The sequence below is a fragment of the Myotis yumanensis genome, unplaced genomic scaffold, assembly GCF_028538775.1.
Source record: "Myotis yumanensis isolate MYYU_CA2020_CCGP unplaced genomic scaffold, mMyoYum1.0.hap1 SCAF_27, whole genome shotgun sequence".
Taxonomy (NCBI): Eukaryota; Metazoa; Chordata; class Mammalia; order Chiroptera; family Vespertilionidae; genus Myotis; species Myotis yumanensis.
Window position 1 is genome coordinate 153387 of NW_027223778.1, and position 72089 is coordinate 225475.

Below are 72089 nucleotides of genomic sequence, written 5' to 3' on the forward strand. Positions count from 1 at the left end.
CTCATGAGAACTCAGAGCCTGACCCATGTCTTAGCCTCTTCCACGTAAGCCTCCGGGACGTATAAACCCCGTACCAGGTCAGCCCAGGAGTCGACAAGGAGTCGAACCAGCGAGGAAGATGCCAACCATCACCTCAAAAGAGGCCCCCGTTCACGTGTCATAGGTCGGGATGTAGAAATTCTCTGCTGAGACTACTTCAGTCCTGTTTATGCCACAGGTGTGTTTTCCTACGTAAGCAACCGGTTGGTATGATCCGCCAACTCGGACCCCTAGATCAGAGCTCCCCAGATCGAAACTTGTTTTCAAGTGCCTTCCTCGGAGCTGCTTCTGCAGCCCACTCCTCCTACGTAAACAGCCGGTTGGTATAACCCGCCAACTCGGACCCTTGTGAGGCAGGTAACCTGCTAGGACCCTCAGGCATTCACCAGTCGGGAGTCAGGCACCCCATGAGTGCTCACAAGGTGGACGGCTTGCGTTTTTAAGTAGGCAAGGAGTTTTCCCAGAGTAACAGTGACACAAGTTCTTACTGGTTTACTTCTAATTTTGGGTGGACGGTTTAAGCTTTAAAGTAGGCAAAAACACTTACTTCAGAGTCTCAGCTGGAGTCCCCATTTTCTCAGAAAGACCACTAAGACAAGGTGAACGCAGGGTTTTTGGAAGGAGTCAACCACGTGGAACGAAACCAAGGGACAAGCCTGAGTGATTCGGAGTTCTCTCCGCCGAAATCGGGTACCTTTCACTCTTCCCCGAAACGACAAGAGAGTGCTCAAAGTGGACTAGAGGCAGGAGACAAGGAGGGAGGCAATGAGGGAAGAGAATGCCTATCCAAAATGAATGCGTTCACTTACCAAAGCAACAGGTCTGACTCGCAAAGCGGGTAAGCAGAGCGGCGACCAGGAAAAAAGCAGGCTGACTCACCGGGCGATCCCAGTGGCGCCAAGGGGACGTCCGGCCGGACAAAAGGTGAAAGTTCCTGAGGAGGATTGGAGAGCGGAGATCACGTTGGGCGCCATTTTATGCCCTGACCTGCAGGGCACACATCGTGGGTACTCCACACCAAATCCTGCAAAGGAATGAGAGGATAGGAGATGCGAAGAAATGGAGGCAAGACAAAGTTCTGATCAAGCCTCAATTTTATTTTTACAGCGGGTAGAATTTATGTTGTTCTAGAGGTGAGGGGTGGGAAGGAGGTCCATGGGCGTAGCCTATCACTGGGGATGTAAGAGGCTTTGGAATGTCGCAGCTATGCTCTTATCAGCGGAGATGTAGCAGCCTTGTGCTTAGGGTGAGGGTATGTTATCTTTTCACTCCAGGCCAAACTGGGAGTTGGCTTGAGGGGCCATAAACCTATTATGCTGTAAACTGGAGATGTATATGTGATTTATAATGGCTCCCAACAAAAACTGACTTTCAAACAGTTCAGAAGTGACGAATATATGGTTTCAATTTATAATTCTTGTTAAATCTGTTAGATATTTAAAAGAAACCTGGTTACAACACTTTAAATTTCAATCTATAGACCTTAGAGCACAATGTGAGTTGGACAGAACCTTTAAGAAATCAAAATAATAGGACTTTCTTTGGTGTAGGAAGGTATCTGAAAAGCTCCGAAAACAAGTAAGTAGAACCTTACTCTCTGGGAGCTGTGTTCAAACACTGAAAGCTCTCAGAGAAACAGCTGTTTAGTCACCAGGATACCAATTATAATTGTATTTCCGGGAAAAAACCCGGAATAAAAATCTTCAAAATTAAAACCTGTAGAGTTCAGAACACGATGTTAGTTAGATTAAATCTCTAAGAAGTCCATAAAATAGATCCAGGAGTTGTATGGGCATATATCTGAAACACGAAGCTTCCATGTAAATACAGCCTTACTGAAACTGGGCTTTGTGCTAGAGTGAAAACTGACTTTCAATCAAGTCTGAAATGACGAATATACGGTTGCCATTTATAATTCCTGTTCAATCAGTTAGGTATTGAAAGGAAACCTGGTTACAACAGTTTAAAATTCAATCTATAGATCTTAGAACACTATGTGAGTTGGACAGAACCTTTAACAAATCAAAATAATAGCACCTTGTTTTGTGTAGGATGGTATCTGAAAAGCTTGGAAAATAAGAAAATAGAGCCTTACTCTCTGTTTGGCCGTGTTCAAACACTGAAAGCCGTCATAAAAACAGTTGTTTAGTCAAGAGGATACCGATTACATTTGTATTTCGGGGACAAAACTTGTCGTTTTTAGAAAACCCGGCATAAATATATTCAAAATTCAAGCCTGTAGAGTTCAGAACACGATGTTAGTTAGTTTAAATCTCTAAGAAGTCAATAAAATAGATCCTGGAGTTGTATGGGAATATATCTGAAACGTTAGGGTGCCATGGAAATACAGCCTTACACGATCGGGGCCGTGTTCTAACAGTGAAAACTGACTTTCAAACACTTCTGAAATAACGAATATACGGTTGCCATATATAATTCCTGTTCATTCTGTTATTTAAAAGAAACCTGGTTACAACCCTTTAAAATAGATTCTATAGACCTTAGAACATCATGTGTGTTGGACAGAACCTTTAAGAAATCAAAATCATAGCACCTTCTTTTGTGTGGTAAGGTATCTGAAAAGCTGAGAAAACAAGGAAGTAGAGCCTTACTCTCTGTGGGGCCATGATCAAAAACTGAAGCCGTCATAGAAACAGCTGTTTAGTCATGAGGATACTGATTACATTTGTATTTAGGGGAAAAAACTTGGCGTTTTTAAAAAACGCCACATAAAATTCTTCAAAATACGAGCCTCTAGAGTTCAGAACAGGATGTTTGTTAGATTAAATCTCTAAGAATTCAAAAATACGGATCATGGAATTGTATGAGAATATATGTGAAACGCTAGTTTTCCATGGAAATACAGCCTTACTATGGACGGGGCCGTGTTCTAACAGTGAAAACTGACTTTCAAACAGTTCAGAAATGACGAATATACCGTTTCCATTTATAATTCTTGTTAAATCTGTTAGATATTTAAAAGAACCTGATTACAACACTTTAAATTTCAATCTATAGACCTTAGAGCACAATGTGAGTTGGACAGAACCTTTAAGAAATCAAAATAATAGGACCTTCTTTTGTGTAGGAAGGTATCTGAAAAGCTCCGAAAACAAGTAAGTAGAACCTTACTCTCTGGGAGCTGTGTTCAAACACTGGAAGCTCTCAGAGAAACAGCTGTTTAGTCACGAGGATACCAATTATAATTGTATTTCCGGGAAAAAACCCGGCATAAAAATCTTCAAAATTAAAACCTGTAGAGTTCAGAACACGATGTTAGTTAGATTAAATCTCTAAGAAGTCCATAAAATAGATCCAAAAGTTGTATGGGCATATATCTGAAACACGAAGCTTCCATGTAAATACAGCCTTACTGAAACTGGGCTTTGTGCTAGAGTGAAAACTGACTTTCAATCAAGTCTGAAATGACGAATATACGGTTGCCATTTATAATTCCTGTTCAATCAGTTAGGTATTGAAAGGAAACCTGGTTACAACAGTTTAAAATTCAATCTATAGATCTTAGAACACTATGTGAGTTGGACAGAACCTTTAAGAAATCAAAATAATAGCACCTTGTTTTGTGTAGGATGGTATCTGAAAATCTTGGAAAATAAGTAAATAGAGCCTTACTCTCTGTTTGGCCGTGTTCAAACACTGAAAGCCGTCATAAAAACAGTTGTTTAGTCAAGAGGATACCGATTACATTTGTATTTCGGGGACAAAACTTGTCGATTTTAGAAAACCCGGCATAAATATATTCGAAATTCAAACCTGTAGAGTTCAGAACACGATGTTAGTTAGTTTAAATCTCTAAGAAGTCAATAAAATAGATCCTGGAGTTGTATGGGAATATATCTGAAATGTTAGGGTCCCATGGAAATACAGCCTTACACTATCGGGTCCGTGTTCTAACAATGAAAACTGACTTTCAAACACTTCTGAAATAACGAATATACGGTTGCCATATAGAATTCCTATTCATTCTGTTATTTAAAAGAAACCTGGTTACAACCCTTTAAAATAGATTGTATAGACCTTAGAACACCATGTGTGTTGGACAGAACCTTTAAGAAATCAAAATAATTGGACCTTCTTCTGTGTGGTAAGGTATCTGAAAAGCTGCGAAAACAAGGAAGTAGAGCCTTACTCTCTGTGGGGCCATGATCAGAAACTGAAGCCGTGTTAGAAACAGCTGTTTAGTCACGAGGATACTGATTACATTTGTATTTAGGGGAAAAAACTTGGCGTTTTTAAAAAACGCCACATAAAATTCTTCAAAATACGAGCGTGTAGAGTTCAGAACACGAAGTTTGTTAGATTAAATCTCTAAGAATTCAAAAAAATAGATCATGGAATTGTATGAGAATATATGTGAAACGCTAGTTTTCCATGGAAATACAGCCTTACTATGGACGGGGCCGTGTTCTAACAGTGAAAACTGACTTTCAAACAGTTCAGAAATGACGAATATACCGTTTCCATTTATAATTCTTGTTAAATCTGTTAGATATTTAAAAGAAACCTGATTACAACACTTTAAATTTCAATCTATAGACCTTAGAGCACAATGTGAGTTGGACAGAACCTTTAAGAAATCAAAATAATAGGACCTTCTTTTGTGTAGGAAGGTATCTGAAAAGCTCCGAAAACAAGTAAGTAGAACCTTACTCTCTGGGAGCTGTGTTCAAACACTGGAAGCTCTCAGAGAAACAGCTGTTTAGTCACGAGGATACCAATTATAATTGTATTTCCGGGAAAAAACCCGGCATAAAAATCTTCAAAATTAAAACCTGTAGAGTTCAGAACACGATGTTAGTTAGATTAAATCTCTAAGAAGTCCATAAAATAGATCCAAAAGTTGTATGGGCATATATCTGAAACACGAAGCTTCCATGTAAATACAGCCTTACTGAAACTTGGCTTTGTGCTAGAGTGAAAACTGACTTTCAATCAAGTCTGAAATGACGAATATACGGTTGCCATTTATAATTCCTGTTCAATCAGTTAGGTATTGAAAGGAAACCTGGTTACAACAGTTTAAAATTCAATCTATAGATCTTAGAACACTATGTGAGTTGGACAGAACCTTTAAGAAATCAAAATAATAGCACCTTGTTTTGTGTAGGATGGTATCTGAAAAGCTTGGAAAATAAGTAAATAGAGCCTTACTCTCTGTTTGGCCGTGTTCAAACACTGAAAGCCGTCATAAAAACAGTTGTTTAGTCAAGAGGATACCGATTACATTTGTATTTCGGGGACAAAACTTGTCGTTTTTAGAAAACCCGGCATAAATATATTCGAAATTCAAGCCTGTAGAGTTCAGAACACGATGTTAGTTAGTTTAAATCTCTAAGAAGTCAATAAAATAGATCCTGGAGTTGTATGGGAATATATCTGAAATGTTAGGGTCCCATGGAAATACAGCCTTACACTATCGGGTCCGTGTTCTAACAATGAAAACTGACTTTCAAACACTTCTGAAATAACGAATATACGGTTGCCATATAGAATTCCTATTCATTCTGTTATTTAAAAGAAACCTGGTTACAACCCTTTAAAATAGATTGTATAGACCTTAGAACACCATGTGTGTTGGACAGAACTTTTAAGAAATCAAAATAATTGGACCTTCTTCTGTGTGGTAAGGTATCTGAAAAGCTGCGAAAACAAGGAAGTAGAGCCTTACTCTCTGTGGGGCCATGATCAGAAACTGAAGCCGTGTTAGAAACAGCTGTTTAGTCACGAGGATACTGATTACATTTGTATTTAGGCGAAAAAACTTGGCGTTTTTAAAAAACGCCACATAAAATTCTTCAAAATACGAGCCTGTAGAGTTCAGAACACGAAGTTTGTTAGATTAAATCTCTAAGAATTCAAAAAAATAGATCATGGAATTGTATGAGAATATATCTGAAACGCTAGTTTTCCATGGAAATACAGCCTTACTGTGGACGGGGCCGTGTTCTAACAGTGAAAACTGACTTTCAAACAGTTCAGAAGTGACGAATAGACGGTTTCCATTTATAATTCTTGTTAAATCTGTTAGATATTTAAAAGAAACCTGGTTACAACACTTTAAATTTCAATCTATAGACCTTAGAACACAATGTGAGTTGGACAGAACCTTTAAGAAATCAAAATAAGAGGACCTTCTTTTGTGTAGGAAGGTATCTGAAAAGCTCCGAAAACAAGTAAGTAGAACCTTACTCTCTGGGAGCTGTGTTCAAACACTGAAAGCTCTCAGAGAAACAGCTGTTTAGTCACGAGGATACCAATTATAATTGTCTTTCCTGGAAAAAACCCGGCATAAAAATCTTCAAAATTAAAACCTGTATAGTTCAGAACACGATGTTAGTTAGATTAAATCTCTAAGAAGTCCATAAAATAGATCCAGGAGTTGTATGGGCATATATCTGAAACACTAAGCTTCCATGTAAATACAGCCTTACTGAAACTGGGCTTTGTGCTAGAGTGAAAACTGACTTTCAATCAAGTCTGAAATGACGAATATACGGTTGCCATTTATAATTCCTGTTCAATCAGTTAGCTATTGAAAGGAAACCTGGTTACAACAGTTTAAAATTCAATCTATAGATCATAGAACACTATGTGAGTTGGACAAAACCTTTAAGAAATCAAAATAATAGCACCTTGTTTTGTGTAGGATGGTATCTGAAATCTTGGAAAATAAGTAAATAGAGCCTTACTCTCTGTTTGGCCGTGTTCAAACACTGAAAGCCGTCATAAAAACAGTTGTTTAGTCAAGAGGATACCGATTACATTTGTATTTCGGGGGAAAACTTGTCGATTTTAGAAAACCTGGCATAAATATATTCAAAATTCAAGCCTGTAGAGTTAAGAACACAATGTTAGTTAGTTTAAATCTCTAAGAAGTCAATAAAATAGATCCTGGAGTTGTATGGGAATATATCTGAAACGTTAGGGTCCCATGGAAATACAGCCTTACACTATCAGGGCATTGTTCTAACAGTGAAAACTGACTTTCAAACACTTCTGAAATAACGAATATACGGTTGCCATATATAATTCCTGTTCATTCTGTTATTTAAAAGAAACCTGGTTACAACCCTTTAAAATAGATTCTATAGACCTTAGAACACCATGTGTGTTGGACAGAACCTTTAAGAAATCAAAATAATAGGACCTTCTTTTGTATGGTAAGGTATCTGAAAAGCTGAGAAAACAAGGAAGTAGAGCCTTACTCTCTGTGGGGCCATGATCAAAAACTGAAGCCGTGTTAGAAACAGCTGTTTAGTCACGAGGATACTGATTACATTTGTATTTAGGGGAAAAAACTTGGCGTTTTTAAAAAACGCCACATAAAATTCTTCAAAATACGAGCCTGTAGAGTTCAGAACACGATGTTAGTTAGATTAAATCTCTAAGAATTCAAAAAAATAGATCATGGAATTGTATGAGAATATATCTGAAACGCTAGTTTTCCATGGAAATACAGCCTTACTGTGGACGGGGCCGTGTTCTAACAGTGAAAACTGACTTTCAAACAGTTCAGAAGTGACGAATATACGGTTTCCATTTATAATTCTTGTTAAATCTGTTAGATATTTAAAAGAAACCTGGTTACAACACTTTAAATTTCAATCTATAGACCTTAGAACACAATGTGAGTTGGACAGAACCTTTAAGAAATCAAAATAATAGGACCTTCTTTTGTGTAGGAAGGTATCTGAAAAGCTCCGAAAACAAGTAAGTAGAACCTAACTCTCTGGGAGCTGTGTTCAAACACTGAAAGCTCTCAGAGAAACAGCTATTTAGTCACGAGGATACCAATTATAATTGTATTTCCGGGAAAAAACCCGGCATAAAAATCTTCAAAATTAAAACCTGTAGAGTTCAGAACACGATGTTAGTTAGACTAAATCTCTAAGAAGTCCATAAAATAGATCCAGGAGTTGTATGGGCATATATCTGAAACACGAAGCTTCCATGTAAATACAGCCTTACTGAAACTGGGCTTTGTGCTAGAGTGAAAACTGACTTTCAATCAAGTCTGAAATGACGAATGTACGGTTGCCATTTATTATTCCTGTTCAATCAGTTAGGTATTGAAAGGAAACCTGGTTACAACAGTTTAAAATTCAATCTATAGATCTTAGAACACTATGTGAGTTGGACAGAACCTTTAAGAAATCAAAATAATAGCACCTTGTTTTGTGTAGGATGGTATCTGAAAACCTTGGAAAATAAGTAAATAGAGCCTTACTCTCTGTTTGGCCGTGTTCAAACACTGAAAGCCGTCATAAAAACAGTTGTTTAGTCAAGAGGATACAGATTACATTTGTATTTCAGGGACAAAACTTGTCGTTTTTAGAAAACCCGGCATAAATATATTCAAAATTCAAGCCTGTAGAGTTCAGAACACGATGTTAGTTAGTTTAAATCTCTAAGAAGTCAATAAAATAGATCCTGGAGTTGTATGGGAATATATCTGAAACGTTAGGGTGCCATGGAAATACAGCCTTACACGATCGGGGCCGTGTTCTAACAGTGAAAACTGACTTTCAAACACTTCTGAAATAACGAATATACGGTTGCCATATATAATTCCTGTTCATTCTGTTATTTAAAAGAAACCTGGTTACAACCCTTTAAAATAGATTCTATAGACCTTAGAACATCATGTGTGTTGGACAGAACCTTTAAGAAATCAAAATCATAGCACCTTCTTTTGTGTGGTAAGGTATCTGAAAAGCTGAGAAAACAAGGAAGTAGAGCCTTACTCTCTGTGGGGCCATGATCAAAAACTGAAGCCGTCATAGAAACAGCTGTTTAGTCATGAGGATACTGATTACATTTGTATTTAGGGGAAAAAACTTGGCGTTTTTAAAAAACGCCACATAAAATTCTTCAAAATACGAGCCTGTAGAGTTCAGAACAGGATGTTTGTTAGATTAAATCTCTAAGAATTCAAAAATACGGATCATGGAATTGTATGAGAATATATGTGAAACGCTAGTTTTCCATGGAAATACAGCCTTACTATGGACGGGGCCGTGTTCTAACAGTGAAAACTGACTTTCAAACAGTTCAGAAATGACGAATATACCGTTTCCATTTATAATTCTTGTTAAATCTGTTAGATATTTAAAAGAACCTGATTACAACACTTTAAATTTCAATCTATAGACCTTAGAGCACAATGTGAGTTGGACAGAACCTTTAAGAAATCAAAATAATAGGACCTTCTTTTGTGTAGGAAGGTATCTGAAAAGCTCCGAAAACAAGTAAGTAGAACCTTACTCTCTGGGAGCTGTGTTCAAACACTGGAAGCTCTCAGAGAAACAGCTGTTTAGTCACGAGGATACCAATTATAATTGTATTTCCGGGAAAAAACCCGGCATAAAAATCTTCAAAATTAAAACCTGTAGAGTTCAGAACACGATGTTAGTTAGATTAAATCTCTAAGAAGTCCATAAAATAGATCCAAAAGTTGTATGGGCATATATCTGAAACACGAAGCTTCCATGTAAATACAGCCTTACTGAAACTGGGCTTTGTGCTAGAGTGAAAACTGACTTTCAATCAAGTCTGAAATGACGAATATACGGTTGCCATTCATAATTCCTGTTCAATCAGTTAGGTATTGAAAGGAAACCTGGTTACAACAGTTTAAAATTCAATCTATAGATCTTAGAACACTATGTGAGTTGGACAGAACCTTTAAGAAATCAAAATAATAGCACCTTGTTTTGTGTAGGATGGTATCTGAAAAGCTTGGAAAATAAGTAAATAGAGCCTTACTCTCTGTTTGGCCGTGTTCAAACACTGAAAGCCGTCATAAAAACAGTTGTTTAGTCAAGAGGATACCGATTACATTTGTATTTCGGGGACAAAACTTGTCGATTTTAGAAAACCCGGCATAAATATATTCGAAATTCAAGCCTGTAGAGTTCAGAACACGATGTTAGTTAGTTTAAATCTCTAAGAAGTCAATAAAATAGATCCTGGAGTTGTATGGGAATATATCTGAAATGTTAGGGTCCCATGGAAATACAGCCTTACACTATCGGGTCCGTGTTCTAACAATGAAAACTGACTTTCAAACACTTCTGAAATAACGAATATACGGTTGCCATATAGAATTCCTATTCATTCTGTTATTTAAAAGAAACCTGGTTACAACCCTTTAAAATAGATTGTATAGACCTTAGAACACCATGTGTGTTGGACAGAACCTTTAAGAAATCAAAATAATTGGACCTTCTTCTGTGTGGTAAGGTATCTGAAAAGCTGCGAAAACAAGGAAGTAGAGCCTTACTCTCTGTGGGGCCATGATCAGAAACTGAAGCCGTGTTAGAAACAGCTGTTTAGTCACGAGGATACTGATTACATTTGTATTTAGGCGAAAAAACTTGGCGTTTTTAAAAAACGCCACATAAAATTCTTCAAAATACGAGCCTGTAGAGTTCAGAACACGAAGTTTGTTAGATTAAATCTCTAAGAATTCAAAAAAATAGATCATGGAATTGTATGAGAATATATCTGAAACGCTAGTTTTCCATGGAAATACAGCCTTACTGTGGACGGGGCCGTGTTCTAACAGTGAAAACTGACTTTCAAACAGTTCAGAAGTGACGAATAGACGGTTTCCATTTATAATTCTTGTTAAATCTGTTAGATATTTAAAAGAAACCTGGTTACAACACTTTAAATTTCAATCTATAGACCTTAGAACACAATGTGAGTTGGACAGAACCTTTAAGAAATCAAAATAAGAGGACCTTCTTTTGTGTAGGAAGGTATCTGAAAAGCTCCGAAAACAAGTAAGTAGAACCTAACTCTCTGGGAGCTGTGTTCAAACACTGAAAGCTCTCAGAGAAACAGCTATTTAGTCACGAGGATACCAATTATAATTGTATTTCCGGGAAAAAACCCGGCATAAAAATCTTCAAAATTAAAACCTGTAGAGTTCAGAACACGATGTTAGTTAGACTAAATCTCTAAGAAGTCCATAAAATAGATCCAGGAGTTGTATGGGCATATATCTGAAACACGAAGCTTCCATGTAAATACAGCCTTACTGAAACTGGGCTTTGTGCTAGAGTGAAAACTGACTTTCAATCAAGTCTGAAATGACGAATGTACGGTTGCCATTTATTATTCCTGTTCAATCAGTTAGGTATTGAAAGGAAACCTGGTTACAACAGTTTAAAATTCAATCTATAGATCTTAGAACACTATGTGAGTTGGACAGAACCTTTAAGAAATCAAAATAATAGCACCTTGTTTTGTGTAGGATGGTATCTGAAAACCTTGGAAAATAAGTAAATAGAGCCTTACTCTCTGTTTGGCCGTGTTCAAACACTGAAAGCCGTCATAAAAACAGTTGTTTAGTCAAGAGGATACAGATTACATTTGTATTTCAGGGACAAAACTTGTCGTTTTTAGAAAACCCGGCATAAATATATTCAAAATTCAAGCCTGTAGAGTTCAGAACACGATGTTAGTTAGTTTAAATCTCTAAGAAGTCAATAAAATAGATCCTGGAGTTGTATGGGAATATATCTGAAACGTTAGGGTCCCATGGAAATACAGCCTTACACTATCGGGGCCATGTTCTAACAGTGAAAACTGACTTTCAAACAGTTCAGAAGTGACAAATATACGGTTTCCATTCAAAATTCTTGTTAAATCTGTTAGATATTTAAAAGAAACCTGGTTACAACACTTTAAATTTCAATCTATAGACCTTAAAACACAATGTGAGTTGGACAGAACCTTTAAGAAATCAAAATAATAGGTCCTTCTTTTGTGTGGTAAGGTATCTGAAAAGCTGAGAAAACAAGGAAGTAGAGCCTTACTCTCTGTGGGGCCATGATCAAAAACTGAAGCCATCATAGAAACAGCTGTTTAGTCACGAGGATACTGATTACATTTGTATTTAGGGGAAAAAACTTGGCGTTTTTAAAAAACGCCACATAAAATTCTTCAAAATACGAGCCTGTAGAGTTCAGAACACGTAGTTTGTTAGATTAAATCTCTAAGAATTCAAAAAAATAGATCATGGAATTGTATGAGAATATATCTGATACGCTAGTTTTCCATGGAAATACAGCCTTACTATGGACGGGGCCGTTTTCTAACAGTGAAAACTGACTTTCAAACAGTTGAGAAATGACGAATATACGGTTTCCATTTATAATTCTTGTTAAATCTGTTAGATATTTAAAAGAAACCAGGTTACAACACTTTAAATTTCAATCTATAGACCTTAGAACACAATGTGAGTTGGACAGAACCTTTAAGAAATCAAAATAATAGGACCTTCTTTGGGTAGGAAGGTATCAGAAAAGCTCCGAAAACAAGTAAGTAGAACCTTACTCTCTCGGAACTGTGTTCAAACACTGAAAGCTCTCAGAGAAACAGCTGTTTAGTCACGAGGATACCAATTATAATTGTATTTCTGGGAAAAAACCTGGCATAAAAATCTTCAAAATTAAAACCTGTAGATTTCAGAACACGATGTTAGTTAGATTAAATATCTAAGAAGTCAATAAAATAGATCCAGGAGTTGTATGGGCATATATCTGAAACACTAAGCTTCCATGCAAATACAGCCTTACTGAAACTGGGCTTTGTGCTAGAGTGAAAACTGACTTTCAAACAAGTCTGAAATGACGAATTTACGGTTGCCATTTATAATTCCTGTTCAATCAGTTAGGTATTGAAAGGAAACCTGGTTACAACAGTTTAAAATTCAATCTATAGATCTTAGAACACTATGTGAGTTGGACAGAACCTTTAAGAAATCAAAATAATAGCACCTTGTTTTGTGTAGGATGGTATCTGAAAACCTTGGAAAATAAGTAAATAGAGCCTTACTCTCTGTTTGGCCGTGTTCAAACACTGAAAGCCGTCATAAAAACAGTTGTTTAGTCAAGAGGATACCGATTACATTTGTATTTCGGGGACAAAACTTGTCGATTTTAGAAAACCTGGCATAAATATATTCAAAATTCAAGCCTGTAGAGTTCAGAACACAATGTTAGTTAGTTTAAATCTCTAAGAAGTCAATAAAATAGATCCTGGGGTTGTATGGGAATATATCTGAAACGTTAGGGTCCCATGGAAATACAGCCTTACACGATCGGGGCCATGTTCTAACAGTGAAAACTGACTTTCAAACAATTCTGAAATAAGGAATATACGGTTGCCGTATATAATTCCTGTTCATTCTGTTATTTAAAAGAAACCTGGTTACAACACTTTAAAATAGATTCTATAGACATTAGAACACCATGTGTGTTGGACAGAACCTTTAAGAACTCAAAATAATAGGACCTTCTTTTGTGTAGTAAGGTATCTGAAAAGCTGAGAAAACAAGGAAGTAGAGCCTTACTCTCTGTGGGGCCATGATCAAAAACTGAAGCCGTCATAGAAACAGCTGTTTAGTCACGAGGATACTGATTACATTTGTACTTAGGGGAAAAATCTTGGCGTTTTTAAAAAACGCCACATAAAATTCTTCAAAATACGAGCCTGTAGAGTTCAGAACACGATGTTTGTTAGATTAAATCTCTAAGAATTCAAAAAAATAGATCATGGAATTGTATGAGAATATATCTGAAACGCTAGTTTTCCATGGAAATACAGACTTACTGTGGACGGGGCCGTGTTCTAACAGTGAAAACTGACTTTCAAACAGTTCAGAAGTGACGAATATACTGTTTCCATTTATAATTCTTGTTAAATCTGTTAGATATTTAAAAGAAACCTGGTTACAACACTTTAAATTTCAATCTATAGACCTTAGAGCACAATGTGAGTTGGACAGAACCTTTAAGAAATCAAAATAATAGGACCTTCTTTGGGTAGGAAGGTATCAGAAAGGCTCCGAAAACAAGTAAGTAGAACCTTACTCTCTGGGAGCTGTGTTCAAACACTGAAAGCTCTCAGAGAAACAGCTGTTTAGTCATGAGGATACCAATTATAATTGTATTTCCGGGAAAAAACCCGGCATAAAAATCTTCAAAATTAAAACCTGTAGAGTTCAGAACACGATGTTAGTTAGATTAAATATCTAAGAAGTCCATAAAATAGATCCAAAAGTTGTATGGGCATATATCTGAAACACGAAGCTTCCATGTAAATACAGCCTTTCTGAAACTGGGCTTTGTGCTAGAGTGAAAACTGACTTTCAATCAAGTCTGAAAAGAGGAATATACGGTTGCCCTTTATAATTCCTGTTCAATCAGTTAGATATTGAAAGGAAACCTGGTTACAACAGTTTAAAATTCAATCTATAGATCTTAGAACACTATATGAGTTGGACAGAACCTTTAAGAAATCAAAATAATAGCACTTTGTTTTGTGTAGGATGGATTCTGAAAAGCTTGGAAAATAAGTAAATAGAGCCTTACTCTCTGTTGGGCCGTGTTCAAACACTGAACGCCGTCATAGAAACAGCTGTTTAGTCAAGAGGATACCGATTACATTTGTATTTCGGGGAAAAAACTTGTCGTTTTTAGAAAACCCGGCATAAATATATTCAAAATTCAAGCCTGTAGAGTTCAGAACACGATGTTAGTAAGTTTAAATCTCTAAGAAGTCAATAAAATAGATCCTGGAGTTGTATGGGAATATATCTGAAACGTTAGGGTCCCATGGAAATACAGCCTTACACGATCGGGGCCGCGTTCTAACAGTGAAAACTGACTTTCACACACTTCTGAAATAACGAATATACGGTTGCCATATATAATTCCTGTTCATTCTGTTATTTAAAAGAAACCTGGTTACAACCCTTTAAAATAGATTCTATAGACCTTTGAACACCATGTGTGTTGGACAGAACCTTTAAGAAATCAAAATAATAGGACCTTCTTTTGTGTAGTAAGGTATCTGAAAAGCTGAGAAAACAAGGAAGTAGAGCCTTACTCTCTGTGGGGCCATGATCAAAAACTGAAGCCGTCATAGAAACAGCTGTTTAGTCACGAGGATACTGATTACATTTGTATTTAGGGGAAAAAACTTGGCGTTTTTAAAAAACGCCACATAAAATTCTTCAAAATACGAGCCTGTAGAGTTCAGAACACGATGTTTGTTAAATTAAATCTCTAAGAATTCAAAAAAATAGATCATGGAATTGTATGAGAATATATCTGAAACGCTAGTTTTCCATGGAAATACAGCCTTACTATGGACGGGGCCGTGTTCTAACAGTGAAAACTGACTTTCAGACAGTTCAGAAATGACAAATATACCGTTTCCATTTATAATTCTTGTTAAATCTGTTAGATATTTAAAAGAAACCTGGTTACAACACTTTAAATTTCAATCTATAGACCTTAGAACACAATGTGAGTTGGACAGAACCTTTAAGAAATCAAAATAATAGGACCTTCTTTTGTGTAGGAAGGTATCTGAAAAGCTCCGAAAACAAGTAAGTAGAACCTTACTCTCTGGGAGCTGTGTTCAAACACTGAAAGCTCTCAGAGAAACAGCTGTTTAGTCACGAGGATACCAATTATAATTGTATTTCCGGGAAAAAACCCGGCATAAAAATCGTCAAAATTAAAACCTGTAGAGTTCAGAACACAATGTTAGTTAGATTAAATCTCTAAGAAGTCCATAAAATAGATCCAGGAGTTGTATGGGCATATATCTGAAACACTAAGCTTCCATGTAAATACAGCCTTACTGAAACTGGGCTTTGTGCTAGAGTGAAAACTGACTTTCAATCAAGTCTGAAATGACGAATATACAGTTGCCATTTATAATTCCTGTTCAATCAGTTAGGTATTGAAAGGTAACCTGGTTACAACAGTTTAAAATTCAATCTATAGATCTTAGAACACTATGTTAGCTGGAGAGAACCTTTAAGAAATCAAAATAATAGCACCTTGTTTTGTGTAGGATGGTATCTGAAAAGCTTGGAAAATAAGTAAATAGAGCCTTACTCTCTGTTTGGCCGTGTTCGAACACTGAAAGCCGTCATAAAAACAGTTGTTTAGTCAAGAGGATACCGATTACATTTGTATTTCGGGGAGAAAACTTGTCGTTTTTGGAAAACCCGGCATAAATATATTCAAAATTCAAGCCTGTAGAGTTCAGAACACGATGTTAGTTAGTTTAAATCTCTAAGAAGTCAATAAAATAGATCCTGGAGTTGTATGGGAATATATCTGAAACGTTAGGGTCCCATGGAAATACAGCCTTACACGATCGGGGCCGTGTTCTAACAGTGAAAACTGACTTTCAAACAGTTCAGGAGTGACAAATATACGGTTTCCATTCATAATTCTTGTTAAATCTGTTAGATATTTAAAAGAAACCTGGTTACAACACTTTAAATTTCAATCTATAGACCTTAAAACACAATGTGAGTTGGACAGAACCTTTAAGAAATCAAACTAATAGGTCCTTCTTTTGTGTGGTAAGGTATCTGAAAAGCTGAGAAAACAAGGAAGTAGAGCCTTACTCTCTGTGGGGCCATGATCAAAAACTGAAGCCATCATAGAAACAGCTGTTTAGTCACGAGGATACTGATTACATTTGTATTTAGGGGGAAAAACTTGGCGTTTTTAAAAAACGCCACATAAAATTCTTCAAAATACGAGCCTGTAGAGTTCAGAACACGTAGTTTGTTAGATTAAATCTCTAAGAATTCAAAAAAATAGATCATGGAATTGTATGAGAATATATCTGAAACGCTAGTTTTCCATGGAAATACAGCCTTACTATGGACGGGGCCGTGTTCTAACAGTGAAAACTGACTTTCAAAGAGTTCAGAAATGACGAAGATACGGTTTCCATTTATAATTCTTGTTAAATCTGTTAGATATTTAAAAGAAACCAGGTTACAACACTTTAAATTTCAATCTATAGACCTTAGAACACAATGTGAGTTGGACAGAACCTTTAAGAAATCAAAATAATAGGACCTTCTTTGGGTAGGAAGGTATCAGAAAATCTCCGAAAACAAGTAAGTAGAACCTTACTCTCTCGGAACTGTGTTCAAACACTGAAAGCTCTCAGAGAAACAGCTGTTTAGTCACGAGGATACCAATTATAATTGTATTTCCGGGAAAAAACCTGGCATAAAAATCTTCAAAATTAAAACCTGTAGATTTCAGAACACGATGTTAGTTAGACTAAATCTCTAAGAAGTCCATAAAATAGATCCAGGAGTTGTATGGGCATATATCTGAAACACTAAGCTTCCATGCAAATACAGCCTTACTGAAACTGGGCTTTGTGCTAGAGTGAAAACTGACTTTCAAACAAGTCTGAAATGACGAATTTACGGTTGCCATTTATAATTCCTGTTCAATCTGTTAGATATTGAAAAGAAACCTGGTTACAACAGTTTAAAATTCAATCTATAGATCTTAGAACACTATATGAGTTGGACAGAACCTTTAAGAAATCAAAATAATAGCACTTTGTTTTGTGTAGGATGGTATCTGAAAAGCTTGGAAAATAAGTAAATAGAGCCTTACTCTCTGTTGGGCCGTGTTCAAACACTGAAAGCCGTCATAGAAACAGCTGTTTAGTCAAGAGGATACCGATTACATTTGTATTTCGGGGAAAAAACTTGTCGTTTTTAAAAACCCGGCATAAATATATTCAAAATTCAAGCCTGTAGAGTTCAGAACACGATGTTAATTAGTTTAAATCTCTAAGAAGTCAATAAAATAGATCCTGGAGTTGTATTGGAATATATCTGAAACGTTAGGGTCCCATGGAAATACAGCCTTACACGATCGGGGCCGTGTTCTAACAGTGAAAACTGACTTTCAAACACTTCTGAAATAACGAATATACGGTTGCCATATATAATTCCTGTTCATTCTGTTATTTAAAAGAAACCTGGTTACAACCCTTTAAAATAGATTCTATAGACATTAGAACACCATGTGTGTTGGACAGAACCTTTAAGAAATCAAAATAATAGGACTTTCTTTTGTGTAGTAAGGTATCTGAAAAGCTGAGAAAACAAGGAAGTAGAGCCTTACTCTCTGTGGGTCCATGATCAAAAACTGAAGCCGTCATAGAAACAGCTGTTTAGTCACGAGGATACTGATTACATTTGTATTTAGGGGAAAAAACTTGGGGTTTTAAAAAAACGACACATAAAATTCTTCAAAATACAAGCCCGTAGAGTTCAGAACACGATGTTTGTTAGATTAAATCTCTAAGAATTCAAAAAAATAGATCATGGAATTGTATGAGAATATATCTGAAACGCTAGTTATCCATGGAAATGCAGCCTTACTATGGACGGGGCCGTGTTCTAACAGTGAAAACTGACTTTCAAACAGTTCAGAAATGACGAATATACGGTTTCCATTTATAATTCTTGTTAAATCTGTTAGATATTTAAAAGAAACCTGGTTACAACACTTTAAATTTCAATCTATAGACCTTAGAACACAATGTGAGTTGGACAGAACCTTTTAGAAATCAAAATAATAGGACCTTCTTTGGGTAGGAAGGTATCTGAAAAGCTGAGAAAACAAGGAAGTAGAGCCTTACTCTCTGTGGGGCCATGATCAAAAACTGAAGCTGTCATAGAAACAGCTGTTTAGTCACGAGGATACTGATTACATTTGTATTTAGGGGGAAAAACTTGGCGTTTTTAAATACGCCACATAAAATTCTTCAAAATACGAGCCTGTAGAGTTCAGAACACGATGTTTGTTAGATTAAATCTCTAAGAAGTCAATAAAATAGATCCTGGAGTTGTATGGGAATATATCTGAAACGTTAGGGTCCCATGGAAATACAGCCTTACAGGATCGGGGCCGTGTTCTAACAGTGAAAACTGACTTTCAAACAGTTCAGAAGTGACAAATATACGGTTTCCATTCATAATTCTTGTTAAATCTGTTAGATATTTAAAAGAAACCTGGTTACAACACTTTAAATTTCAATCTATAGACCTTAAAACACAATGTGAGTTGGACAGAACCTTTAAGAAATCAAACTAATAGGTCCTTCTTTTGTGTGGTAAGGTATCTGAAAAGCTGAGAAAACAAGGAAGTAGAGCCTTACTCTCTGTGGGGCCATGATCAAAAACTGAAGCCGTCATAGAAACAGCTGTTTAGTCACGAGGATACTGATTACATTTGTATTTAGGGGGAAAAACTTGGCGTTTCTAAAAAACGCCACATAAAATTCTTCAAAATACGAGCCTGTAGAGTTCAGAACACGATGTTTGTTAGATTAAATCTCTAAGAATTCAAAAAAATAGATCATGGAATTGTATGAGAATATATCTGATACGCTAGTTTTCCATGGAAATACAGCCTTACTATGGACGGGGCCGTGTTCTAACAGTGAAAACTGACTTTCAAACAGTTCAGAAGTGACGAATAAACGGTTTCCATTTATAATTCTTGTTAAATCTGTTAGATATTTAAAAGAAACCAGGTTACAACTCTTTAAATTTCAATCTATAGACCTTAGAACACAATGTGAGTTGGACAGAACCTTTAAGAAATCAAAATAATAGGACCTTCTTTGGGTAGGAAGGTATCAGAAAAGCTCTGAAAACAAGTAAGTAGAACCTTACTCTCTCGGAACTGTGTTCAAACACTGAAAGCTCTCAGAGAAACAGCTGTTTAGTCACGAGGATACCAATTATAATTGTATTTCCGGGAAAAAACCTGGCATAAAAATCTTCAAAATTAAAACCTGTAGATTTCAGAAGACGATGTTAGTTAGATTAAATCTCTAAGAAGTCCATAAAATAGATCCAGGAGTTGTATGGGCATATATCTGAAACACTAAGCTTCCATGCAAATACAGCCTTACTGAAACTGGGCTTTGTGCTAGAGTGAAAACTGACTTTCAAACAAGTCTGAAATGACGAATTTACGGTTGCCATTTATAATTCCTGTTCAATCTGTTAGATATTGAAAAGAAACCTGGTTACAACAGTTTAAAATTCAATCTATAGATCTTAGAACACTATATGAGTTGGACAGAACCTTTAAGAAATCAAAATAATAGCACTTTGTTTTGTGTACGATGGTATCTGAAAAGCTTGGAAAATAAGTAAATAGAGCCTTACTCTCTGTTGGGCCGTGTTCAAACACTGAAAGCCGTCATAGAAACAGCTGTTTAGTCAAGAGGATACCGATTACATTTGTATTTAGGGGAAAAAACTTGTCGTTTTTAGAAAACCCGGCATAAATATATTCAAAATTCAAGCCTGTAGAGTTCAGAACACGATGTTAGTTAGTTTAAATCTCTAAGAAATCAATAAAATAGATCCTGGAGTTGTATGGGAATATATCTGAAACGTTAGGGTCCCATGGAAATACAGCCTTACACGATTGGGGCCGTGTTCTAACAGTGAAAACTGACTTTCAAACACTTATGAAATAACGAATATACGGTTGCCATATATAATTCCTGTTCATTCTGTTATTTAAAAGAAACCTGGTTACAACCCTTTAAAATAGATTCTATAGACATTAGAACACCATGTGTGTTGGACAGAACCTTTAAGAAATCAAAATAATAGGACCTTCTTTTGTGTAGTAAGGTATCTGAAAAGCTGAGAAAACAAGGAAGTAGAGCCTTACTCTCTGTGGGGCCATGATCAAGAACTGAAGCCTTCATAGAAACAGCTGTTTAGTCACGAGGATACTGATTACATTTGTATTTAGGGGAAAAAACTTGGGGTTTTAAAAAAACGACACATAAAATTCTTCAAATTACAAGCCTGTAGAGTTCAGAACACGATGTTTGTTAGATTAAATCTCTAAGAATTCAAAAAAATAGATCATGGAATTGTATGAGAATATATCTGAAACGCTAGTTTTCCATGCAAATGCAGCCTTACTATGGACGGGGCCGTGTTCTAACAGTGAAAACTGACTTTCAAACAGTTCAGAAATGACGAATATATGGTTTCCAGTTATAATTCTTGTTAAATCTGTTAGATATTTAAAAGAAACCTGGTTACAACACTTTAAATTTCAATCTATAGACCTTAGAACACAATGTGAGTTGGACAGAACCTTTAAGAAATCAAAATAATAGGACCTTCTTTGGGTAGGAAGGTATCAGAAAGGCTCCGAAAACTAGTAAGTAGAACCTTACTCTCTGGGAGCTGTGTTCAAACACTGAAAGCTCTCAGAGAAACAGCTGTTTAGTCACGAGGATACCAATTATAATTGTATTTCCGGGAAAAAACCCGGCATAAAAATCTTCAAAATTAAAACCTGTAGAGTTCAGAACACGATGTTAGTTAGATTAAATCTCTAAGAAGTCCATAAAATAGATCCAGGAGTTGTATGGGCATATATCTGAAACATTAAGCTTCCATGTAAATACAGCCTTTCTGAAACTGGGCTTTGTGCTAGAGTGAAAACTGACTTTCAATCAAGTCTGAAAAGAGGAATATACGGTTGCCATTTATAATTCCTGTTCAATCAGTTAGATATTGAAAGGAAACCTGGTTACAACAGTTTAAAATTCAATCTATAGATCTTAGAACACTATATGAGTTGGACAGAACCTTTAAGAAATCAAAATAATAGCACTTTGTTTCGTGTAGGATGGATTCTGAAAAGCTTGGAAAATAAGTAAATAGAGCCTTACTCTCTGTTGGGCCGTGTTCAAACACTGAAAGCCGTCATAGAAACAGCCGTTTATTCAAGAGGATACCGATTACATTTGTATTTCGGGGAAAAAACTTTTCGTTTTTAGAAAACCCGGCATAAATATATTCAAAATTCAAGCCTGTAGAGTTCAGAACACGATGTTAGTTAGTTTAAATCTCTAAGAAGTCAATAAAATAGATCCTGGAGTTGTATGGGAATATATCTGAAACGTTAGGGTACATGGAAATACAGCCTTACACGATCGGGGCCGTGTTCTAACAGTGAAAACTGACTTTCAAACAGTTCAGAAGTGACAAATATACGGTTTCCATTCATAATTCTTGTTAAATCTGTTAGATATTTAAAAGAAACCTGGTTACAACACTTTAAATTTCAATCTATAGACCTTAAAACACAATGTGAGTTGGACAGAACCTTTAAGAAATCAAACTAATAGGTCCTTCTTTTGTGTGGTAAGGTATCTAAAAAGCTGAGAAAACAAGGAAGTAGAGCCTTACTCTCTGTGGGGCCATGATCAAAAACAGAAGCCGTCATAGAAACAGCTGTTTAGTCACGAGGATACTGATTACATTTGTATTTAGGGGGAAAAACTTGGCGTTTCTAAAAAACGCCACATAAAATTCTTCAAAATACGAGCCTGTAGAGTTCAGAAAACGATGTTTGTTAGATTAAATCTCTAAGAATTCAAAAAAATAGATCATGGAATTGTATGAGAATATATCTGATACGCTAGTTTTCCATGGAAATGCAGCCTTACTATGGACGGGGCCGTGTTCTAACAGTGAAAACTGACTTTCAAACAGTTCAGAAATGACGAATATACGGTTTCCATTTATAATTCTTGTTAAATCTGTTAGATATTTAAAAGAAACCTGGTTACAACACTTTAAATTTCAATCTATAGACCTTAGAACACAATGTGAGTTGGACAGAACCTTTAAGAAATCAAAATAATAGGACCTTCTTTGGGTAGGAAGGTATCAGAAAAGCTCCGAAAACAAGTAAGTAGAACCTTACTCTCTCGGAACTGTGTTCAAACACTGAAAGCTCTCAGAGAAACAGCTGTTTAGTCACGAGGATACCAATTATAATTGTATTTCCGGGAAAAAACCTGGCATAAAAATCTTCAAAATTAAAACCTGTAGATTTCAGAACACGATGTTAGTTAGATTAAATCTCTAAGAAGTCCATAAAATAGATCCAGGAGTTGTATGGGCATATATCTGAAACACTAAGCTTCCATGCAAATACAGCCTTACTGAAACTGGGCTTTGTGCTAGAGTGAAAACTGACTTTCAAACAAGTCTGAAATGACGAATTTACGGTTGCCATTTATAATTCCTGTTCAATCTGTTAGATATTGAAAAGAAACCTGGTTACAACAGTTTAAAATTCAATCTATAGATCTTAGAACACTATATGAGTTGGACAGAACCTTTAAGAAATCAAAATAATAGCACTTTGTTTTGTGTAGGATGGTATCTGAAAAGCTTGGAAAATAAGTAAATAGAGCATTACTCTCTGTTGGGCCGTGTTCAAACACTGAAAGCCGTCATAGAAACAGCTGTTTAGTCAAGAGGATACCGATTACATTTGTATTTCGGGGAAAAAACTTGTCGTTTTTAGAAAACCCGGAATAAATATATTCAAAATTCAAGCCTGTAGAGTTCAGAACACGATGTTAGTTAGTTTAAATCTCTAAGAAATCAATAAAATAGATCCTGGAGTTGTATGGGAATATATCTGAAACGTTAGGGTCCCATGGAAATACAGCCTTACACGATTGGGGCCGTGTTCTAACAGTGAAAACTGACTTTCAAACACTTATGAAATAACGAATATACGGTTGCCATATATAATTCCTGTTCATTCTGTTATTTAAAAGAAACCTGGTTACAACCCTTTAAAATAAATTCTATAGACATTAGAACACCATGTGTGTTGGACAGAACCTTTAAGAAATCAAAATAATAGGACCTTCTTTTGTGTAGTAAGGTATATGAAAAGCTGAGAAAACAAGGAAGTAGAGCCTTACTCTCTGTGGGGCCATGATCAAGAACTGAAGCCTTCATAGAAACAGCTGTTTAGTCACGAGGATACTGATTACATTTGTATTTAGGGGAAAAAACTTGGGGTTTTAAAAAAACGACACATAAAATTCTTCAAATTACAAGCCTGTAGAGTTCAGAACACGATGTTTGTTAGATTAAATCTCTAAGAATTCAAAAAAATAGATCATGGAATTGTATGAGAATATATCTGAAACGCTAGTTTTCCATGGAAATGCAGCCTTACTATGGACGGGGCCGTGTTCTAACAGTGAAAACTGACTTTCAAACAGTTCAGAAATGACGAATATACCGTTTCCATTTATAATTCTTGTTAAATCTGTTAGATATTTAAAAGAAACCTGGTTACAACACTTTAAATTTCAATCTATAGACCTTAGAACACAATGTGAGTTGGACAGAACCTTTTAGAAATCAAAATAATAGGACCTTCTTTGGGTAGGAAGGTATCTGAAAAGCTGAGAAAACAAGGAAGTAGAGCCTTACTCTCTGTGGGGCCATGATCAAAAACTGAAGCCATCATAGAAACAGCTGTTCAGTCACGAGGATACTGATTACATTTGTATTTAGGGGGAAAAACTTGGCGTTTTTAAAAAACGCCACATAAAATTCTTCAAAATACGAGCCTGTAGAGTTCAGAACACGATGTTTGTTAGATTAAATCTCTAAGAATTCAAAAAAATAGATCATGGAATTGTATGAGAATATATCTGAAACGCTAGTTTTCCATGGAAATACAGACTTACTGTGGACGGGGCCGTGTTCTAACAGTGAAAACTGACTTTCAAACAGTTCAGAAGTGACGAATAAACGGTTTCCATTTATAATTCTTGTTAAATCTGTTAGATATTTAAAAGAAACCTGGTTACAACACTTTAAATTTCAATCTATAGACCTTAGAGCACAATGTGAGTTGGACAGAACCTTTTAGAAATCAAAATAATAGGACCTTCTTTTGTGTAGGAAGGTATCTGAAAAGCTCCGAAAACAAGTAAGTAGAACCTTACTCTCTGGGAGCTGTGTTCAAACACTGAAAGCTCTCAGAGAAACAGCTGTTTAGTCACGAGGATACCAATTATAATTGTATCCAGGAAAAAACCCGGCATAAAAATCTTCAAAATTAAAACCTGTAGAGTTCAGAACACGATGTTAGTTAGATTAAACTCTATAAGAAGTCCATAAAATAGATCCAGGAGTTGTATGGGCATATATCTGAAACACTAAGCTTCCATGTAAATACAGCCTTACTGAAACTGGGCTTTGTGCTAGAGTGAAAACTGACTTTCAATCAAGTCTGAAATGTGGAATATAAGGTTGCCATTTATAATTCCTGTTCAATCAGTTAGATATTGAAAGGAAACCTGGTTACAACAGTTTAAAATTCAATCTATAGATCTTAGAACACTATATGAGTTGGACAGAACCTTTAAGAAATCAAAATAATAGCACTTTGTTTTGTGTAGGATGGTATCTGAAAAGCTTGAAAAATAAGTAAATAGAGCCTTACTCTCTGTTGGGCCATGTTCAAACACTGAAAGCCGTCATAGAAACAGCTGTTTAGTCAAGAGGATACCGATTACATTTGTATTTCGGGGAGAAAACTTGTCGTTTTTAGAAAACCCGGATAAATATATTCAAAATTCAAGCCTGTAGAGTTCAGAACACGATGTTAGTTAGTTTAAATCTCTAAGAAGTCAATAAAATAGATCCTGGAGTTGTATGGGAATATATCTGAAACGTTAGGGTCCCATGGAAATACAGCCTTACACTATCGGGGCCGTGTTCTAACAGTGAAAACTGACTTTCAAACACTTCTGAAATAACGAATATACGTTTGCCATATATAATTCCTCTTCATTCTGTTATTTAAAAGAAACCTGGTTACAACCCTTTAAAATAGATTCTATAGACATTAGAACACTATGTGTGTTGGACAGAACCTTTAAGAAATCAAAATAATAGGACCTTCTTTTGTGTAGTAAGGTATCTGAAAAGCTGAGAAAACAAGGATGTAGAGCCTGACTCTCTGTGGGGCCATGATCAAAAACTGAAGCCGTCATAGAAACAGCTGTTTAGTCACGAGGATACTGCTTACATTTTTATTTAGGGGAAAAAACTTGGCGTTTTTAAAAAACGCCACATAAAATTCTTCAAAATACGAGCCTGTAGAGTTCAGAACACGATGTTTGTTAGATTAAATCTCTAAGAATTCAAAAAAATAGATCATGGAATTGTATGAGAATATATCTGAAACGCTAGTTTTCCATGGAAATACAGCCTTACTATGGACGGGGCCGTGTTCTAACAGTGAAAACTGACTTTCAAACAGTTCAGAAATGACGAATATATGGTTTCCGTTTATAATTCTTGTTAAATCTGTTAGATATTTAAAAGAAACCTGGTTACAACACTTTAAATTTCAATCTATAGAACTTAGAACACAATGTGAGTTGGACAGAACCTTTAAGAAATCAAAATAATAGGACCTTCTTTGGGTAGGAAGGTATCAGAAAAGCTCCAAAAACAAGTAAGTAGTACCTTACTCTCTGGGAGCTGTGTTCAAACACTGAAAGCTCTCAGAGAAACAGCTGTGTAGTCACGAGGATACCAATTATAATTGTATTTCTGGGAAAAAACCCGGCATAAAAATCTTCAAAATTAAAACCTGTAGAGTTCAGAACACGATGTTAGTTAGATTAAATCTCTAAGAAGTCCATAAAATAGATCCAGGAGTTGTATGGGCATATATCTGAAACACTAAGCTTCCATGTAAATTCAGCCTTACTGAAACTGGGCTTTGTGCTAGAGTGAAAACTGACTTTCAATCAAGTCTGAAATGACGAATACACGGTTGCCATTTATAATTCCTGTTCAATCAGTTAGATATTGAAAGTTAACCTGGTTACAACAGTTTAAAATTCAATCTATAGATCTTAGAACACTATATGAGTTGGACAGAACCTTTAAGAAATCAAAATAATAACACTTTGTTTTGTGCAGGATGGATTCTGAAAAGCTTGGAAAATAAGTAAATAGAGCCTTACTCTCTGTTTGGCCGTGTTCAAACACTGAAAGCCGTCATAGAAACAGCTGTTTAGTCACGAGGATACTGATTACATTTGTATTTAGGGGAAAAAACTTGGCGTTTTTAAAAAACGCCACATAAAATTCTTCAAAATACGAGCCTGTAGAGTTCAGAACACGATGTTTGTTAGATTAAATCTCTAAGAATTCAAAAAAATATATCATTGAATTGTATGAGAATATATCTGAAACGCTAGTTTTCCATGGAAATACAGCCTTACTATGGACGGGGCCGTGTTCTAACAGTGAAAACTGACTTTCAAACAGTTCAGAAATGACGAATATATGGTTTCCATTTATAATTCTTGTTAAATCTGTTAGATATTTAAAAGAAACCTGGTTACAACACTTTAAATTTCAATCTATAGACCTTAGAACACAATGTGAGTTGGACAGAACCTTTAAGAAATCAAAATAATAGGACCTTCTTTGGGTAGGAAGGTATCAGAAAAGCTCCAAAAACAAGTAAGTAGTACCTTACTCTCTGGGAGCTGTGTTCAAACACTGAAAGCTCTCAGATAAACAGCTGTGTAGTCACGAGGATACCAATTATAATTGTATTTCTGGGAAAAAACCCGGCATAAAAATCTTCAAAATTAAAACCTGTAGAGTTCAGAACACGATGTTAGTTAGATTAAATCTCTAAGAAGTCCATAAAATAGATCCAGGAGTTGTATGGGCATATATCTGAAACACTAAGCTTCCATGTAAATACAGCCTTACTGAAACTGGGCTTTGTGCTAGAGTGAAAACTGACTTTCAATCAAGTCTGAAATGACGAATACACGGTTGCCATTTATAATTCCTGTTCAATCAGTTAGATATTGAAAGTTAACCTGGTTACAACAGTTTAAAATTCAATCTATAGATCTTAGAACACTATATGAGTTGGACAGAACCTTTAAGAAATCAAAATAATAACACTTTGTTTTGTGTAGGATGGATTCTGAAAAGCTTGGAAAATAAGTAAATAGAGCCTTACTCTCTGTTTGGCCGTGTTCAAACACTGAAAGCCGTCATAGAAACAGCTGTTTAGTCAAGAGGATACCGATTACATTTGTATTTCGGGGAGAAAACTTGTCGTTTTTAGAAAACCCGGCATAAATATATTCAAAATTCAAGCCTGTAGAGTTCAGAACACGATGTTAGTTAGTTTAAATCTCTAAGAAGTCAATAAAATAGATCCTGGAGTTGTATGGGAATATATCTGAAACGTTAGGGTCCCATGGAAATACAGCCTTACACGATCGGGGCCGTGTTCTAACAGTGTAAACTGACTTTCAAACACTTCTGAAATAACGAATATACGGTTGCCATATATAATTCCTGTTCATTCTGTTATTTAAAAGAAACCTGGTTACAACCCTTTAAAATAGATCCTATAGTCCTTAGAACACCATGTGTGTTGGACAGAACCTTTAAGAAATCAAAATAATAGGACCTTCTTTTGTGTAGTAAGGTATCTGAAAAGCTGAGAAAACAAGGAAGTAGAGCCTGACTCTCTGTGGGGCCATGATCAAAAACTGAAGCCGTCATAGAAACAGCTGTTTAGTCACGAGGATACTGATTACATTTGTATTTAGGGGAAAAAACTTGGCGTTTTTAAAAAACGCCACATAAAATTCTTCAAAATACGAGCCTGTAGAGTTCAGAACACGATGTTTGTTAGATTAAATCTCTAAGAATTCAAAAAAATAGATCATGGAATTGTATGAGAATATATCTGAAACGCTAGTTTTCCATGGAAATACAGCCTAACTGTGGACGGGGCCGTGTTCTAACAGTGAAAACTCACCTTCCAACAGTTCAGAAATGACGAATATACGGTTTCCATTTATAATTCTTGTTAAATCTGTTAGATATTTAAAAGAAACCAGGTTACATCACTTTAAATTTCAATCTATAGACCTTAGAACACAATGTGAGTTGGACAGAACCTTTAAGAAATCAAAATAAAAGGACCTTCTTTGGGTAGGAAGGTATCAGAAAAGCTCCGAAAACAAGTAAGTAGAACCTTACTCTCTCGGAACTGTGTTCATACACTGAAAGCTCTCAGAGTAACAGCTGTTTAGTCACGAGGATACCAATTATAATTGTATTTCTGGGAAAAAACCTGGCATAAAAATCTTCAAAATTAAAACCTGTAGATTTCAGAACACGATGTTAGTTAGATTAAATCTCTAAGAAGTCCATAAAATAGATCCAGGAGTTGTATGGGCATATATCTGAAACACTAAGCTTCCATGCAAATACAGCCTTACTGAAACTGGGCTTTGTGCTAGAGTGAAAACTGACTTTCAAACAAGTCTGAAATGACGAATTTACGGTTGCCATTTATAATTCCTGTTCAATCTGTTAGATATTGAAAAGAAACCTGGTTACAACAGTTTAAAATTCAATCTATAGATCTTAGAACACTATATGAGTTGGACAGAACCTTTAAGAAATCAAAATAATAGCACTTTGTTTTGTGTAGGATGGTATCTGAAAAGGTTGGAAAATAAGTAAATAGAGCCTTACTCTCTGTTGGGCCGTGTTCAAACACTGAAAGCCGTTATAGAAACAGCTGTTTAGTCAAGAGGATACCGATTACATTTGTATTTCGGGGAAAAAACTTGTCGTTTTTAGAAAACCCGTCATAAATATATTCAAAATTCAAGCCTGTAGAGTTCAGAACACGATGTTAATTAGTTTAAATCTCTAAGAAGTCAATAAAATAGATCCTGGAGTTGTATGGGAATATATCTGAAACGTTAGGGTCCCATGGAAATACAGCCTTACACGATCGGGGCCGTGTTCTAACAGTGAAAACTGACTTTCAAACAATTCTGAAATAAGGAATATATGGTTGCCGTATATAATTCCTGTTCATTCTGTTATTTAAAAGAAACCTGGTTACAACCCTTTAAAATAGATTCTATAGACATTAGAACACCATGTGTGTTGGACAGAACCTTTAAGAACTCAAAATAATAGGACCTTCTTTTGTGTAGTAAGGTATCTGAAAAGCTGAGAAAACAAGGAAGTAGAGCCTTACTCTCTGTGGGGCCATGATCAAAAACTGAAGCCGTCATAGAAACAGCTGTTTAGTCACGAGGATACTGATTACATTTGTACTTAGGGGAAAAATCTTGGCGTTTTTAAAAAACGCCACATAAAATTCTTCAAAATACGAGCCTGTAGAGTTCAGAACACGATGTTTGTTAGATTAAATCTCTAAGAATTCAAAAAAATAGATCATGGAATTGTATGAGAATATATCTGAAACGCTAGTTTTCCATGGAAATACAGACTTACCGTGGACGGGGCCGTGTTCTAACAGTGAAAACTGACTTTCAAACAGTTCAGAAGTGACGAATATACGGTTTCCATTTATAATTCTTGTTAAATCTGTTAGATATTTAAAAGAAACCTGGTTACAAGACTTTAAATTTCAATCTATAGACCTTAGAGCACAATGTGAGTTGGACAGAACCTTTTAGAAATCAAAATAATAGGACCTTCTTTTGTGTAGGAAGGTATCTGAAAAGCTCCGAAAACAAGTAAGTAGAACCTTACTCTCTGGGAGCTGTGTTCAAACACTGAAAGCTCTCAGAGAAACAGCTGTTTAGTCTCGAGGATACCAATTATAATTGTATCCAGGAAAAAACCCGGCATAAAAATCTTCAAAATTAAAACCTGAAGAGTTCAGAACACGATGTTAGTTAGATTAAATCTCTAAGAAGTCCATAAAATAGATCCAGGAGTTGTATGGGCATATATCTGAAACACTAAGCTTCCATGTAAATACAGCCTTACTGAAACTCGGCTTTGTGCTAGAGTGAAAACTGACTTTCAATCAAGTCTGAAATGTGGAATATAAGGTTGCCATTTATAATTCCTGTTCAATCAGTTAGATATTGAAAGGAAACCTGGTTACAACAGTTTAAAATTCAATCTATAGATCTTAGAACACTATATGAGTTGGACAGAACCTTTAAGAAATCAAAATAATAGCACTTTGTTTTGTGTAGGATGGTATCTGAAAAGCTTGAAAAATAAGTAAATAGAGCCTTACTCTCTGTTGGGCCATGTTCAAACACTGAAAGCCGTCATAGAAACAGCTGTTTAGTCAAGAGGATACCGATTACATTTGTATTTCGGGGAGAAAACTTGTCGTTTTTAGAAAACCCGGATAAATATATTCAAAATTCAAGCCTGTAGAGTTCAGAACACGATGTTAGTTAGTTTAAATCTCTAAGAAGTCAATAAAATAGATCCTGGAGTTGTATGGGAATATATCTGAAACGTTAGGGTCCCATGGAAATACAGCCTTACACTATCGGGGCCGTGTTCTAACAGTGAAAACTGACTTTCAAACACTTCTGAAATAACGAATATACGTTTGCCATATATAATTCCTCTTCATTCTGTTATTTAAAAGAAACCTGGTTACAACCCTTTAAAATAGATTCTATAGACATTAGAACACTATGTGTGTTGGACAGAACCTTTAAGAAATCAAAATAATAGGACCTTCTTTTGTGTAGTAAGGTATCTGAAAAGCTGAGAAAACAAGGATGTAGAGCCTGACTCTCTGTGGGGCCATGATCAAAAACTGAAGCCGTCATAGAAACAGCTGTTTAGTCACGAGGATACTGCTTACATTTTTATTTAGGGGAAAAAACTTGGCGTTTTTAAAAAACGCCACATAAAATTCTTCAAAATACGAGCCTGTAGAGTTCAGAACACGATGTTTGTTAGATTAAATCTCTAAGAATTCAAAAAAATAGATCATGGAATTGTATGAGAATATATCTGAAACGCTAGTTTTCCATGGAAATACAGCCTTACTATGGACGGGGCCGTGTTCTAACAGTGAAAACTGACTTTCAAACAGTTCAGAAATGACGAATATATGGTTTCCGTTTATAATTCTTGTTAAATCTGTTAGATATTTAAAAGAAACCTGGTTACAACACTTTAAATTTCAATCTATAGAACTTAGAACACAATGTGAGTTGGACAGAACCTTTAAGAAATCAAAATAATAGGACCTTCTTTGGGTAGGAAGGTATCAGAAAAGCTCCAAAAACAAGTAAGTAGTACCTTACTCTCTGGGAGCTGTGTTCAAACACTGAAAGCTCTCAGAGAAACAGCTGTGTAGTCACGAGGATACCAATTATAATTGTATTTCTGGGAAAAAACCCGGCATAAAAATCTTCAAAATTAAAACCTGTAGAGTTCAGAACACGATGTTAGTTAGATTAAATCTCTAAGAAGTCCATAAAATAGATCCAGGAGTTGTATGGGCATATATCTGAAACACTAAGCTTCCATGTAAATTCAGCCTTACTGAAACTGGGCTTTGTGCTAGAGTGAAAACTGACTTTCAATCAAGTCTGAAATGACGAATACACGGTTGCCATTTATAATTCCTGTTCAATCAGTTAGATATTGAAAGTTAACCTGGTTACAACAGTTTAAAATTCAATCTATAGATCTTAGAACACTATATGAGTTGGACAGAACCTTTAAGAAATCAAAATAATAACACTTTGTTTTGTGCAGGATGGATTCTGAAAAGCTTGGAAAATAAGTAAATAGAGCCTTACTCTCTGTTTGGCCGTGTTCAAACACTGAAAGCCGTCATAGAAACAGCTGTTTAGTCACGAGGATACTGATTACATTTGTATTTAGGGGAAAAAACTTGGCGTTTTTAAAAAACGCCACATAAAATTCTTCAAAATACGAGCCTGTAGAGTTCAGAACACGATGTTTGTTAGATTAAATCTCTAAGAATTCAAAAAAATATATCATTGAATTGTATGAGAATATATCTGAAACGCTAGTTTTCCATGGAAATACAGCCTTACTATGGACGGGGCCGTGTTCTAACAGTGAAAACTGACTTTCAAACAGTTCAGAAATGACGAATATATGGTTTCCATTTATAATTCTTGTTAAATCTGTTAGATATTTAAAAGAAACCTGGTTACAACACTTTAAATTTCAATCTATAGACCTTAGAACACAATGTGAGTTGGACAGAACCTTTAAGAAATCAAAATAATAGGACCTTCTTTGGGTAGGAAGGTATCAGAAAAGCTCCAAAAACAAGTAAGTAGTACCTTACTCTCTGGGAGCTGTGTTCAAACACTGAAAGCTCTCAGATAAACAGCTGTGTAGTCACGAGGATACCAATTATAATTGTATTTCTGGGAAAAAACCCGGCATAAAAATCTTCAAAATTAAAACCTGTAGAGTTCAGAACACGATGTTAGTTAGATTAAATCTCTAAGAAGTCCATAAAATAGATCCAGGAGTTGTATGGGCATATATCTGAAACACTAAGCTTCCATGTAAATACAGCCTTACTGAAACTGGGCTTTGTGCTAGAGTGAAAACTGACTTTCAATCAAGTCTGAAATGACGAATACACGGTTGCCATTTATAATTCCTGTTCAATCAGTTAGATATTGAAAGTTAACCTGGTTACAACAGTTTAAAATTCAATCTATAGATCTTAGAACACTATATGAGTTGGACAGAACCTTTAAGAAATCAAAATAATAACACTTTGTTTTGTGTAGGATGGATTCTGAAAAGCTTGGAAAATAAGTAAATAGAGCCTTACTCTCTGTTTGGCCGTGTTCAAACACTGAAAGCCGTCATAGAAACAGCTGTTTAGTCAAGAGGATACCGATTACATTTGTATTTCGGGGAGAAAACTTGTCGTTTTTAGAAAACCCGGCATAAATATATTCAAAATTCAAGCCTGTAGAGTTCAGAACACGATGTTAGTTAGTTTAAATCTCTAAGAAGTCAATAAAATAGATCCTGGAGTTGTATGGGAATATATCTGAAACGTTAGGGTCCCATGGAAATACAGCCTTACACGATCGGGGCCGTGTTCTAACAGTGTAAACTGACTTTCAAACACTTCTGAAATAACGAATATACGGTTGCCATATATAATTCCTGTTCATTCTGTTATTTAAAAGAAACCTGGTTACAACCCTTTAAAATAGATCCTATAGTCCTTAGAACACCATGTGTGTTGGACAGAACCTTTAAGAAATCAAAATAATAGGACCTTCTTTTGTGTAGTAAGGTATCTGAAAAGCTGAGAAAACAAGGAAGTAGAGCCTGACTCTCTGTGGGGCCATGATCAAAAACTGAAGCCGTCATAGAAACAGCTGTTTAGTCACGAGGATACTGATTACATTTGTATTTAGGGGAAAAAACTTGGCGTTTTTAAAAAACGCCACATAAAATTCTTCAAAATACGAGCCTGTAGAGTTCAGAACACGATGTTTGTTAGATTAAATCTCTAAGAATTCAAAAAAATAGATCATGGAATTGTATGAGAATATATCTGAAACGCTAGTTTTCCATGGAAATACAGCCTAACTGTGGACGGGGCCGTGTTCTAACAGTGAAAACTCACCTTCCAACAGTTCAGAAATGACGAATATACGGTTTCCATTTATAATTCTTGTTAAATCTGTTAGATATTTAAAAGAAACCAGGTTACATCACTTTAAATTTCAATCTATAGACCTTAGAACACAATGTGAGTTGGACAGAACCTTTAAGAAATCAAAATAAAAGGACCTTCTTTGGGTAGGAAGGTATCAGAAAAGCTCCGAAAACAAGTAAGTAGAACCTTACTCTCTCGGAACTGTGTTCATACACTGAAAGCTCTCAGAGTAACAGCTGTTTAGTCACGAGGATACCAATTATAATTGTATTTCTGGGAAAAAACCTGGCATAAAAATCTTCAAAATTAAAACCTGTAGATTTCAGAACACGATGTTAGTTAGATTAAATCTCTAAGAAGTCCATAAAATAGATCCAGGAGTTGTATGGGCATATATCTGAAACACTAAGCTTCCATGCAAATACAGCCTTACTGAAACTGGGCTTTGTGCTAGAGTGAAAACTGACTTTCAAACAAGTCTGAAATGACGAATTTACGGTTGCCATTTATAATTCCTGTTCAATCTGTTAGATATTGAAAAGAAACCTGGTTACAACAGTTTAAAATTCAATCTATAGATCTTAGAACACTATATGAGTTGGACAGAACCTTTAAGAAATCAAAATAATAGCACTTTGTTTTGTGTAGGATGGTATCTGAAAAGGTTGGAAAATAAGTAAATAGAGCCTTACTCTCTGTTGGGCCGTGTTCAAACACTGAAAGCCGTTATAGAAACAGCTGTTTAGTCAAGAGGATACCGATTACATTTGTATTTCGGGGAAAAAACTTGTCGTTTTTAGAAAACCCGTCATAAATATATTCAAAATTCAAGCCTGTAGAGTTCAGAACACGATGTTAATTAGTTTAAATCTCTAAGAAGTCAATAAAATAGATCCTGGAGTTGTATGGGAATATATCTGAAACGTTAGGGTCCCATGGAAATACAGCCTTACACGATCGGGGCCGTGTTCTAACAGTGAAAACTGACTTTCAAACAATTCTGAAATAAGGAATATATGGTTGCCGTATATAATTCCTGTTCATTCTGTTATTTAAAAGAAACCTGGTTACAACCCTTTAAAATAGATTCTATAGACATTAGAACACCATGTGTGTTGGACAGAACCTTTAAGAACTCAAAATAATAGGACCTTCTTTTGTGTAGTAAGGTATCTGAAAAGCTGAGAAAACAAGGAAGTAGAGCCTTACTCTCTGTGGGGCCATGATCAAAAACTGAAGCCGTCATAGAAACAGCTGTTTAGTCACGAGGATACTGATTACATTTGTACTTAGGGGAAAAATCTTGGCGTTTTTAAAAAACGCCACATAAAATTCTTCAAAATACGAGCCTGTAGAGTTCAGAACACGATGTTTGTTAGATTAAATCTCTAAGAATTCAAAAAAATAGATCATGGAATTGTATGAGAATATATCTGAAACGCTAGTTTTCCATGGAAATACAGACTTACCGTGGACGGGGCCGTGTTCTAACAGTGAAAACTGACTTTCAAACAGTTCAGAAGTGACGAATATACGGTTTCCATTTATAATTCTTGTTAAATCTGTTAGATATTTAAAAGAAACCTGGTTACAAGACTTTAAATTTCAATCTATAGACCTTAGAGCACAATGTGAGTTGGACAGAACCTTTTAGAAATCAAAATAATAGGACCTTCTTTTGTGTAGGAAGGTATCTGAAAAGCTCCGAAAACAAGTAAGTAGAACCTTACTCTCTGGGAGCTGTGTTCAAACACTGAAAGCTCTCAGAGAAACAGCTGTTTAGTCTCGAGGATACCAATTATAATTGTATCCAGGAAAAAACCCGGCATAAAAATCTTCAAAATTAAAACCTGAAGAGTTCAGAACACGATGTTAGTTAGATTAAATCTCTAAGAAGTCCATAAAATAGATCCAGGAGTTGTATGGGCATATATCTGAAACACTAAGCTTCCATGTAAATACAGCCTTACTGAAACTCGGCTTTGTGCTAGAGTGAAAACTGACTTTCAATCAAGTCTGAAATGTGGAATATAAGGTTGCCATTTATAATTCCTGTTCAATCAGTTAGATATTGAAAGGAAACCTGGTTACAACAGTTTAAAATTCAATCTATAGATCTTAGAACACTATATGAGTTGGACAGAACCTTTAAGAAATCAAAATAATAGCACTTTGTTTTGTGTAGGATGGTATCTGAAAAGCTTGAAAAATAAGTAAATAGAGCCTTACTCTCTGTTGGGCCATGTTCAAACACTGAAAGCCGTCATAGAAACAGCTGTTTAGTCAAGAGGATACCGATTACATTTGTATTTCGGGGAGAAAACTTGTCGTTTTTAGAAAACCCGGATAAATATATTCAAAATTCAAGCCTGTAGAGTTCAGAACACGATGTTAGTTAGTTTAAATCTCTAAGAAGTCAATAAAATAGATCCTGGAGTTGTATGGGAATATATCTGAAACGTTAGGGTCCCATGGAAATACAGCCTTACACTATCGGGGCCGTGTTCTAACAGTGAAAACTGACTTTCAAACACTTCTGAAATAACGAATATACGTTTGCCATATATAATTCCTCTTCATTCTGTTATTTAAAAGAAACCTGGTTACAACCCTTTAAAATAGATTCTATAGACATTAGAACACTATGTGTGTTGGACAGAACCTTTAAGAAATCAAAATAATAGGACCTTCTTTTGTGTAGTAAGGTATCTGAAAAGCTGAGAAAACAAGGATGTAGAGCCTGACTCTCTGTGGGGCCATGATCAAAAACTGAAGCCGTCATAGAAACAGCTGTTTAGTCACGAGGATACTGCTTACATTTGTATTTAGGGGAAAAAACTTGGCGTTTTTAAAAAACGCCACATAAAATTCTTCAAAATACGAGCCTGTAGAGTTCAGAACACGATGTTTGTTAGATTAAATCTCTAAGAATTCAAAAAAATAGATCATGGAATTGTATAAGAATATATCTGAAACGCTAGTTTTCCATGGAAATACAGCCTTACTATGGACGGGGCCGTGTTCTAACAGTGAAAACTGACTTTCAAACAGTTCAGAAATGACGAATATATGGTTTCCATTTATAATTCTTGTTAAATCTGTTAGATATTTAAAAGAAACCTGGTTACAACACTTTAAATTTCAATCTATAGAACTTAGAACACAATGTGAGTTGGACAGAACCTTTAAGAAATCAAAATAATAGGACCTTCTTTGGGTAGGAAGGTATCAGAAAAGCTCCAAAAACAAGTAAGTAGTACCTTACTCTCTGGGAGCTGTGTTCAAACACTGAAAGCTCTCAGAGAAACAGCTGTGTAGTCACGAGGATACCAATTATAATTGTATTTCTGGGAAAAAACCCGGCATAAAAATCGTCAAAATTAAAACCTGTAGAGTTCAGAACACGATGCTAGTTAGATTAAATCTCTAAGAAGTCCATAAAATAGATCCAGGATTTGTATGGGCATATATCTGAAACACTAAGCTTCCATGTAAATACAGCCTTACTGAAACTGGGCTTTGTGCTAGAGTGAAAACTGACTTTCAATCAAGTCTGAAATGAGGAATATGCGGTTGCCATTTATAATTCCTGTTCAATCAGTTAGATATTGAAAGGAAACCTGGTTACAACAGTTTAAAATTCAATCTATAGATCTTAGAACACTATATGAGTTGGACAGAACCTTTAAGAAATCAAAATAATAGCACTTTGTTTTGTGTAGGATGGTATCTGAAAAGCTTGGAAAATAAGTAAATAGAGCCTTACTCTCTGTTGGGCCGTGTTCAAACACTGAAAGCCGTCATAGAAACAGCTGTTTAGTCAAGAGGATACCGATTACATTTGTATTTCGGGGAAAAAACTTGTCGTTTTTAGAAAACCCGTCATAAATATATTCAAAATTCAAGCCTGTAGAGTTCAGAACACGATGTTAATTAGTTTAAATCTCTAAGAAGTCAATAAAATAGATCCTGGAGTTGTATGGGAATATATCTGAAACGTTAGGGTCCCATGGAAATACAGCCTTACACGATCGGGGCCGTGTTCTAACAGTGAAAACTGACTTTCAAACAATTCTGAAATAAGGAATATATGGTTGCCGTATATAATTCCTGTTCATTCTGTTATTTAAAAGAAACCTGGTTACAACCCTTTAAAATAGATTCTATAGACATTAGAACACCATGTGTGTTGGACAGAACCTTTAAGAACTCAAAATAATAGGACCTTCTTTTGTGTAGTAAGGTATCTGAAAAGCTGAGAAAACAAGGAAGTAGAGCCTTACTCTCTGTGGGGCCATGATCAAAAACTGAAGCCGTCATAGAAACAGCTGTTTAGTCACGAGGATACTGATTACATTTGTACTTAGGGGAAAAATCTTGGCGTTTTTAAAAAACGCCACATAAAATTCTTCAAAATACGAGCCTGTAGAGTTCAGAACACGATGTTTGTTAGATTAAATCTCTAAGAATTCAAAAAAATAGATCATGGAATTGTATGAGAATATATCTGAAACGCTAGTTTTCCATGGAAATACAGACTTACCGTGGACGGGGCCGTGTTCTAACAGTGAAAACTGACTTTCAAACAGTTCAGAAGTGACGAATATACGGTTTCCATTTATAATTCTTGTTAAATCTGTTAGATATTTAAAAGAAACCTGGTTACAAGACTTTAAATTTCAATCTATAGACCTTAGAGCACAATGTGAGTTGGACAGAACCTTTTAGAAATCAAAATAATAGGACCTTCTTTTGTCTAGGAAGGTATCTGAAAAGCTCCGAAAACAAGTAAGTAGAACCTTACTCTCTGGGAGCTGTGTTCAAACACTGAAAGCTCTCAGAGAAACAGCTGTTTAGTCACGAGGATACCAATTATAATTGTATCCAGGAAAAAACCCGGCATAAAAATCTTCAAAATTAAAACCTGAAGAGTTCAGAACACGATGTTAGTTAGATTAAATCTCTAAGAAGTCCATAAAATAGATCCAGGAGTTGTATGGGCATATATCTGAAACACTAAGCTTCCATGTAAATACAGCCTTACTGAAACTCGGCTTTGTGCTAGAGTGAAAACTGACTTTCAATCAAGTCTGAAATGTGGAATATAAGGTTGCCATTTATAATTCCTGTTCAATCAGTTAGATATTGAAAGGAAACCTGGTTACAACAGTTTAAAATTCAATCTATAGATCTTAGAACACTATATGAGTTGGACAGAACCTTTAAGAAATCAAAATAATAGCACTTTGTTTTGTGTAGGATGGTATCTGAAAAGCTTGAAAAATAAGTAAATAGAGCCTAACTCTCTGTTGGGCCATGTTCAAACACTGAAAGCCGTCATAGAAACAGCTGTTTAGTCAAGAGGATACCGATTACATTTGTATTTCGGGGAGAAAACTTGTCGTTTTTAGAAAACCCGGATAAATATATTCAAAATTCAAGCCTGTAGAGTTCAGAACACGATGTTAGTTAGTTTAAATCTCTAAGAAGTCAATAAAATAGATCCTGGAGTTGTATGGGAATATATCTGAAACGTTAGGGTCCCATGGAAATACAGCCTTACACTATCGGGGCCGTGTTCTAACAGTGAAAACTGACTTTCAAACACTTCTGAAATAACGAATATACGTTTGCCATATATAATTCCTCTTCATTCTGTTATTTAAAAGAAACCTGGTTACAACCCTTTAAAATAGATTCTATAGACATTAGAACACTATGTGTGTTGGACAGAACCTTTAAGAAATCAAAATAATAGGACCTTCTTTTGTGTAGTAAGGTATCTGAAAAGCTGAGAAAACAAGGATGTAGAGCCTGACTCTCTGTGGGGCCATGATCAAAAACTGAAGCCGTCATAGAAACAGCTGTTTAGTCACGAGGATACTGCTTACATTTTTATTTAGGGGAAAAAACTTGGCGTTTTTAAAAAACGCCACATAAAATTCTTCAAAATACGAGCCTGTAGAGTTCAGAACACGATGTTTGTTAGATTAAATCTCTAAGAATTCAAAAAAATAGATCATGGAATTGTATAAGAATATATCTGAAACGCTAGTTTTCCATGGAAATACAGCCTTACTATGGACGGGGCCGTGTTCTAACAGTGAAAACTGACTTTCAAACAGTTCAGAAATGACGAATATATGGTTTCCATTTATAATTCTTGTTAAATCTGTTAGATATTTAAAAGAAACCTGGTTACAACACTTTAAATTTCAATCTATAGAACTTAGAACACAATGTGAGTTGGACAGAACCTTTAAGAAATCAAAATAATAGGACCTTCTTTGGGTAGGAAGGTATCAGAAAAGCTCCAAAAACAAGTAAGTAGTACCTTACTCTCTGGGAGCTGTGTTCAAACACTGAAAGCTCTCAGAGAAACAGCTGTGTAGTCACGAGGATACCAATTATAATTGTATTTCTGGGAAAAAACCCGGCATAAAAATCGTCAAAATTAAAACCTGTAGAGTTCAGAACACGATGCTAGTTAGATTAAATCTCTAAGAAGTCCATAAAATAGATCCAGGATTTGTATGGGCATATATCTGAAACACTAAGCTTCCATGTAAATACAGCCTTACTGAAACTGGGCTTTGTGCTAGAGTGAAAACTGACTTTCAATCAAGTCTGAAATGAGGAATATGCGGTTGCCATTTATAATTCCTGTTCAATCAGTTAGATATTGAAAGGAAACCTGGTTACAACAGTTTAAAATTCAATCTATAGATCTTAGAACACTATATGAGTTGGACAGAACCTTTAAGAAATCAAAATAATAGCACTTTGTTTTGTGTAGGATGGTATCTGAAAAGCTTGGAAAATAAGTAAATAGAGCCTTACTCTCTGTTGGGCCGTGTTCAAACACTGAAAGCCGTCATAGAAACAGCTGTTTAGTCAAGAGGATACTGATTACATTTGTATTTCGGGGAGAAAACTTGTCGTTTTTAGAAAACCCGGCATAAATATATTCAAAATTCAATCCTGTAGAGTTCAGAACACGATGTTAGTTAGTTTAAATCTCTAAGAAGTCAATAAAATAGATCCTGGAGTTGTATGGGAATATATCTGAAACGTTAGGGTCCCATGGAAATACAGCCTTACACTATCGGGGCCGTGTTCTAACAGTGAAAACTGACTTTCAAACACTTCTGAAATAACGAATATACGGTTGCCATATATAATTCCTGTTCATTCTGTTATTTAAGAGAAACCTGGTTACAACCCTTTAAAATAGATTCTATAGACCTTAGAACACCATGTGTGTTGGACAGAACCTTTAAGAAATCAAAATAATAGGACCTTCTTTTGTGTAGTAAGGTATCTGAAAAGCTGAGAAAACAAGGAAGTAGAGCCTTACTCTCTGTGGGGCCATGATCAAAAACTGAAGCCGTCATAGAAACAGCTGTTTAGTCACGAGGATAGTGATTACATTTGTATTTAGGGGAAAAAACTTGGCGTTTTTAAAAAACGCCACATAAAATTCTTCAAAATACGAGCCTGTAGAGTTCAGAACACGATGTTTGTTAGATTAAATCTCTAAGAATTCAAAAAAATAGATCATGGAATTGTATGAGAATATATCTGAAACGCTAGTTTTCCATGGAAATACAGCCTTACTATGGACGGGGCCGTGTTCTAACAGTGAAAACTGACTTTCAAACAGTTCAGAAATGACGAATATACGGTTTCCATTTATAATTCTTGTTAAATCTGTTAGATATTTAAACAAAACCTGGTTACAACACTTTAAATTTCAATCTATAGAACTTAGAACACAATGTGAGTTGGACAGAACCTTTAAGAAATCAAAATAATAGGACCTTCTTTTGTGTAGGAAGGTATCAGAAAAGCTCCGAAAACAAGTAAGTAGAACCTTACTCTCTGGGAGCTGTGTTCAAACACTGAAAGCTCTCAGAGAAACAGCTGTTTAGTCACGAGGATACCAATTATAATTGTATTTCCGGGAAAAAAACCGGCATAAAAATCTTCAAAATTAAAACCTGTAGAGTTCAGAACACGACGCTAGTTAGATTAAATCTCTAAGAAGTCCATAAAATAGATCCAGGAGTTGTATGGGCATATATCTGAAACACTAAGCTTCCATGTAAATACAGCCTTACTGAAACTGGGCTTTGTGCTAGAGTGAAAACTGACTTTCAATCAAGTCTGAAATGAGGAATATGCAGTTGCCATTTATAATTCCTGTTCAATCAGTTAGATATTTAAAGGAAACCTGGTTACAACATTTTAAAATTCAATCTATAGATCTTAGAACACTATATGAGATGGACAGAACCTTTAAGAAATCAAAATTATAGCACTTTGTTTTGTGTAGGATCGTATCTGAAAAGCTTGGAAAATAAGTAAATAGAGCCTTACTCTCTGTTGGGCCGTGTTCAAACACTGAAAGCAGTCATAGAAACAGCTGCTTAGTCCAGAGGATACCGAATACATTTGTATTTCGGGGAGAAAACTTGTCGTTTTTAGAAAACCCGGATAAATATATTCAAAATTCAAGCCTGTAGAGTTCAGAACACGATGTTAGTTAGTTTAAATCTCTAAGAAGTCAATAAAATAGATCCTGGAGTTGTATGGGAATATATCTGAAACGTTAGGGTCCCATGGAAATACAGCCTTACACTATCGGGGCCGTGTTCTAACAGTGAAAACTGACTTTCAAACACTTCTGAAATAACGAATATACGTTTGCCATATATAATTCCTCTTCATTCTGTTATTTAAAAGAAACCTGGTTACAACCCTTTAAAATAGATTCTATAGACATTAGAACACTATGTGTGTTGGACAGAACCTTTAAGAAATCAAAATAATAGGACCTTCTTTTGTGTAGTAAGGTATCTGAAAAGCTGAGAAAACAAGGAAGTAGAGCCTGACTCTCTGTGGGGCCATGATCAAAAACTGAAGCCGTCATAGAAACAGCTGTTTAGTCACGAGGATACTGATTACATTTGTATTTAGGGGAAAAAACTTGGCGTTTTTAAAAAACGCCACATAAAATTCTTCAAAATACGAGCCTGTAGAGTTCAGAACACGATGTTTGTTAGATTAAATCTCTAAGAATTCAAAAAAATAGATCATGGAATTGTATGAGAATATATCTGAAACGCTAGTTTTCCATGGAAATACAGCCTTACTATGGACGGGGCCGTGTTCTAACAGTGAAAACTGACTTTCAAACAGTTCAGAAATGACGAATATATGGTTTCCATTTATAATTCTTGTTAAATCTGTTAGATATTTAAAAGAAACCTGGTTACAACACTTTAAATTTCAATCTATAGAACTTAGAACACAATGTGAGTTGGACAGAACCTTTAAGAAATCAAAATAATAGGACCTTCTTTGGGTAGGAAGGTATCAGAAAAGCTCCAAAAACAAGTAAGTAGTACCTTACTCTCTGGGAGCTGTGTTCAAACACTGAAAGCTCTCAGAGAAACAGCTGTGTAGTCACGAGGATACCAATTATAATTGTATTTCTGGGAAAAAACCCGGCATAAAAATCTTCAAAATTAAAACCTGTAGAGTTCAGAACACGATGTTAGTTAGATTAAATCTCTAAGAAGTCCATAAAATAGATCCAGGAGTTGTATGGGCATATATCTGAAACACTAAGCTTCCATGTAAATACAGCCTTACTGAAACTGGGCTTTGTGCTAGAGTGAAAACTGACTTTCAATCAAGTCTGAAATGACGAATACACGGTTGCCATTTATAATTCCTGTTCAATCAGTTAGATATTGAAAGTTAACCTGGTTACAACAGTTTAAAATTCAATCTATAGATCTTAGAACACTATATGAGTTGGACAGAACCTTTAAGAAATCAAAATAATAACACTTTGTTTTGTGTAGGATGGATTCTGAAAAGCTTGGAAAATAAGTAAATAGAGCCTTACTCTCTGTTTGGCCGTGTTCAAACACTGAAAGCCGTCATAGAAACAGCTGTTTAGTCACCAGGATACTGATTACATTTGTATTTAGGGGAAAAAACTTGGCGTTTTTAAAAAACGCCACATAAAATTCTTCAAAATACGAGCCTGTAGAGTTCAGAACACGATGTTTGTTAGATTAAATCTCTAAGAATTCAAAAAAATAGATCATGGAATTGTATGAGAATATATCTGAAACGCTAGTTTTCCATGGAAATACAGCCTTACTATGTAGGGGCCGTGTTCTAACAGTGAAAACTGACTTTCAAACAGTTCAGAAATGACGAATATATGGTTTCCATTTATAATTCTTGTTAAATCTGTTAGATATTTAAAAGAAACCTGGTTACAACACTTTAAATTTCAATCTATAGAACTTAGAACACAATGTGAGTTGGACAGAACCTTTAAGAAATCAAAATAATAGGACCTTCTTTTGGTAGGAAGGTATCAGAAAAGCTCCAAAAACAAGTAAGTAGTACCTTACTCTCTGGGAGCTGTGTTCAAACACTGAAAGCTCTCAGAGAAACAGCTGTGTAGTCACGAGGATACCAATTATAATTGTATTTCTGGGAAAAAACCCGGCATAAAAATCTTCAAAATTAAAACCTGTAGAGTTCAGAACACGATGTTAGTTAGATTAAATCTCTAAGAAGTCCATAAAATAGATCCAGGAGTTGTATGGGCATATATCTGAAACACTAAGCTTCCATGTAAATACAGCCTTACTGAAACTGGGCTTTGTGCTAGAGTGAAAACTGACTTTCAATCAAGTCTGAAATGACGAATACACGGTGCCATTTATAATTCCTGTTCAATCAGTTAGATATTGAAAGTTAACCTGGTTACAACAGTTTAAAATTCAATCTATAGATCTTAGAACACTATATGAGTTGGACAGAACCTTTAAGAAATCAAAATAATAACACTTTGTTTTGTGTAGGATGGATTCTGAAAAGCTTGGAAAATAAGTAAATAGAGCCTTACTCTCTGTTTGGCCGTGTTCAAACACTGAAAGCCGTCATAGAAACAGCTGTTTAGTCAAGAGGATACCGATTACATTTGTATTTCGGGGAGAAAACTTGTCGTTTTTAGAAAACCCGGCATAAATATATTCAAAATTCAAGCCTGTAGAGTTCAGAACACGATGTTAGTTAGTTAAAATCTCTAAGAAGTCAATAAAATAGATCCTGGAGTTGTATGGGAATATATCTGAAACGTTAGGGTCCCATGGAAATACAGCCTTACACGATCGGGGCCGTGTTCTAACAGTGAAAACTGACTTTCAAACACTTCTGAAATAACGAATATACGGTTGCCATATATAATTCCTGTTCATTCTGTTATTTAAGAGAAACCTGGTTACAACCCTTTAAAATAGATTCTATAGACCTTAGAACACCATGTGTGTTGGACAGAACCTTTAAGAACTCAAAATAATAGGACCTTCTTTTGTGTAGTAAGGTATCTGAAAAGCTGAGAAAACAAGGAAGTAGAGCCTTACTCTCTGTGGGGCCATGATCAAAAACTGAAGCCGTCATAGAAACAGCTGTTTAGTCACGAGGATACTGATTACATTTGTATTTAGGGGAAAAAACTTGGCGTTTTCAAAAAACGCCACATAAAATTCTTCAAAATACGAGCCTGTAGAGTTCAGAACACGATGTTTGTTAGATTAAATCTCTAAGAATTCAAAAAAATAGATCATGGAATTGTATGAGAATATATCTGAAACGCTAGTTTTCCATGGAAATACAGCCTTACTATGGACGGGGCCGTGTTCTAACAGTGAAAACTGACTTTCAAACAGTTCAGAAATGACGAATATACGGTTTCCATTTATAATTCTTGTTAAATCTGTTAGATATTTAAACAAAACCTGGTTACAACACTTTAAATTTCAATCTATAGAACTTAGAACACAATGTGAGTTGGACAGAACCTTTAAGAAATCAAAATAATAGGACCTTCTTTTGTGTAGGAAGGTATCAGAAAAGCTCCGAAAACAAGTAAGTAGAACCTTACTCTCTGGGAGCTGTGTTCAAACACTGAAAGCTCTCAGAGAAACAGCTGTTTAGTCACGAGGATACCAATTATAATTGTATTTCCGGGAAAAAACCCGGCATAAAAATCTTCAAAATTAAAACCTGTAGAGTTCAGAACACGACGCTAGTTAGATCAAATCTCTAAGAAGTCCATAAAATAGATCCAGGAGTTGTATGGGCATATATCTGAAACACTAAGCTTCCATGTAAATACAGCCTTACTGAAACTGGGCTTTGTGCTAGAGTGAAAACTGACTTTCAATCAAGTCTGAAATGAGGAATATGCGGTTGCCATTTATAATTCCTGTTCAATCAGTTAGATATTTAAAGGAAACCTGGTTACAACAGTTTAAAATTCAATCTATAGATCTTAGAACACTATATGAGATGGACAGAACCTTTAAGAAATCAAAATTATAGCACTTTGTTTTGTGTAGGATGGTATCTGAAAAGCTTGGAAAATAAGTAAATAGAGCCTTACTCTCTGTTGGGCCGTGTTCAAACACTGAAAGCAGTCATAGAAACAGCTGCTTAGTCCAGAGGATACCGAATACATTTGTATTTCGGGGAGAAAACTTGTCGATTTTAGAAAACCCGGATAAATATATTCAAAATTCAAGCCTGTAGAGTTCAGAACACGATGTTAGTTAGTTTAAATCTCTAAGAAGTCAATAAAATAGATCCTGGAGTTGTATGGGAATATATCTGAAACGTTAGGGTCCCATGGAAATACAGCCTTACACTATCGGGGCCGTGTTCTAACAGTGAAAACTGACTTTCAAACACTTCTGAAATAACGAATATACGTTTGCCATATATAATTCCTGTTCATTCTGTTATTTAAAAGAAACCTGGTTACAACCCTTTAAAATAGATTCTATAGACATTAGAACACTATGTGTGTTGGACAGAACCTTTAAGAAATCAAAATAATAGGACCTTCTTTTGTGTAGTAAGGTATCTGAAAAGCTGAGAAAACAAGGAAGTAGAGCCTTACTCTCTGTGGGGCCATGATCAAAAACTGAAGCCGTCATAGAAACAGCTGTTTAGTCACGAGGATACTGATTACATTTGTATTTAGGGGAAAAAACTTGGCGTTTTTAAAAAACGCCACATAAAATTCTTCAAAATACGAGCCTGTAGAGTTCAGAACACGATGTTTGTTAGATTAAATCTCTAAGAATTCAAAAAAATAGATCATGGAATTGTATGAGAATATATCTGAAACCCTAGTTTTCCATGGAAATACAGCCTTACTATGGACGGGGCCGTGTTCTAACAGTGAAAACTGACTTTCAAACAGTTGAGAAATGACGAATATACGGTTTCCATTTATAATTCTTGTTAAATCTGTTAGATATTTAAACAAAACCTGGTTACAACACTTTAAATTTCAATCTATAGAACTTAGAACACAATGTGAGTTGGACAGAACCTTTAAGAAATCAAAATAATAGGACCTTCTTTTGTGTAGGAAGGTATCAGAAAAGCTCCGAAAACAAGTAAGTAGAACCTTACTCTCTGGGAGCTGTGTTCAAACACTGAAAGCTCTCAGAGAAACAGCTGTTTAGTCACGAGGATACCAATTATAATTGTATTTCCGGGAAAACAACTGGCATAAAAATCTTCAAAATTAAAACCTGTAGAGTTCAGAACACGACGCTAGTTAGATTAAATCTCTAAGAAGTCCATAAAATAGATCCAGGAGTTGTATGGGCATATATCTGAAACACTAAGCTTCCATGTAAATACAGCCTTACTGAAACTGGGCTTTGTGCTAGAGTGAAAACTGACTTTCAATCAAGTCTGAAATGAGGAATATGCAGTTGCCATTTATATTTCCTGTTCAATCAGTTAGATATTTAAAGGAAACCTGGTTACAACATTTTTAAATTCAATCTATAGATCTTAGAACACTATATGAGATGGACAGAACCTTTAAGAAATCAAAATTATAGCACTTTGTTTTGTGTAGGATGGTATCTGAAAAGCTTGGAAAATAAGTAAATAGAGCCTTACTCTCTGTTGGGCCGTGTTCAAACACTGAAAGCAGTCATAGAAACAGCTGCTTAGTCCAGAGGATACCGAATACATTTGTATTTCGGGGAGAAAACTTGTCGTTTTTAGAAAACCCGGATAAATATATTCAAAATTCAAGCCTGTAGAGTTCAGAACACGATGTTAGTTAGTTTAAATCTCTAAGAAGTCAATAAAATAGATCCTGGAGTTGTATGGGAATATATCTGAAACGTTAGGGTCCCATGGAAATACAGCCTTACACTATCGGGGCCGTGTTCTAACAGTGAAAACTGACTTTCAAACACTTCTGAAATAACGAATATACGTTTGCCATATATAATTCCTCTTCATTCTGTTATTTAAAAGAAACCTGGTTACAACCCTTTAAAATAGATTCTATAGACATTAGAACACTATGTGTGTTGGACAGAACCTTTAAGAAATCAAAATAATAGGACCTTCTTTTGTGTAGTAAGGTATCTGAAAAGCTGAGAAAACAAGGAAGTAGAGCCTGACTCTCTGTGGGGCCATGATCAAAAACTGAAGCCGTCATAGAAACAGCTGTTTAGTCACGAGGATACTGATTACATTTGTATTTAGGGGAAAAAACTTGGCGTTTTTAAAAAACGCCACATAAAATTCTTCAAAATATGAGCCTGTAGAGTTCAGAACACGATGTTTGTTAGATTAAATCTCTAAGAATTCAAAAGAATAGATCATGGAATTGTATGAGAATATATCTGAAACGCTAGTTTTCCATGGAAATACAGCCTTACTATGGAGGGGCCGTGTTCTAACAGTGAAAACTGACTTTCAAACAGTTCAGAAATGACGAATATATGGTTTCCATTTATAATTCTTGTTAAATCTGTTAGATATTTAAAAGAAACCTGGTTACAACACTTTAAATTTCAATCTATAGAACTTAGAACACAATGTGAGTTGGACAGAACCTTTAAGAAATCAAAATAATAGGACCTTCTTTGGGTAGGAAGGTATCAGAAAAGCTCCAAAAACAAGTAAGTAGTACCTTACTCTCTGGGAGCTGTGTTCAAACACTGAAAGCTCTCAGAGAAACAGCTGTGTAGTCACGAGGATACCAATTATAATTGTATTTCTGGGAAAAAACCCGGCATAAAAATCTTCAAAATTAAAACCTGTAGAGTTCAGAACACGATGTTAGTTAGATTAAATCTCTAAGAAGTCCATAAAATAGATCCAGGAGTTGTATGGGCATATATCTGAAACACTAAGCTTCCATGTAAATACAGCCTTACTGAAACTGGGCTTTGTGCTAGAGTGAAAACTGACTTTCAATCAAGTCTGAAATGACGAATACACGGTTGCCATTTATAATTCCTGTTCAATCAGTTAGATATTGAAAGTTAACCTGGTTACAACAGTTTAAAATTCAATCTATAGATCTTAGAACACTATATGAGTTGGACAGAACCTTTAAGAAATCAAAATAATAACACTTTGTTTTGTGTAGGATGGATTCTGAAAAGCTTGGAAAATAAGTAAATAGAGCCTTACTCTCTGTTTGGCCGTGTTCAAACACTGAAAGCCGTCATAGAAACAGCTGTTTAGTCACGAGGATACTGATTACATTTGTATTTAGGGGAAAAAACTTGGCGTTTTTAAAAAACGCCACATAAAATTCTTCAAAATACGAGCCTGTAGAGTTCAGAACACGATGTTTGTTAGATTAAATCTCTAAGAATTCAAAAAAATAGATCATGGAATTGTATGAGAATATATCTGAAACGCTAGTTTTCCATGGAAATACAGCCTTACTATGGACGGGGCCGTGTTCTAACAGTGAAAACTGACTTTCAAACAGTTCAGAAATGACGAATATACGGTTTCCATTTATAATTCTTGTTAAATCTGTTAGATATTTAAAAGAAACCTGGTTACAACACTTTAAATTTCAATCTATAGACTTTAGAACACAATGTGAGTTGGACAGAACCTTTAAGAAATCAAAATAATAGGACCTTCTTTGGGTAGGAAGGTATCAGAAAAGCTCCAAAAACAAGTAAGTAGTACCTTACTCTCTGGGAGCTGTGTTCAAACACTGAAAGCTCTCAGAGAAACAGCTGTGTAGTCACGAGGATACCAATTATAATTGTATTTCTGGGAAAAAACCCGGCATAAAAATCTTCAAAATTAAAACCTGTAGAGTTCAGAACACGATGTTAGTTAGATTAAATCTCTAAGAAGTCCATAAAATAGATCCAGGAGTTGTATGGGCATATATCTGAAACACTAAGCTTCCATGTAAATACAGCCTTACTGAAACTGGGCTTTGTGCTAGAGTGAAAACTGACTTTCAATCAAGTCTGAAATGACGAATACACGGTTGCCATTTATAATTCCTGTAAAATCAGTTAGATATTGAAAGTTAACCTGGTTACAACAGTTTAAAATTCAATCTATAGATCTTAGAACACTATATGAGTTGGACAGAACCTTTAAGAAATCAAAATAATAACACTTTGTTTTGTGTAGGATGGATTCTGAAAAGCTTGGAAAATAAGTAAATAGAGCCTTACTCTCTGTTTGGCCGTGTTCAAACACTGAAAGCCGTCATAGAAACAGCTGTTTAGTCAAGAGGATACCGATTACATTTGTATTTCGGGGAGAAAACTTGTCGTTTTTAGAAAACCCGGCATAAATATATTCAAAATTCAAGCCTGTAGAGTTCAGAACACGATGTTAGTTAGTTTAAATCTCTAAGAAGTCAATAAAATAGATCCTGGAGTTGTATGGGAATATATCTGAAACGTTAGGGTCCCATGGAAATACAGCCTTACACGATCGGGGCCGTGTTCTAACAGTGAAAACTGACTTTCAAACACTTCTGAAATAACGAATATACGGTTGCCATATATAATTCCTGTTCATTCTGTTATTTAAAAGAAACCTGGTTACAACCCTTTAAAATAGATTCTATAGACCTTAGAACACCATGTGTGTTGGACAGAACCTTTAAGAAATCAAAATAATAGGACCTTCTTTTGTGTAGTAAGGTATCTGAAAAGCTGAGAAAACAAGGAAGTAGAGCCTGACTCTCTGTGGGGCCATGATCAAAAACTGAAGCCGTCATAGAAACAGCTGTTTAGTCACGAGGATACTGATTACATTTGTATTTAGGGGAAAAAACTTGGCGTTTTTAAAAAACGCCACATAAAATTCTTCAAAATACGAGCCTGTAGAGTTCAGAACACGATGTTTGTTAGATTAAATCTCTAAGAATTCAAAAAAATAGATCATGGAATTGTATGAGAATATATCTGAAACGCTAGTTTTCCATGGAAATACAGCCTTACTATGGACGGGGCCGTGTTCTAACAGTGAAAACTGACTTTCAAACAGTTCAGAAATGACGAATATATGGTTTCCATTTATAATTCTTGTTAAATCTGTTAGATATTTAAAAGAAACCTGGTTACAACACTTTAAATTTCAATCTATAGAACTTAGAACACAATGTGAGTTGGACAGAACCTTTAAGAAATCAAAATAATAGGACCTTCTTTGGGTAGGAAGGTATCAGAAAAGCTCCAAAAACAAGTAAGTAGTACCTTACTCTCTGGGAGCTGTGTTCAAACACTGAAAGCTCTCAGAGAAACAGCTGTGTAGTCACGAGGATACCAATTATAATTGTATTTCTGGGAAAAAACCCGGCATAAAAATCTTCAAAATTAAAACCTGTAGAGTTCAGAACACGATGTTAGTTAGATTAAATCTCTAAGAAGTCCATAAAATAGATCCAGGAGTTGTATGGGCATATATCTGAAACACTAAGCTTCCATGTAAATACAGCCTTACTGAAACTGGGCTTTGTGCTAGAGTGAAAACTGACTTTCAATCAAGTCTGAAATGACGAATACACGGTTGCCATTTATAATTCCTGTTCAATCAGTTAGATATTGAAAGTTAACCTGGTTACAACAGTTTAAAATTCAATCTATAGATCTTAGAACACTATATGAGTTGGACAGAACCTTTAAGAAATCAAAATAATAACACTTTGTTTTGTGTAGGATGGATTCTGAAAAGCTTGGAAAATAAGTAAATAGAGCCTTACTCTCTGTTTGGCCGTGTTCAAACACTGAAAGCCGTCATAGAAACAGCTGTTTAGTCAAGAGGATACCGATTACATTTGTATTTCGGGGAGAAAACTTGTCGTTTTTAGAAAACCCGGCATAAATATATTCAAAATTCAAGCCTGTAGAGTTCAGAACACGATGTTAGTTAGTTTAAATCTCTAAGAAGTCAATAAAATAGATCCTGGAGTTGTATGGGAATATATCTGAAACGTTAGGGTCCCATGGAAATACAGCCTTACACTATCGGGGCCGTGTTCTAACATTGAAAACTGACTTTCAAACACTTCTGAAATAACGAATATACTGTTGCCATATATAATTCCTGTTCATTCTGTTATTTAAAAGAAACCTGGTTACAACCCTTTAAAATAGATCCTATAGTCCTTAGAACACCATGTGTGTTGGACAGAACCTTTAAGAAATCAAAATAATAGGACCTTCTTTTGTGTAGTAAGGTATCTGAAAAGATGAGAAAACAAGGAAGTAGAGCCTGACTCTCTGTGGGGCCATGATCAAAAACTGAAGCCGTCATAGAAACAGCTGTTTAGTCACGAGGATACTGATTACATTTGTATTTAGGGGAAAAAACTTGGCGTTTTTAAAAAACGCCACATAAAATTCTTCAAAATACGAGCCTGTAGAGTTCAGAACACGATGTTTGTTAGATTAAATTTCTAAGAATTCAAAAAAATAGATCATGGAATTGTATGAGAATATATCTGAAACGCTAGTTTTCCATGGAAATACAGCCTTACTACGGACGGGGCCGTGTTCTAACAGTGAAAACTGACTTTCAAACAGTTGAGAAATGACGAATATACGTTTTCCAGTTATAATTCTTGTTAAATCTGTTAGATATTTAAAAGAAACCTGGTTACAACACTTTAAATTTCAATCTATAGACTTTAGAACACAATGTGAGTTGGACAGAACCTTTAAGAAATCAAAATAATAGGACCTTCTTTTGTGTAGGAAGGTATCAGAAAAGCTCCGAAAACAAGTAAGTAGAACCTTACTCTCTGGGTGCTCTGTTCAAACACTGAAAGCTCACAGAGAAACAGCTGTTTAGTCACCAGGATACCAATTATAATTGTATTTCCGGGAAAAAAGCCGGCATAGAAATCTTCAAAATTAAAACCTGTAGAGTTCAGAACACGATGTTAGTTAGATTAAATCTCTAAGAAGTCCATAAAATAGATCCAGGAGTTGTATGGGCATATATCTGAAACACTAAGCTTCCATGTAAATACAGCCTTAATGAAACTGGGCTTTGTGCTAGAGTGAAAACTGACTTTCAATCAAGTCTGAAATGAGGAATATACGGTTGCCATTTATAATTCCTGTTCAATCAGTTAGATATTGAAAGGAAACCTGGTTACAACAGTTTAAAATTTAATCTATAGATCTTAGAACACTATATGAGTTGGACAGAACCTTTAAGAAATCAAAATAATAGCACTTTGTTTTGTGTAGGATGGTATCTGAAAAGCTTGGAAAATAAGTAAATAGAGCCTTACTCTCTGTTGGGCCATGTTCAAACACTGAAAGCCGTCATAGAAACAGCTGCTTAGTCAAGAGGATACCGATTACATTTGTATTTCGGGGAGAAAACTTGTCGTTTTTAGAAAACCCGGCATAAATATATTCAAAATTCAAGCCTGTAGAGTTCAGAACACGATGTTAGTTAGTTTAAATCTCTAAGAAGTCAATAAATTGGATCCTGGAGTTGTATGGGAATATATCTGAAACGTTAGGGTCCCATGGAAATACAGCCTTACACGATCGGGGCCGTGTTCTAACAGTGAAAACTGACTTTCAAACACTTCTGAAATAACGAATATACGGTTGCCATATATAATTCCTGTTCATTCTGTTATTTAAAAGAAACCTGGTTACAACCCTTTAAAATAGATCCTATAGTCCTTAGAACACCATGTGTGTTGGACAGAACCTTTAAGAAATCAAAATAATAGGACCTTCTTTTGTGTAGTAAGGTATCTGAAAAGCTGAGAAAACAAGGAAGTAGAGCCTGACTCTCTGTGGGGCCATGATCAAAAACTGAAGCCGTCATAGAAACAGCTGTTTAGTCACGAGGATACTGATTACATTTGTATTTAGGGGAAAAAACTTGGCGTTTTTAAAAAACGCCACATAAAATTCTTCAAAATACGAGCCTGTAGAGTTCAGAACACGATGTTTGTTAGATTAAATTTCTAAGAATTCAAAAAAATAGATCATGGAATTGTATGAGAATATATCTGAAACGCTAGTTTTCCATGGAAATACAGCCTTACTACGGACGGGGCCGTGTTCTAACAGTGAAAACTGACTTTCAAACAGTTGAGAAATGACGAATATACGTTTTCCAGTTATAATTCTTGTTAAATCTGTTAGATATTTAAAAGAAACCTGGTTACAACACTTTAAATTTCAATCTATAGAACTTAGAACACAATGTGAGTTGGACAGAACCTTTAAGAAATCAAAATAATAGGACCTTCTTTGGGTAGGAAGGTATCAGAAAAGCTCCAAAAACAAGTAAGTAGAACCTTACTCTCTGGGAGCTGTGTTCAAACACTGAAAGCTCTCAGAGAAACAGCTGTGTAGTCACGAGGATACCAATTATAATTGTATTTCCGGGAAAAAAACCGGCATAAAAATCTTCAAAATTAAAACCTGTAGAGTTCAGAACACGATGCTAGTTAGATTAAATCTCTAAGAAGTCCATAAAATAGATCCAGGAGTTGTATGGGCATATATCTGAAACACTAAGCTTCCATGTAAATACAGCCTTACTGAAACTGGGCTTTGTGCTAGAGTGAAAACTGACTTTCAATCAAGTCTGAAATGAGGAATATACGGTTGCCATTTATAATTCCTGTTCAATCAGTTAGATATTGAAAGGAAACCTGGTTACAACAGTTTAAAATTCAATCTATAGATCTTAGAACACTATATGAGATGGACAGAACCTTTAAGAAATCAAAATTATAGCACTTTGTTTTGTGTAGGATGGTATCTGAAAAGCTTGGAAAATAAGTAAATAGAGCCTTACTCTCTGTTGGGCCGTGTTCAAACACTGAAAGCAGTCATAGAAACAGCGGCTTAGTCCAGAGGATACCGAATACATTTGTATTTCGGGGAGAAAACTTGTCGTTTTTAGAAAACCCGGATAAATATATTCAAAATTCAAGCCTGTAGAGTTCAGAACACGATGTTAGTTAGTTTAAATCTCTAAGAAGTCAATAAAATAGATCCTGGAGTTGTATGGGAATATATCTGAAACGTTAGGGTCCCATGGAAATACAGCCTTACACCTTCGGGGCCGTGTTCTAACAGTGAAAACTGACTTTCAAACACTTCTGAAATAACGAATATACGTTTGCCATATATAATTCCTCTTCATTCTGTTATTTAAAAGAAACCTGGTTACAACCCTTTAAAATAGATTCTATAGACATTAGAACACTATGTGTGTTGGACAGAACCTTTAAGAAATCAAAATAATAGGACCTTCTTTTGTGTAGTAAGGTATCTGAAAAGCTGAGAAAACAAGGAAGTAGAGCCTGACTCTCTGTGGGGCCATGATCAAAAACTGAAGCCGTCATAGAAACAGCTGTTTAGTCACGAGGATACTGATTACATTTGTATTTAGGGGAAAAAACTTGGCGTTTTTAAAAAATGCCACATAAAATTCTTCAAAATACGAGCCTGTAGAGTTCAGAACATGATGTTTGTTAGATTAAATCTCTAAGAATTCAAAAAAATAGATCATGGAATTGTATGAGAATATATCTGAAACGCTAGTTTTCCATGGAAATACAGCCTTACTATGGAGGGGCCGTGTTCTAACAGTGAAAACTGACTTTCAAACAGTTCAGAAATGACGAATATACGGTTTCCATTTATAATTCTTGTTAAATCTGTTAGATATTTAAAAGAAACCTGGTTACAACACTTTAAATTTCAATCTATAGAACTTAGAACACAATGTGAGTTGGACAGAACCTTTAAGAAATCAAAATAATAGGACCTTCTTTGGGTAGGAAGGTATCAGAAAAGCTCCAAAAACAAGTAAGTAGAACCTTACTCTCTGGGAGCTGTGTTCAAACACTGAAAGCTCTCAGAGAAACAGCTGTGTAGTCACGAGGATACCAATTATAATTGTATTTCCGGGAAAAAAACCGGCATAAAAATCTTCAAAATTAAAACCTGTAGAGTTCAGAACACGATGCTAGTTAGATTAAATCTCTAAGAAGTCCATAAAATAGATCCAGGAGTTGTATGGGCATATATCTGAAACACTAAGCTTCCATGTAAATACAGCCTTACTGAAACTCGGCTTTGTGCTAGAGTGAAAACTGACTTTCAATCAAGTCTGAAATGAGGAATATACGGTTGCCATTTATAATTCCTGTTCAATCAGTTAGATATTGAAAGGAAACCTGGTTACAACAGTTTAAAATTCAATCTATAGATCTTAGAACACTATATGAGTTGGACAGAACCTTTAAGAAATCAAAATAATAACACTTTGTTTTGTGTAGGATGGATTCTTAAAAGCTTGGAAAATAAGTAAATAGAGCCTTACTCTCTGTTTGGCCGTGTTCAAACACGAAAGCCGTCATAGAAACAGCTGTTTAGTCAAGAGGATAACGATTACATTTGTATTTTGGGGAAAAAACTTGTCGTTTTTAGAAAACCCGGCATAAATATATTCAAAATTCAAGCCTGTAGAGTTCAGAACACGATGTTACTTAGTTTAAATCTCTAAGAAGTCAATAAAATAGATCCTGGAGTTGTATGGGAATATATCTGAAACGTTAGGGTCCCATGGAAATACAGCCTTACACGATCGGGGCCGTGTTCTAACAGTGAAAACTGACTTTCAAACACTTCTGAAATAACGAATATACGGTTGCCATATATAATTCCTGTTCATTCTGTTATTTAAAAGAAACCTGGTTACAACCCTTTAAAATAGATCCTATAGTTCTTAGAACACCATGTGTGTTGGACAGAACCTTTAAGAAATCATAATAATAGGACCTTCTTTTGTGTAGTAAGGTATCTGAAAAGCTGAGAAAACAAGGAAGTAGAGCCTTACTCTCTGTGGGGCCATGATCAAAAACTGAAGCCGTCATGGAAACAGCTGTTTAGTCACGAGGATACTGATTACATTTGTATTTAGGGGAAAAAACTTGGCGTTTTAAAAAACGCCACATAAAATTCTTCAAAATACGAGCCTGTAGAGTTCAGAACACGATGTTTGTTAGATTAAATTTCTAAGAATTCAAAAAAATAGATCATGGAATTGTATGAGAATATATCTGAAACGCTAGTTTTCCATGGAAATACAGCCTTACTACGGACGGGGCCGTGTTCTAACAGTGAAAACTGACTTTCAAACAGTTCAGAAATGACGAATATACGGTTTCCATTTATAATTCTTGTTAAATCTGTTAGATATTTAAAAGAAACCTGGTTACAACACTTTAAATTTCAATCTATAGAACTTAGAACACAATGTGAGTTGGACAGAACCTTTAAGAAATCAAAATAATAGGACCTTCTTTGGGTAGGAAGGTATCAGAAAAGCTCCAAAAACAAGTAAGTAGAACCTTACTCTCTGGGAGCTGTGTTCAAACACTGAAAGCTCTCAGAGAAACAGCTGTGTAGTCACGAGGATACCAATTATAATTGTATTTCCGGGAAAAAAACCGGCATAAAAATCTTCAAAATTAAAACCTGTAGAGTTCAGAACACGATGCTAGTTAGATTAAATCTCTAAGAAGTCCATAAAATAGATCCAGGAGTTGTATGGGCATATATCTGAAACACTAAGCTTCCATGTAAATACAGCCTTACTGAAACTGGGCTTTGTGCTAGAGTGAAAACTGACTTTCAATCAAGTCTGAAATGACGAATACACGGTTGCCATTTATAATTCCTGTTCAATCAGTTAGATATTGAAAGTTAACCTGGTTACAACAGTTTAAAATTCAATCTATAGATCTTAGAACACTATATGAGTTGGACAGAACCTTTAAGAAATCAAAATAATAACACTTTGTTTTGTGTAGGATGGATTCTGAAAAGCTTGGAAAATAAGTAAATAGAGCCTTACTCTCTGTTTGGCCGTGTTCAAACACTGAAAGCCGTCATAGAAACAGCTGTTTAGTCAAGAGGATACCGATTACATTTGTATTTCGGGGAGAAAACTTGTCGTTTTTAGAAAACCCGGCATAAATATATTCAAAATTCAAGCCTGTAGAGTTCAGAACACGATGTTAGTTAGTTTAAATCTCTAAGAAGTCAATAAAATAGATCCTGGAGTTGTATGGGAATATATCTGAACGTTAGGGTCCCATGGAAATACAGCCTTACAAGATAGGGGCCGTGTTCTAACAGTGAAAACTGACTTTCAAACAGTTCTGAAATAACGAATATCCGGTTGCCATATATAATTCCTGTTCATTCTGTTATTTAAAAGAAACCTGGTTACAACCCTTTAAAATAGATCCTATAGTCCTTAGAACACCATGTGTGTTAGACAGAACCTTTAAGAAATCAAAATAATAGGACCTTCTTTTGTGTAGTAAGGTATCTGAAAAGCTGAGAAAACAAGGAAGTAGAGCCTGACTCTCTGTGGGGCCATGATCAAAAACTGAAGCCGTCATAGAAACTGCTGTTTAGTCACGAGGATACTGATTACATTTGTATTTAGGGGAAAAAACTTGGCGTTTTTAAAAAAGGCCACATAAAATTCTTCAAAATACGAGCCTGTAGAGTTCAGAACATGATGTTTGTTAGATTAAATCTCTAAGAATTCAAAAAAATAGATCATGGAATTGTATGAGAATATATCTGAAACGCTAGTTTTCCATGGAAATACAGCCTTACTATGGAGGGGCCGTGTTCTAACAGTGAAAACTGACTTTCAAACAGTTCAGAAATGACGAATATACGGTTTCCATTTATAATTCTTGTTAAATCTGTTAGATATTTAAAAGAAACCTGGTTACAACACTTTAAATTTCAATCTATAGAACTTAGAACACAATGTGAGTTGGACAGAACCTTTAAGAAATCAAAATAATAGGACCTTCTTTGGGTAGGAAGGTATCAGAAAAGCTCCAAAAACAAGTAAGTAGAACCTTACTCTCTGGGAGCTGTGTTCAAACACTGAAAGCTCTCAGAGAAACAGCTGTGTAGTCAAGAGGATACCAATTATAATTGTATTTCCGGGAAAAAAACCGGCATAAAAATCTTCAAAATTAAAACCTGTAGAGTTCAGAACACGATGCTAGTTAGATTAAATCTCTAAGAAGTCCATAAAATAGATCCAGGAGTTGTATGGGCATATATCTGAAACACTAAGCTTCCATGTAAATACAGCCTTACTGAAACTTGGCTTTGTGCTAGAGTGAAAACTGACTTTCAATCAAGTCTGAAATGAGGAATATACGGTTGCCATTTATAATTCCTGTTCAATCAGTTAGATATTGAAAGTTAACCTGGTTACAACAGTTTAAAATTCAATCTATAGATCTTAGAACACTATATGAGTTGGACAGAACCTTTAAGAAATCAAAATAATAACACTTTGTTTTGTGTAGGATGGATTCTTAAAAGCTTGGAAAATAAGTAAATAGAGCCTTACTCTCTGTTTGGCCGTGTTCAAACACGAAAGCCGTCATAGAAACAGCTGTTTAGTCAAGAGGATAACGATTACATTTGTATTTTGGGGAAAAAACTTGTCGTTTTTAGAAAACCCGGCATAAATATATTCAAAATTCAAGCCTGTAGAGTTCAGAACACGATGTTACTTAGTTTAAATCTCTAAGAAGTCAATAAAATAGATCCTGGAGTTGTATGGGAATATATCTGAAACGTTAGGGTCCCATGGAAATACAGCCTTACACGATCGGGGCCGTGTTCTAACAGTGAAAACTGACTTTCAAACACTTCTGAAATAACGAATATACGGTTGCCATATATAATTCCTGTTCATTCTGTTATTTAAAAGAAACCTGGTTACAACCCTTTCAAATAGATCCTATAGTCCTTAGAACACCATGTGTGTTGGACAGAACCTTTAAGAAATCAAAATAATAGGACCTTCTTTTGTGTAGTAAGGTATCTGAAAAGCTGAGAAAACAAGGAAGTAGAGCCTGACTCTCTGTGGGGCCATGATCAAAAACTGAAGCCGTCATAGAAACAGCTGTTTAGTCACGAGGATACTGATTACATTTGTATTTAGGGGAAAAAACTTGGCGTTTTTAAAAAACGCCACATAAAATTCTTCAAAATACGAGCCTGTAGAGTTCAGAACACGATGTTTGTTAGATTAAATCTCTAAGAATTCAAAAAAATAGATCATGGAATTGTATGAGAATATATCTGAAACGCTAGTTTTCCATGGAAATACAGCCTTACTATGGACGGGGCCGTGTTCTAACAGTGAAAACTGACTTTCAAACAGTTCAGAAATGACGAATATATGGTTTCCATTTATAATTCTTGTTAAATCTGTTAGATATTTAAAAGAAACCTGGTTACAACACTTTAAATTTCAATCTATAGAACTTAGAACACAATGTGAGTTGGACAGAACCTTTAAGAAATCAAAATAATAGGACCTTCTTTGGGTAGGAAGGTATCAGAAAAGCTCCAAAAACAAGTAAGTAGTACCTTACTCTCTGGGAGCTGTGTTCAAACACTGAAAGCTCTCAGAGAAACAGCTGTGTAGTCACGAGGATACCAATTATAATTGTATTTCTGGGAAAAAACCCGGCATAAAAATCTTCAAAATTAAAACCTGTAGAGTTCAGAACACGATGTTAGTTAGATTAAATCTCTAAGAAGTCCATAAAATAGATCCAGGAGTTGTATGGTCATATATCTGAAACACTAAGCTTCCATGTAAATACAGCCTTAATGAAACTGGGCTTTGTGCTAGAGTGAAAACTGACTTTCAATCAAGTCTGAAATGACGAATACACGGTTGCCATTTATAATTCCTGTTCAATCAGTTAGATATTGAAAGTTAACCTGGTTACAACAGTTTAAAATTCAATCTATAGATCTTAGAACACTATATGAGTTGGACAGAACCTTTAAGAAATCAAAATAATAACACTTTGTTTTGTGTAGGATGGATTCTGAAAAGCTTGGAAAATAAGTAAATAGAGCCTTACTCTCTGTTTGGCCGTGTTCAAACACTGAAAGCCGTCATAGAAACAGCTGTTTAGTCAAGAGGATACCGATTACATTTGTATTTCGGGGAGAAAACTTGTCGTTTTTAGAAAACCCGGCATAAATATATTCAAAATTCAAGCCTGTAGAGTTCAGAACACGATGTTAGTTAGTTTAAATCTCTAAGAAGTCAATAAAATAGATCCTGGAGTTGTATGGGAATATATCTGAAACGTTAGGGTCCCATGGAAATACAGCCTTACACTATCGGGGCCGTGTTCTAACAGTGAAAACTGACTTTCAAACATTTCTGAAATAACGAATATACGGTTGCCATATATAATTCCTGTTCATTCTGTTATTTAAAAGAAACCTGGTTACAACCCTTTAAAATTGATCCTATAGTCCTTAGAACACCATGTGTGTTGGACAGAACCTTTAAGAAATCAAAATAATAGGACCTTCTTTTGTGTAGTAAGGTATCTGAAAAGATCAGAAAACAAGGAAGTAGAGCCTGACTCTCTGTGGGGCCATGATCAAAAACTGAAGCCGTCATAGAAACAGCTGTTTAGTCACGAGGATACTGATTACATTTGTATTTAGGGGAAAAAACTTGGCGTTTTTAAAAAACGCCACATAAAATTCTTCAAAATACGAGCCTATAGAGTTCAGAACACGATGTTTGTTAGATTAAATTTCTAAGAATTCAAAAAAATAGATCATGGAATTGTATGAGAATATATCTGAAACGCTAGTTTTCCATGGAAATACAGCCTTACTACGGACGGGGCCGTGTTCTAACAGTGAAAACTGACTTTCAAACAGTTGAGAAATGACGAATATACGTTTTCCAGTTATAATTCTTGTTAAATCTGTTAGATATTTAAAAGAAACCTGGTTACAACACTTTAAATTTCAATCTATAGACTTTAGAACACAATGTGAGTTGGACAGAACCTTTAAGAAATCAAAATAATAGGACCTTCTTTTGTGTAGGAAGGTATCAGAAAAGCTCCGAAAACAAGTAAGTAGAAACTTACTCTCTGGGTGCTCTGTTCAAACACTGAAAGCTCACAGAGAAACAGCTGTTTAGTCACCAGGATACCAATTATAATTGTATTTCCGGGAAAAAAGCCGGCATAGAAATCTTCAAAATTAAAACCTGTAGAGTTCAGAACACGATGTTAGTTAGATTAAATCTCTAAGAAGTCCATAAAATAGATCCAGGAGTTGTATGGGCATATATCTGAAACACTAAGCTTCCATGTAAATACAGCCTTAATGAAACTGGGCTTTGTGCTAGAGTGAAAACTGACTTTCAATCAAGTCTGAAATGAGGAATATACGGTTGCCATTTATAATTCCTGTTCAATCAGTTAGATATTGAAAGGAAACCTGGTTACAACAGTTTAAAATTTAATCTATAGATCTTAGAACACTATATGAGTTGGACAGAACCTTTAAGAAATCAAAATAATAGCACTTTGTTTTGTGTAGGATGGTATCTGAAAAGCTTGGAAAATAAGTAAATAGAGCCTTACTCTCTGTTGGGCCATGTTCAAACACTGAAAGCCGTCATAGAATCAGCTGTTTAGTCAAGAGGATACCGATTACATTTGTATTTCGGGGAGAAAACTTGTCGTTTTTAGAAAACCCGGCATAAATATATTCAAAATTCAAGCCTGTAGAGTTCAGAGCACGATGTTAGTTAGTTTAAATCTCTAAGAAGTCAGTAAAATAGATCCTGGAGTTGTATGGGAATATATCTGAAACGTTAGGGTCCCATGGAAATACAGCCTTACACTATCGGGGCCGTGTTCTAACAGTGAAAACTGACCTTCAAACACTTCTGAAATAACGAATATAAGTTTGCCATATATAATTCCTGTTCATTCTGTTATTTAAAAGAAACCTGGTTACAACCCTTTAAAATAGATTCTATAGACATTAGAACACTATGTGTGTTGGACAGAACCTTTAAGAAATCAAAATAATAGGACCTTCTTTTGTGTAGTAAGGTATCTGAAAAGCTGAGAAAACAAGGAAGTAGAGCCTTACTCTCTGTGGGGCCATGATCAAAAACTGAAGCCGTCATAGAAACAGCTGTTTAGTCACGAGGATACTGATTACATTTGTATTTAGGGGAAAAAACTTGGCGTTTTCAAAAAACGCCACATAAAATTCTTCAAAATATGAGCCTGTAGAGTTCAGAACACGATGTTTGTTAGATTAAATCTCTAAGAATTCAAAAAAATAGATCATGGAATTGTATGAGAATATATCTGAAACGCTAGTTTTCCATGGAAATACAGCCTTACTATGGAGGGGCCGTGTTCTAACAGTGAAAACTGACTTTCAAACAGTTGAGAAATGACGAATATACGTTTTCCAGTTATAATTCTTGTTACATCTGTTAGATATTTAAAAGAAACCTGGTTACAACACTTTAAATTTCAATCTATAGACTTTAGAACACAATGTGAGTTGGACAGAACCTTTAAGAAATCAAAATAATAGGACCTTCTTTTGTGTAGGAAGGTATCAGAAAAGCTCCGAAAACAAGTAAGTAGAACCTTACTCTCTGGGTGCTCTGTTCAAACACTGAAAGCTCACAGAGAAACAGCTGTTTAGTCACCAGGATACCAATTATAATTGTATTTCCGGGAAAAAAGCCGGCATAGAAATCTTCAAAATTAAAACCTGTAGAGTTCAGAACACGATGTTAGTTAGATTAAATCTCTAAGAAGTCCATAAAATAGATCAAGGAGTTGTAGGGGCATATATCTGAAACACTAAGCTTCCATGTAAATACAGCCTTAATGAAACTGGGCTTTGTGCTAGAGTGAAAACTGACTTTCAATCAAGTCTGAAATGAGGAATATACGGTTGCCATTTATAATTCCTGTTCAATCAGTTAGATATTGAAAGGAAACCTGGTTACAACAGTTTAAAATTCAATCTATAGATCTTAGAACACTATATGAGATGGACAGAAACTTTAAGAAATCAAAATTATAGCACTTTGTTTTGTGTAGGATGGTATCTGAAAAGCTTGGAAAATAAGTAAATAGAGCCTTACTCTCTGTTGGGCCGTGTTCAAACACTGAAAGCAGTCATAGAAACAGCGGCTTAGTCCAGAGGATACCGAATACATTTGTATTTCGGGGAGAAAACTTGTCGTTTTTAGAAAACCCGGATAAATATATTCAAAATTCAAGCCTGTAGAGTTCAGAACACGATGTTAGTTAGTTTAAATCTCTAAGAAGTCAATAAAATAGATCCTGGAGTTGTATGGGAATATATCTGAAACGTTATGGTCCCATGGAAATACAGCCTTACACCTTCGGGGCCGTGTTCTAACAGTGAAAACTGACTTTCAAACACTTCTGAAATAACGAATATACGTTTGCCATATATAATTCCTCTTCATTCTGTTATTTAAAAGAAACCTGGTTACAACCCTTTAAAATATATTCTATAGACATTAGAACACTATGTGTGTTGGACAGAACCTTTAAGAAATCAAAATAATAGGACCTTCTTTTGTGTAGTAAGGTATCTGAAAAGCTGAGAAAACAAGGAAGTAGAGCCTGACTCTCTGTGGGGCCATGATCAAAAACTGAAGCCGTCATAGAAACAGCTGTTTAGTCACGAGGATACTGATTACATTTGTATTTAGGGGAAAAAACTTTGCGTTTTTAAAAAACGCCACATAAAATTCTTCAAAATACGAGCCTGTAGAGTTCAGAACATGATGTTTGTTAGATTAAATCTCTAAGAATTCAAAAAAATAGATCATGGAATTGTATGAGAATATATCTGAAACGCTAGTTTTCCATGGAAATACAGCCTTACTATGGAGGGGCCGTGTTCTAACAGTGAAAACTGACTTTCAAACAGTTCAGAAATGACGAATATACGGTTTCCATTTATAATTCTTGTTAAATCTGTTAGATATTTAAAAGAAACCTGGTTACAACACTTTAAATTTCAATCTATAGAACTTAGAACACAATGTGAGTTGGACAGAACCTTTAAGAAATCAAAATAATAGGACCTTCTTTGGGTAGGAAGGTATCAGAAAAGCTCCAAAAACAAGTAAGTAGAACCTTACTCTCTGGGAGCTGTGTTCAAACACTGAAAGCTCTCAGAGAAACAGCTGTGTAGTCACGAGGATACCAATTATAATTGTATTTCCGGGAAAAAAACCGGCATAAAAATCTTCAAAATTAAAACCTGTAGAGTTCAGAACACGATGCTAGTTAGATTAAATCTCTAAGAAGTCCATAAAATAGATCCAGGAGTTGTATGGGCATATATCTGAAACACTAAGCTTCCATGTAAATACAGCCTTACTGAAACTGGGCTTTGTGCTAGAGTGAAAACTGACTTTCAATCAAGTCTGAAATGAGGAATATACGGTTGCCATTTATAATTCCTGTTCAATCAGTTAGATATTGAAAGGAAACCTGGTTACAACAGTTTAAAATTCAATCTATAGATCTTAGAACACTATATGAGATGGACAGAACCTTTAAGAAATCAAAATTATAGCACTTTGTTTTGTGTAGGATGGTATCTGAAAAGCTTGGAAAATAAGTAAATAGAGCCTTACTCTCTGTTGGGCCGTGTTCAAACACTGAAAGCAGTCATAGAAACAGCGGCTTAGTCCAGAGGATACCGAATACATTTGTATTTCGGGGAGAAAACTTGTCGTTTTTAGAAAACCCGGATAAATATATTCAAAATTCAAGCCTGTAGAGTTCAGAACACGATGTTAGTTAGTTTAAATCTCTAAGAAGTCAATAAAATAGATCCTGGAGTTGTATGGGAATATATCTGAAACGTTATGGTCCCATGGAAATACAGCCTTACACCTTCGGGGCCGTGTTCTAACAGTGAAAACTGACTTTCAAACACTTCTGAAATAACGAATATACGTTTGCCATATATAATTCCTCTTCATTCTGTTATTTAAAAGAAACCTGGTTACAACCCTTTAAAATAGATTCTATAGACATTAGAACACTATGTGTGTTGGACAGAACCTTTAAGAAATCAAAATAATAGGACCTTCTTTTGTGTAGTAAGGTATCTGAAAAGCTGAGAAAACAAGGAAGTAGAGCCTGACTCTCTGTGGGGCCATGATCAAAAACTGAAGCCGTCATAGAAACAGCTGTTTAGTCACGAGGATACTGATTACATTTGTATTTAGGGGAAAAAACTTGGCGTTTTTAAAAAATGCCACATAAAATTCTTCAAAATACGAGCCTGTAGAGTTCAGAACATGATGTTTGTTAGATTAAATCTCTAAGAATTCAAAAAAATAGATCATGGAATTGTATGAGAATATATCTGAAACGCTAGTTTTCCATGGAAATACAGCCTTACTATGGAGGGGCCGTGTTCTAACAGTGAAAACTGACTTTCAAACAGTTCAGAAATGACGAATATACGGTTTCCATTTATAATTCTTGTTAAATCTGTTAGATATTTAAAAGAAACCTGGTTACAACACTTTAAATTTCAATCTATAGAACTTAGAACACAATGTGAGTTGGACAGAACCTTTAAGAAATCAAAATAATAGGACCTTCTTTGGGTAGGAAGGTATCAGAAAAGCTCCAAAAACAAGTAAGTAGAACCTTACTCTCTGGGAGCTGTGTTCAAACACTGAAAGCTCTCAGAGAAACAGCTGTGTAGTCACGAGGATACCAATTATAATTGTATTTCCGGGAAAAAAACCGGCATAAAAATCTTCAAAATTAAAACCTGTAGAGTTCAGAACACGATGCTAGTTAGATTAAATCTCTAAGAAGTCCATAAAATAGATCCAGGAGTTGTATGGGCATATATCTGAAACACTAAGCTTCCATGTAAATACAGCCTTACTGAAACTCGGCTTTGTGCTAGAGTGAAAACTGACTTTCAATCAAGTCTGAAATGAGGAATATACGGTTGCCATTTATAATTCCTGTTCAATCAGTTAGATATTGAAAGGAAACCTGGTTACAACAGTTTAAAATTCAATCTATAGATCTTAGAACACTATATGAGTTGGACAGAACCTTTAAGAAATCAAAATAATAACACTTTGTTTTGTGTAGGATGGATTCTTAAAAGCTTGGAAAATAAGTAAATAGAGCCTTACTCTCTGTTTGGCCGTGTTCAAACACGAAAGCCGTCACAGAAACAGCTGTTTAGTCAAGAGGATAACGATTACATTTGTATTTTGGGGAAAAAACTTGTCGTTTTTAGAAAACCCGGCATAAATATATTCAAAATTCAAGCCTGTAGAGTTCAGAACACGATGTTACTTAGTTTAAATCTCTAAGAAGTCAATAAAATAGATCCTGGAGTTGTATGGGAATATATCTGAAACGTTAGGGTCCCATGGAAATACAGCCTTACACGATCGGGGCCGTGTTCTAACAGTGAAAACTGACTTTCAAACAGTTCTGAAATAACGAATATCCGGTTGCCATATATAATTCCTGTTCATTCTGTTATTTAAAAGAAACCTGGTTACAACCCTTTAAAATAGATCCTATAGTCCTTAGAACACCATGTGTGTTAGACAGAACCTTTAAGAAATCAAAATAATAGGACCTTCTTTTGTGTAGTAAGGTATCTGAAAAGCTGAGAAAACAAGGAAGTAGAGCCTGACTCTCTGTGGGGCCATGATCAAAAACTGAAGCCGTCATAGAAACTGCTGTTTAGTCACGAGGATACTGATTACATTTGTATTTAGGGGAAAAAACTTGGCGTTTTTAAAAAAGGCCACATAAAATTCTTCAAAATACGAGCCTGTAGAGTTCAGAACATGATGTTTGTTAGATTAAATCTCTAAGAATTCAAAAAAATAGATCATGGAATTGTATGAGAATATATCTGAAACGCTAGTTTTCCATGGAAATACAGCCTTACTATGGAGGGGCCGTGTTCTAACAGTGAAAACTGACTTTCAAACAGTTCAGAAATGACGAATATACGGTTTCCATTTATAATTCTTGTTAAATCTGTTAGATATTTAAAAGAAACCTGGTTACAACACTTTAAATTTCAATCTATAGAACTTAGAACACAATGTGAGTTGGACAGAACCTTTAAGAAATCAAAATAATAGGACCTTCTTTGGGTAGGAAGGTATCAGAAAAGCTCCAAAAACAAGTAAGTAGAACCTTACTCTCTGGGAGCTGTGTTCAAACACTGAAAGCTCTCAGAGAAACAGCTGTGTAGTCAAGAGGATACCAATTATAATTGTATTTCCGGGAAAAAAACCGGCATAAAAATCTTCAAAATTAAAACCTGTAGAGTTCAGAACACGATGCTAGTTAGATTAAATCTCTAAGAAGTCCATAAAATAGATCCAGGAGTTGTATGGGCATATATCTGAAACACTAAGCTTCCATGTAAATACAGCCTTACTGAAACTTGGCTTTGTGCTAGAGTGAAAACTGACTTTCAATCAAGTCTGAAAAGAAGGAATATACGGTTGCCATTTATAATTCCTGTTCAATCAGTTAGATATTGAAAGGAAACCTGGTTACAACAGTTTAAAATTCAATCTATAGATCTTAGAACACTATATGAGTTGGACAGAACCTTTAAGAAATCAAAATAATAACACTTTGTTTTGTGTAGGATGGATTCTTAAAAGCTTGGAAAATAAGTAAATAGAGCCTTACTCTCTGTTTGGCCGTGTTCAAACACGAAAGCCGTCATAGAAACAGCTGTTTAGTCAAGAGGATAACGATTACATTTGTATTTTGGGGAAAAAACTTGTCGTTTTTAGAAAACCCGGCATAAATATATTCAAAATTCAAGCCTGTAGAGTTCAGAACACGATGTTACTTAGTTTAAATCTCTAAGAAGTCAATAAAATAGATCCTGGAGTTGTATGGGAATATATCTGAAACGTTAGGGTCCCATGGAAATACAGCCTTACACGATCGGGGCCGTGTTCTAACAGTGAAAACTGACTTTCAAACACTTCTGAAATAACGAATATACGGTTGCCATATATAATTCCTGTTCATTCTCTTATTTAAAAGAAACCTGGTTACAACCCTTTAAAATAGATCCTATAGTTCTTAGAACACCATGTGTGTTGGACAGAACCTTTAAGAAATCAAAATAATAGGACCTTCTTTTGTGTAGTAAGGTATCTGAAAAGCTGAGAAAACAAGGAAGTAGAGCCTGACTCTCTGTGGGGCCATGATCAAAAACTGAAGCCGTCATAGAAACAGCTGTTTAGTCACGAGGATACTGATTACATTTGTATTTAGGGGAAAAAACTTGGCGTTTTTAAAAAACGCCACATAAAATTCTTCAAAATACGAGCCTGTAGAGTTCAGAACACGATGTTTGTTAGATTAAATCTCTAAGAATACAAAAAAATAGATCATGGAATTGTATGAGAATATATCTGAAACGCTAGTTTTCCATGGAAATACAGCCTTACTATGGACGGGGCCGTGTTCTAACAGTGAAAACTGACTTTCAAACAGTTCAGAAATGACGAATATATGGTTTCCATTTATAATTCTTGTTAAATCTGTTAGATATTTAAAAGAAACCTGGTTACAACACTTTAAATTTCAATCTATAGAACTTAGAACACAATGTGAGTTGGACAGAACCTTTAAGAAATCAAAATAATAGGACCTTCTTTGGGTAGGAAGGTATCAGAAAAGCTCCAAAAACAAGTAAGTAGTACCTTACTCTCTGGGAGCTGTGTTCAAACACTGAAAGCTCTCAGAGAAACAGCTGTGTAGTCACGAGGATACCAATTATAATTGTATTTCTGGGAAAAAACCCGGCATAAAAATCTTCAAAATTAAAACCTGTAGAGTTCAGAACACGATGTTAGTTAGATTAAATCTCTAAGAAGTCCATAAAATAGATCCAGGAGTTGTATGGGCATATATCTGAAACACTAAGCTTCCATGTAAATACAGCCTTAATGAAACTGGGCTTTGTGCTAGAGTGAAAACTGACTTTTAATCAAGTCTGAAATGACGAATACACGGTTGCCATTTATAATTCCTGTTCAATCAGTTAGATATTGAAAGTTAACCTGGTTACAACAGTTTAAAATTCAATCTATAGATCTTAGAACACTATATGAGTTGGACAGAACCTTTAAGAAATCAAAATAATAACACTTTGTTTTGTGTAGGATGGATTCTGAAAAGCTTGGAAAATAAGTAAATAGAGCCTTACTCTCTGTTTGGCCGTGTTCAAACACTGAAAGCCGTCATAGAAACAGCTGTTTAGTCAAGAGGATACCGATTACATTTGTATTTCGGGGAGAAAACTTGTCGTTTTTAGAAAACCCGGCATAAATATATTCAAAATTCAAGCCTGTAGAGTTCAGAACACGATGTTAGTTAGTTTAAATCTCTAAGAAGTCAGTAAAATAGATCCTGGAGTTGTATGGGAATATATCTGAAACGTTAGGGTCCCATGGAAATACAGCCTTACACTATCGGGGCCGTGTTCTAACAGTGAAAACTGACCTTCAAACACTTCTGAAATAACGAATATAAGTTTGCCATATATAATTCCTGTTCATTCTGTTATTTAAAAGAAACCTGGTTACAACCCTTTAAAATAGATTCTATAGACATTAGAACACTATGTGTGTTGGACAGAACCTTTAAGAAATCAAAATAATAGGACCTTCTTTTGTGTAGTAAGGTATCTGAAAAGCTGAGAAAACAAGGAAGTAGAGCCTTACTCTCTGTGGGGCCATGATCAAAAACTGAAGCCGTCATAGAAACAGCTGTTTAGTCACGAGGATACTGATTACATTTGTATTTAGGGGAAAAAACTTGGCGTTTTCAAAAAACGCCACATAAAATTCTTCAAAATATGAGCCTGTAGAGTTCAGAACACGATGTTTGTTAGATTAAATCTCTAAGAATTCAAAAAAATAGATCATGGAATTGTATGAGAATATATCTGAAACGCTAGTTTTCCATGGAAATACAGCCTTACTATGGAGGGGCCGTGTTCTAACAGTGAAAACTGACTTTCAAACAGTTGAGAAATGACGAATATACGTTTTCCAGTTATAATTCTTGTTAAATCTGTTAGATATTTAAAAGAAACCTGGTTACAACACTTTAAATTTCAATCTATAGACTTTAGAACACAATGTGAGTTGGACAGAACCTTTAAGAAATCAAAATAATAGGACCTTCTTTTGTGTAGGAAGGTATCAGAAAAGCTCCGAAAACAAGTAAGTAGAACCTTACTCTCTGGGTGCTCTGTTCAAACACTGAAAGCTCACAGAGAAACAGCTGTTTAGTCACCAGGATACCAATTATAATTGTATTTCCGGGAAAAAAACCGGCATAGAAATCTTCAAAATTAAAACCTGTAGAGTTCAGAACACGATGTTAGTTAGATTAAATCTCTAAGAAGTCCATAAAATAGATCCAGGAGTTGTAGGGGCATATATCTGAAACACTAAGCT